The sequence below is a fragment of the Talpa europaea genome (genome assembly GCF_964194135.1).
Source record: "Talpa europaea genome assembly, chromosome: 13".
NCBI lineage: Eukaryota > Metazoa > Chordata > Mammalia > Eulipotyphla > Talpidae > Talpa > Talpa europaea.
In genome coordinates this window covers 23,395,673-23,467,761 of record NC_140080.1, presented here as the reverse complement: position 1 = coordinate 23,467,761, position 72,089 = coordinate 23,395,673, and the positions used below count along the sequence as shown (strand labels likewise).

The following is a 72,089-nucleotide window of genomic DNA, read 5'->3' as shown; positions in this document are numbered from 1 at the left end:
ATTTATCCCAAATCCTATATATAATTTAAATTGGGATCTAAATGATTAGAGTGGGAAAGTAATTTCTATCTTTCTATCTTTACATTTCTCTCTATGAAAAATCAATAAAATAAATAAATAAAATGAGCAAAGTCAACATAGATGTCCCACGCTAAATATAAAACAAGTTTTCTTGACCACAATTAGTTTAATTTGGTAGCCCAAGATATTAAAATGGTTGAGAATGACTAAATGATATATTAGCTTGTTCTCCAGATAATTCCTCCACTACCAGCCCCATCCTGCTCTGTACTCCTAAATTCATGTCTTCACCATATAGCTATGCCTTGGTAAATTAATTAAAGATTTTTTAAAAAACTTTTTTATTTTTAATAATATCATGGTGACAAAGTCACAAAATTAGTGTTGTACTATGCCTGTATAACAGCTTCCTTAAATCACTATACTGTTAAGTAATTCATATATTTTATTAAATTTTGCCAGTTTTCCCCTAATGTTCACTTTTGGGACTAGACTCCAATCCAGCTCCCCACATTATATTTTGCATCACATTAACTTTCTCCTTTGGTCTAGAAAGGTTCCTCAGAAATCTTTGTTATTTTTAACCTTGACTGTTTTGAACAGTATTGGCGGATTGTTTTGTAGAATGTCTTTCAATTTGGGTTGTCTAATGTTTTCTCATGATTAAATTCAGTTGTGCATCATGGGCAAAACTACCAAAGACATGATGCTAAAGACATGATGTCACTGTGCCTTATTTCTGGTGATGTCACTTTGATTACTTGGTCAAATGTTAGGAGATAATGGCATTTTTTCCACTATAGAGTTGTTATTTTCTCCTTTCTGATTAATCAGTATCTGGTAGTGAGATATTTCAAAATTATGCCAATATCCTGTTTCTCATCACTCTTTCCTCCACTAATTTTTAACATATTTTAATGATTTTTCCCACACTCAAATCTTATTGTGATGCTTACCAAGTGGTGAATTTTCTATTCCCATGTTTCTCTCTGTTGATTAATTTAACTCTATTGCACAGAAACACCGTCTCCTTAGTCATCACTTATTTACTGATATTTATTCTGTGAGTTATAATTCATCTCTATTATTCTTAATTTGTTGTTCAAATTCTTTCATATTTGACTAATGGAAGTGCTTTAAAGCTGACTTTTGTGTTCTTTTGACATGCCCCCTCACTTTTTTTTTTTGAGCGTTTCCTTATTTTCTTGCTTCACAAAGTTATTCCAGGTACTTCTTGTACTTTTTTTCCTCCAGCCAGTCATTTCCCCAAAGAGCCTTGGTTTCTTTTTATGGAGGATCATATTTTGAAATAATATCCAAGTACTATGTGTCCTCATTGTTACTAAAATGCCATTGCTTCTGAGCCCTCTCAGCAGATGGAACTAAGAAATGTTTGTAGGACTTAATATATTTACAAACACCTGTATGTGTGTGTGTGTGTGTGTGTGTCTAATATATACATATCTGTTTATAACTGTATGTATCACACCTATATCTTTGATTCTAACCTACTATCACAGTACTCAGTGTTCATTTTATCCTTCCTGCTTTTGTCAGTGTAACGCCTTTCTCTGTCAGTCAGAAATCTGGTTCTCATTACTCAAAACATATTTACTTATTTGTGTAAGCCTAGAATACACATAAAGTAGTCTCAGAACTGCTTGTACACATTACTTTGAAAAAACAAATTTACAAATTAGAGTATAATATTTATGCACAGTTCTTTTTGCCTTCATCCTTGTAGCATCTAGTCAATAAATAACTTCAGTGTAGTTGTGTCATTCCTTTGTTATACAATGAAATTCATTTATCACTATTTGCCTTCTATGTTGAGTCTTCTGGCTGAAACATCCTGTTTTGTTTTAATTATGCATTTATTCTGTGGGTTTATAAAACATTACCATGGTACTAAAAGTTAGAACTATATTTTTTTTAAAAAAGAAAAAGAGGTCTATTTAGGGAATCATCACTGTCTCTCATCCCTCTACCACGCTGACAGAAACCAATTTCATTAGTCTCTGGATTATTCTTCTATAATTATTTTTTATATGTGCATATATTTTCCTAGATTCTTTTCTTTCTTACACCAAGATAGTATATTACAGACTCCCTGTTATTCACTTAACAGTGTAGCCTGAAATAGTGTCCTATCAGTTCCACTTTAAACAATTTGCTCAAACTAAATGCCTTGACCAAGGGAGCATTCTAGCTGAAGGAATTACAACCCAAATTTTTAGTCTTGTGTACACCAGCTTAGAAATGTGAATTCAGATAGTTTTTCCTTTATCCAGTCATCTAAGACCAAACCTTCTGACCCAGATCTCCCGCTTCTTTTTGATTCTCTAACAAATCCATAATCTTCACATACTTATCATACTGCTATTTCTGACTCAGAATTCTTTCTATAGAGAGGTGTGAGTCGTTTCCAATGCCATTTTCCTATCTGATTCAGATAAAACATATGCCTATGTTTATTTCTTTTAGCCTACAGTTAAATTCCAAGGATGTTACTACAGAAGAAGAAATATATCATTTGCTTAGTTCTTTATCTTAATATTTCCTTTCTTTATTCTTAAGGTGACTTTGTAAGATATCAACTTGACTAGTATATACTACATTTTCCAGAATTATTACTATAATTCCCAGAGTTTTATTTCTGATTAAGATAGGCCCCAAAAGATATTCTTGGGTAAGATTTGGAAGATGAAAGTGTAGCAGCAACTATTTTGGGCACATTATTGCTGCTCTGCTGATTCAGCTCATAGGTTTGAAGCTACCCTGAGCCTGCATTATTATTTCCCAGTTGTGCCTTTAACTTTAACTACTTCTGGGCCACATGTGTATGTTTAGTAGCATGATGAAAGGTCATGGCATCTGCGTAACACTCCTACCACCATAGTGAGAGGCAGTGAGAACAAACAAGGCTTTCATTCCAGTTTGAGTTTGTTGATTTCATTTTTGTCCATTTCCCCCAATGTTATACTTGTCCTCCCTTCCTACTGCCTGACCTATGGGCATCAAACCCCAGTATCGGACATAAAAGTAACAACCTTACACAGACTAATAACCAGCTCCTTGATTGCTCAGTCAAACCATACACATAGGGCTTCCCCGGTGGCGCAGCGGTTGAGCGCTGGGTTGTGAAGCTGCCCGCGGCCTCTGCCGCGCTGGTTCGATCCCCGGCTGCTCCCCGGCCACCGGAGGAGGGTCCCACATGGCGCGCAGACCTCTCCTGCCGCCCGCTGCTCCCCTCAGCAGTGTACTTCGGTCCTTCTGCCTGCTCTGCTCCCCGCTCTGGCTCTGGTGAATTCTCTCACCCTCCCGTGCTTCTGACTGTACCCAGTGCATGTATAAACAAACAAACAAACAAATAAATAAATAAATAAAACATGCCTCTATTAAAAAAAAAAAAACCATACACATAGAAGGAGAATCATATATTCTGCCTTTCTAGTTAGATGTACTAAATTTTGATACATTGAAATAGCTACTAATGTAACAAAAACCTAAAAATGTGTGAACATTTTTGGAATAGGGTGTAGATGAAAGATAGAGGGTTTTTTGAGGATTATGTTGCAAAAAGCCTAAATTCCCTTCAGTAAACTGTTAATATAAATCTGGACCTTAAGAATGATGCTGGTAAGGAATCAAAGGAAAGTGAGTCCCATGTTAGCGAAACTGGAGTAGAGAGATCCTTGCTACACAGTGACAAAAGGCCTAACATACCTGTAGTAACTTGGAAGTCTAAACTATGCCTAATGAACAAGGTGATTTAGTTAAGGAAATTTCCATGTAAAGTGTTAAACATGCCATTGGTTTCTTCTTGCTGCTGTAGTGAAATAGAAGAAGAAAGAAATAAATAAGAAAGAGATAAGATTGAATGTTATTCAAAATTCATTCTTATGGAAAACAGGCATGTGCAAAAAATGTTCATTATCTCTTATCATCAAGGAAATGCAAATCAAACACAATGAGATACCACCTCATACCTTTGAGACTAGCCCATACCAAAATAACCTGGAACAACAAGTATTGCTTAGGATGTGGAGAAAAAAGAAATCTTGTAACTACTGCTGGGAATGTAGACTGGTCCAGCCCCTGTAGAAAAGAGTATGGAGGTTCCTCAAAGTATTAAATATATATACACACACATACACCATATGGTCGAGCAATTCTACAACTTGGCATTTATCCATAGAATGCGAAGCACTTATTCAAAGGGATATATGAACTCCTATATTCATGGAAGCATTATTTACAATGGTCAACTTGTGGGAATAACCTAAGTGGCCAGTGCCAGATGAGTGGATAAAGATGATGGGTATATGTACTCAATGGAAGACTATTCAACTGTAAAAAGAGACAAAATCTTGCCACTGTAACAACATGGATGGAACTAGAGGGAATTATGCTAAGTGAAATAAGTCAGAAAGAGAAACAAATAACTGATAGTGTCACTAATGTGGAAGACAGAGAAATTAAACAAAGGAACATACAAACCAAAACAAACGTAGAAACTGGACTGTAGACTTGAAGGGAACGGTGTGAATGGGGAACAAAGGAAAAGATGTGTTCCAATGGGGCCCAGTGGAGAACTATGGGTGCCTTGGAAGTGGGTGTGGTGTGGTAATATACATCTTACAAGATATGAACCCATACTTCTGAATCATACACAGTGTTATAAACCAACATTACCTCAAATAAAAAATAATATAATTACAAAAAAATCCCCAAAACAAAAATTTTCAGTCTCCTCTAACAGCAAACAACGCTAAGAAATGGCTTCCAAGTTAAAAATCAAATTCAGGGCACTGCCAGGAAAACATTCCCTAGAGATGAAGCTGCAAGTCGATGTGACTGCAAAATCTTTTGCGAAGACCTCAGAAAGATCAAAAGTAGGTAGGGTCAAAGAGAACTATTCATCCATACAAAAGAACCTTTGAGATTAAAGGTGTGCCTCTGCCACATGGGATTGAAAAGGACAGAGACATACAAAAGGACAAAGTGGCAATTGGATCCGCCAAAGCGTCAGAAAGCAGACTAGGAAATCTACTCATCTACAAATGTGATATAGTTCATAAAAAGAAAGATGACTCTGCAGACTAAACCAAGAGTCTGTTATGGACTGAATTATTTCCTCCAAAATTCCCATGTTGAAGCTCTAACCCCCAAAGTGACTACACTTGGGTATAAAACCTTGCAGAGGTAATTAAGGTTACATGAGCTCACAAAGGTAAAGCTCTCAGGAAATGCCATGTGAGGACACAGTGAGAAGGTAACCATCTACAAACCAGAACAGGTAGTCTTATCAGACACCACCTGCCAGCACCTTGAAACTGAACTTTTACTCTCCAGAATTATAATACAATTAATTTCTATTCTTTAAACTGCCTAACCTGTGCTATTTTGTTATGACAACCTGAATTAACTTCTGAATACAAGCCCAGAGTTTAGAGCCAAAAATCATGGAAAACGATAGTTCTAAGTCTTGAGACATAGTCAAGGAATTTCCAACATCTTCCCAGTCATACTTCAATTTCTCTGTGGTCCAAAGACTCCTTTATGACTTCTATTTCCTCCTGTATATGACCAGGAATGTTTATAATGGTTATCCTATCTCTATTCCACCACTGTATGTTGGATGTGTGTGGAGCAGACAACTTGGACCTTTGGTCTCACACATCTACATGTTGAGAGGAATAGCATACAGGAGCTAGATTTAAGGAAATACACCTGAGAAGACTAATTTATACCTGAACCTGATTTAGATGAACATATTCTGGACTTTGAATGATGCTGTAATGGAATAAGACTTTGGGGGCCTTGGAAAGAAATAAATGTGTTTACAGTGTGGGAGGAATATGAATTACTGGGGCCCAAAGTACAGCCTGTGGTAGGCAGCTTTTATTAGAGCCTCCAAAAGTCACACCTCCTGGTAGTCTCACCTTTATGTAGTCCTCTCACTGTGGGCTGGATTTATTGTCGTGCTTCTTACAAATATGCAGAAGTAATGACATATCATCTGAGATTAGGTTGCAAAAAAGATTTGCTCTCTCAATCACTTTCTAAAGGAAACCACTGCCATGTTATAGAGCTATCCTATGGAAAGAGCCATATGGACAAGGATCAGAAAGGTCTGTCAGACAACTAGGAATATCTGAGATCTGCTAAGGGCTACCTAAATGAGGTTAGAAACAGATACCTTGTCAGACCATGAAATGATTTTAGCCTCAGGCAATGTTTTGACTGCACCCTTGTGAGAGGTCCTGATTAGGAGACATCAACCCAAGCTGTGTCTAGCTTCTTGACCTACAGCACTTTATGATAATAAATATTGTTTGTTTTCAACTATTGTCTTGTTACAATTTATTATGCACTGAAAAATAAGTTTTTATTATTGCTTTTTTCCTTCTTAAAATACCTTTAGTGAACCTTTTGTCTTTCATCCAATATCTGTCCTTACCCTCAATTTTTAGTGTATTGATCTTTTACATTTGCTTATACTATATATACTTACATAGTATAATTATTAAATATAAACTGTAATTTATATTAAATTGCAGGGAAAGTTTAAATTGTTATTATAGAGCATTTTACATATATACAAAAGTTGAGTGGAAAATATAATGGGTCTTCATGTTCGTATCACCCAGCTTCAGCAATCATGCTCAATATTAACATGCTCAATAGTGACACACCAACCCTTAGTCACTATTGTTTCATCTTTAACTCTACCATCCTTCTTCCCCAGATTATTTTGAAGTAATTCCAGGGAACTTCTTTCATTTCATATATCACATTTCAGAAAACTTTTATAGCTCATGGACTTTCTGACCGCAGAAGTTTTATCAAGTTAAGACCTTCAAAGCAGAGCCTAGTGTAATCATTCCTGGTGATATTTTTCTACTGGAAGATAAAGAGGGACTATTCCAAAGAAGTAATGAATATGAGTTTGAGAGTTAAAGATAAGGAAATAGAACAGACAAGGGAAACAGTTGAAGGAAGAGAGGGAAACGCATTAGTAAGACAGTAGACTATAGCCAAAGTCAACTATACAACCATATAGAACTAGTGAAAACTACCTGTCATAGGAATAATCAAATTTAAAAACAAACTTATCTAATGTTGAAGGTTAGATTACAACAAATATGTTGCATATTTTATGTAACTCTCCTTTTGTCTCCCAAGTCCTTCAGTCGAATCTCCTACACATGTAGTCTAGACTCAGTTACTTTGGTGGCAGAGAGATTCAGAGAGGGAAAGCAGAGTAAAATAGTATGGAAAATGGACTTCGTGGATAGGAGTGAGAGACTGAGAAGAGGTTGGGAATTCAGTAGAATCAGAACTAGACGTCAGGAATCAAAAGAAAAAATATAAGTAACGTCCCCCTACCAGCCACATCAACAGAAATCAGTGTGGCTATTAGAAAATATGGTAGGATGTGGAGAAAAAGGAACTCTCCTTCACTGCTGGTGGGAGTGCAAACTGGTCCAATCACTATGGAAAGCTATGTGGAGATTCCTCAACCTACTAAAGATAGAGCTTCTATATGATCCAGCAATCCCACTCTAAGGTATTTACCCAAATGACACAGAAACATTAATTCAAAAGGGCACCTGCACCCCTATGTTTATAGCAGCATTATTTACAATAACTAAGCTTTGAAAACAACCCAAATGCCCAAAAATAGATGATTGGATCAAGAAGATGTGGCATATATACACAATGATTTGATTACTCAGCAATCAAAAAAGAACTCATTCAATTTGCAGCAACATGGATGGAGCTGGAAGGGATCATGCTCAGCGAAATAAACCAGAAAGAAAAAGAAAAATACCAGATGGTCTCACTCATAGCAGGAATCTAGAAAACCTAGATAAGGGACTAGGAAAAAGACTAACTATAATAAAGAAAAAATGAAAATCAACAAGCAACTATAAACCACGGGAGGGAGGGGTAGAGGAGGAATTGGGGTCAAAATATGGGGGGTGCAATTGTATGGGGAATACAACCAAGATGAAAATGCATACATTGTACAAAAATGAAAAATGATGTAAGAAATGTGTATATATATATATATATATATACATATATAAGAACTTGCTAGCTTCTACAATCAAAAAAAAAAAAAAGAAAGAAAGAAATTGCTAGTTTCCACAATCAAAAAAGAATATGGTAGGTTTCTCACAATGTGGGAGAAGAAGAAGCAATGAACTTTTTGGTTAAAATATTAATGAAGAAGTAACTGTAGGAACCTAGAATATGTCTGATTACTCCAAGATTCTAATGCCTTGGTTACAAACCTAGATGCATAGATTCATATATAGATATACCTGTTGATGGACTCAGAACCATGACTATTATTTTTTTTTAATTTTTTTTTATAGAGGCATGTTTTTTTATTTATTTATTTGTTTGTTTGTTTTGTTTATACATGCACTGGGTACAGTCAGAAGCGCGGGAGGGTGAGAGAATTCACCAGAGCCAGAGCGGGGAACAGAGCAGGCAGAAGGACCGAAGTACACTGCTGAGGGGAGCAGCGGGCGGCAGGAGAGGTCTGCGCGCCATGTGGGACCCTCCTCCGGTGGCCGGGGAGCAGCCGGGGATCGAACCAGTGCCGCGGAGGCCACGGGCAGCTTCGCAGCCCAGCGCTCATCCGCTGCGCCACCAGGGAGGCCCAGAACCATGACTATTATTGATGACTTTTATAGTAGCTATAAGATCATGATAGATTTTGTAAAAGAAAAGAGGACAGATTTGAGTTTGTCACCTGGTTTCATCATGTCAGTGAACTCTTAGATATGAGAATTCTAAAATAGATATAAAATACTTCCACAAAATACTGAAAGAATTATTCATCTACAAATAGCTCATGGAGAGTTATTAAAAATCCAATAATAGAACAAGGTTATCTAGTAAATTGACAAGAGAAAGAATATTTTTTAGGCCTTAGTTTGTGGATAGCAGTAGTTTTTAGTTAAATATGAAGTAATATATTTTTGTCAGTTGTAAAAATCCTGTGGCAAATCAAATCCAATTTACTATGTCTCAAAACTAAGGGGGGGGGGGTGCCAACAATAGAGCAAAACAATCATTCCTTTGTTTTAAACAATTGAAGCATCAATGAAAATATTTTATAAGTCTTTTTCCCATTCTTAGAAACCTAGCTTTATTTGGTAACAGCACCCATGATTCACCGGTATACTTCAGCCTATAAGACTGGGAATTTTCATCTCAGTCATCTAACTCTATGTACTGGAAGAATATTTTATTTTTCTTGGATTTTATTGTTCAACACAGAGGGATAAGATTACAGAGCAATTTTCTCTTTATTACCCACAGTGGTGATAAACCAAAAATGTGCACAAGTAAGAGTAAAATATGATGTCAATCAAAAAACAATCAATTTTGCCATATGAAGAGTTTATTTTTAATAAAAATATCTTTCTGGCATGCGAGTATTGACCTGTCCTTGATTTCTGAGAGGAGGATGGTTTTGCTGGGTATAGTCCAAGGATAACCAATATTTCATTTCTCTCCTTTACCCTCCATTTCATGGGCTAGCCATTGCAGATTTAAAAATGACTAATTGTCACCTCCCAGCAACCTGTCATGTTTCTGATTTTAACTAGCAATATTTTAATTCTTGTGTAAGAGGTTTTTTTTTGAAGGTAAATATGTATATCTTATATATAGGCAAAAATATGTATGTAAGTATGTGTACATGCATGTGTACATCTCTGGAAAATGGAGACGAGGAGAGACAGAGAGGATAAAGAACAGAAGCCATCATCACATGCTCATTCTCCTCTGCAAGCTTCATTCATCTTCATGTCATTCTTCTTGAGAACAAACTCCTCCTCCGGCTTCTCCCTATCAGTGAAGATCCCTTATGAGCCTTTCCCAGACTACACTGGCACTTCTCCATGCCCTTCTGAGCATCCAGTTTAATACACCACATGGCATAGCATTTAACTACACAGTTTGACTGCTCTCTGAATGTTCCATGTGTCAGTTCCATGTCTCCAACTGGATTATAAATAACTCAAGGGCAAAGACTCCATAATAGCTCTATGTATTACATCTTCTCTTGCTGTGCTGGATCATGGATGTTAAATAAATGAGCATTGATAAAACAAAATAACAAAGTTTTGAGTTATCTTGGAATAAGAAGTTGTAATAAGTTTTTACATTGGTACCTAAACTTTTTAGAATATTTCTATGCATTTTAGGCACCCATGTTCCCTATTTGAAATATAAAATAGCTTAGTGGTTAAAGCCATACTGTCTTTGAATCCCAGTTCTTCAGTTTATTAGTTGTGTGATCTTGAACTAGTTTCATAAATATCCTTTGCCTACAATTACTCTATAAAATGGTCATAATGGTAGCATCTAACTCAGGATCCAGGATTATCGAATTAATTAATACATAGTCAATAGAGTGCCTGGTACATCGAAAGCACTCTACGAATGTTCGTTATTTGTTATAGCTGAATGATAATCACAGCTTAGCTATCTAAATTGGCAGTTTACATAAAATGTTGGTTAATATTTGTTTGAAAAACACCAGTCATTTTAGATCTACTTTCTAGAAGTTTCTGTATCTATTTTTTTTTTAAAGATTGATTGATTGATTGATTGATTGATTTATACAAGCACTGGTACAGTCAGAAGCGCGGGAGGGTGAGAGGATTCACCAGAGCCAGAGCAGGGAGCAGAACAGGTAGACTGATGAAATACACTGCTGAGGGGAGCAGGGGGCGTGGCAGGAGAGGTCTGCTGTGCCATGTGGGACACTCGCTGGCTGGCTAGGAATCGAACCGGCGCTGCAGAGGCTGTGGGCAGCTTCACAGCCCAATGCTCAACCGCTGTGCCACCGGGGAAGCCCGGTTTCTGTATCTATTTAAGAAGATAGGGGGTGATGACATCTGAATTAAATAACTGAAAATTTAAGCCAAACTGAAACCAAGAATGATCAAGATTAGTTTGTACCAAAAACCTAAAATGTACTGTTTTTCCCCAATCCTGGACAATTTTTATATCCCTGGCCTAGAGTTTAGACCAAATGAGTATGCCAAAGTTGATTTCATGGGCAACCCAAATATAAGGGTTTTAGTTTTAATATGTCCAACAGTCTAAGAAAGTATATTAAGCCAACAGAAGTAGTGTTTGTTTTAGGAGGGGGATAATAGGGGTGTATGTGTATAAAATAATAAATTTATGATTCTGTTCTATATGCATTTGTCTCCCTCTTGAGAGACTTTTTAAGAAGAAAAGTTGCTAAGATGTAAATGTGTCCCTTGGCCTCAACATCATCTAATGATATCCAGTCACAGCATAGCCCTAAAATTTATTTCATAAGGTTTTTGTGGAAACTTAATAAGGTAATATTTATAAAGCTCTTAGTTTAGTATCTGGTACATAGGAAAATAAGCAATATGTGTTACCTTTTATTATTTTATTATTACAATTAGAATGTAGTTTTTCTAAAGTCAGTTAATGGCAAAATACAACTCTTACTATAACTTCCATTTTGTCTTTCTGTTTCCTTCCTGCCTTCTGTGCTTTCTGTATCATGGGTAGACTCCAACTCAATAGTCACTCACTCTGGCACTGGCACTGCCAGACTTGGCTCTCTTTCTAGGCCTCTGGATGTAATGTGTAACCTCTTCTCATTTACCATGCTTCTTCTTTCTGGTATCCTCCAGTTCTAGGGTTTCTCAAGGTTCTCTCCTTTCTCTGCACTTGGTAACCGTATTGAATACCACCATTCCAATCATCACCCCTTACAACCAGTTCCCAGGTCTGTATCTCCAGCTTGAGCTCTCTCTTCCATGCTGAATTTTAACCTTGACTTTATAGTTGCCTGCCACATATTTCCCAGAAGCTGTTTTGCTAGCTATTTTACTGATGGAATGGATGACTTGTTTATCCCCATGTCTATTCTCAACCATATGTACCTTCTAACCTTTCCAGTTTTAGTAAAAGAGCCACTCCTCTTCTTCCATTAGACTCAAACCCTCAGATTTTCTCCACTCTCTTCTTCCAGGCTCCAATCCATATCTGATTTGTTGTTATATGAGAGCCATATTGAACAGTATGGTAGCCACTAGCCACATGTAGTTATTGAGCACTTGAAATGTGGCTAGTTGAGATTGAGATGAGTTACAAGTGTTAATAGCACACCAGATTTAGAAGATTTACTATAATATGTAGAAGGTTTACTATAATATGTAGAAAAATGTAGAATATCACATTAATACATTTTTACATTGGTTGCATGTTGAAATGACAAAGTTTTGAACATGCTGGGTTAAATAAAAATATTATAAAAATGGACTCATTTTATTTTTAGCTTTGTTTTAATGTGCTCACTAGAAATTTAAAAGTGTGTATGGGTTGCATTATATTTCATTGTTAGTCTTCCCTGCCAACATTTCTTGATTCTTTCATTCCACTCTTACTATCATCTAGTTCAAGCTTCTTAGAATGCATCCGAGCAGGTTTTTCTGCCTGTACAGTCTCCTTTCTCCAGTGTCCCTCTATGCTGCATTCTGTCCCCAAATCAATCTTCCTTATGAATGGTTTAATTCAAACCATTCCACTCAAAAATAGATGACTAATTACTTCTCTCTATCCATCAAGTAAAGTGCAAACTGTTATAGTCCCCAATTCATTGTTGCTTCACATATTAGCTGTGTTGCCTTGGATAACAGGGTAAAGCAATGCAAGATGAAGTTCTGCCAGGAACAATCTTACTTTTTATTTTATTTTCTTGAGTAGAGGAGAATTCACCAAAGCTGGTCAATAACTTTGATTTAATCAAGCCTGTTTCCAAAACAAAAAAATAAATAACCTTATCAAACATTTTACAAATTGGAATAATATATTTGCTGTCATGAGTTCCCAAATCCACCAACTTTTGACAAAAACCATCAACTTGTATAGGAATAAGGTTGAAAGAGAAGTTCCTGATATTACTGGAGAGACTTGGTTCCTCCCTGTAACATAATGTCTTTTTTTTAAGATTTATTTATTTATGCATATAAGAAATGGGGTACAGGCCAGAGATGTGGGGGTTGAGAGGATTCACCAAAGACAGAGTGGGGAGCAGAACAGGCAGACTGACTGAAATACACTGCTGAGGAGAGCAGCAAGCCAGTTAAGAGAGGTCTGCTGTGCCATGTGGGTAGCTCCCTGGCCCTGGATCAAACTCGAGCTCATGCTGCAGTGGCTGTGGATGGCTTCATAGGTTGCATCTTAACCCCTTGCACCACCAGGGAGGCCCAATGTCTTAAATATCCCAAATACCCACATTTTACACATTAGTGTGACAGTTTCTTCTCTAAGAAGAGCAATAGATAACCAAACTTTTCTGAATCAATTAATGAGAGCAACTGGAAATACAAAGGAAAGAAGGAGAAACCTTATGCAACTATTGGCCACTTAAGACTATTTTATGGATGTCCAGTCATGGTTAGAGCAGACGCTTAAGATTTTGTTCTTCCAAACTGAAATGTAATACTATTTTAATATTGTATCTTGTGATTATTGTTAACTTTGTTTCAAGGATCAAAGTCTAATACTATTTCTTTTTACATAAACCCCTCCACACCAGTTTATCTGGATTACTGCTCTTTCCATGACCATTCATACTAATTTCATGCCTTTGCAAAACTATAGAATGGTAGAGTGGAAAGGACATCATTTTATAAGAGAAGTCCTTAGATCCTAGGTCATGAAGTGAATTTCTGACAGAACCCAGAACCAGGTCTGCTCCTTTTCAGTCTTGCATTTTTTCATGACATCATTCATTCTTCCTCATCTTCCTGATTTTGACCTAAGATAAATGGCATTTCCTTCATTGTAGTCAACCAGCAGAGACCCATCTTTCTTTGCCAACAGTTAGTCTGTTACCTGCTAGATGTTTGTTATCTTTAGCTCCCTTCTAGGATTTTAAATTTGTTGAAGGCGGTGACGCTATTTGCCATATTTCGTGTCCAATAAAATGTTTTCACATGGGAAATTCTCTATGTATGCCTGTCAAATAAGGGATTGAGCAAAGGAAGTGGCATAGCAATTTGTAGCCTTACTATTACATCTATAAGAAAGTGAATGTGTGAAAATGTCAGAAAGTATAAACCATTTGCAATTCTTTTGATCTCCTTGAACAAAAAAGTTCCACATATATTTCAGGGTTTGCTATCTATTTAAAAATATCATATTATTTCCCCACTTTAATCCTTCCCTTTCATTAGAACAAGCAGAGGGAATTAGAGAACTATACCAAGCACAAAACTATTAGGAATTTATTTTTTATTTATTTATTTATTTATTTATTTATTTATTTAATAAATTTTATTTTTATATTCCCCATACAATTGCAATCCCCCCATTCTGACCCCAATCCCTCCCCTCCCGCCACCCACCCCCAAAAAAGTGTCTCTGGTTCATAGTTTTTGTTGATTTTGATTTTCACTTTCTTATAGTTATTCATTTTCCTGGTCCCTTATTTAAGTATTCTAGATTCCTGCTATGAGTGAGACCATCCGGTATTTTTCTTTTTCTTTTTGGCTTATTTCACTGAGCATGATCCCTTCCAGCGCCATCCATGTTGCTGCAAATTGCATGTGTTTATCTTTTTTGAATGCTGAGTAATATTCCATGGTATATATGTACCACATCTTCTTGATCCAGTCATTTATTTTTGGGCATTTGGGTTGTTTCCAAAGCTTAGCTATTGTAAATAGTGCTGCTATAAACATAGGGGTGTAGGTGTTCTTTGGAATTGATGTTTCTGTGTTCTTTGGGTAAATACCTAGGAGTGGAATTGCTGGATCCTGTGGAAGCTCTATGTTTAGTAGGTCCAGAAATCTCCACACAGCTCTCCATAGTGGTTGGACCAGTTTGCACTCCCACCAACAGTGCAGAAGAGTTCCTTTTTCTCCACACCCTCGCCAACATTTGTTGTTGCTAGTTTTTTTAATATGTGCCATTCTCACTGGTGTAAGATGGTATCTCATGGTAGTTTTGATTTGCATTTCCCTGATTGCAAGTGATGTTGAACATTTTTTCATATGCCTGTTGGCCATTCGCATTTCCTCTTCAGAGAAGTTTCTTTTTAGCTCCTCTGTCCATTTTTTGACTGGATTATTTTCTTTGTTGTTGTTGAGTCTCATCAGCTCTTTGCAGATTTTTGTGATCAGTCCTTTATCATTAGTGTTGTGTGCAAAAATGTTCTCCCAGTTGGTGGGGTTTCTCTTTGTTTTTGTTATTGTCTCTTTTGCTGTGCAAAAGCTCTTTAATTTGATGTAGTCCCAGCTGTTTATCTTTGCCTTCACTATCGCTGCTTTGGGTGATATGTCTGTAAAGATGTCTTTGATGTGCAAATCACGTAGTGTTTCGCCTATATTTCCTTCTATGTATTTTATGGTTTCAGGTCTTATGTCTAGTTCTTTAATCCATTTTGAGTTGATTTTTGTATATGGTGTGAGGTAGTGGTCAAGCTTCATTCTTTTGCATGTAGCGACCCAGTTTTCCCAGCACCATTTATTGAACAAACTTTCTTTGCTCCAGTGCATAGTCTTTGCTCCTTTGTCAAATATTAGTTGACCATAAATCTGTGGGTTTATTTCTGGATTTTCTATTCTATTCCATTGGTCTGTATGTCTGTTCTTGTTCCAAAACCATGCAGTTTTGATGATTATGGCTTTGTAGTATAGTTTGAAGTCTGGGAGTGTGATGCCTCCATTCCCTTCTTTTTTTTTCAGGAGAGCTTTGGCTGTTCGGGGTTTTTTGTGATTCCATATGAATTTCATCAATAATTGTTCTATTTCTTTGAAGAATGACATTGAAATTTTGATTGGAATAGCATTGAATCTGTATATTGCTTTTGGTAGGATGGCCATTTTAGTAATGTTTATTCTCCCAATCCATGAGCAGGGGATGTTTTTCCATTACTTTGTGTCTTCTTCTGTTTCTTTTAACAGTGTTTTATAGTTTTCTTTGTATAGGTCCTTTACCTCTTTTGTTAGATTTATTCCCAAATATTTGATTTTTTTTTTGTTTCAATAATAAAAGGGATGGTTTTATTGATTTCTTCTTCTTCAGATTTATTGTTTGTATATAGGAAGGCTACTGACTTTTGCGTGTTGATTTTGTATCCTGCCACTTTACTGAACTGATTGATGAGTTGAATTAGTTTTTCTGTGGAGTTTTTGGGGTTCTCTATGTATATTACCATATCATCTGCAAAGAGTGATAGTTTGACTTCTTCTTTTCCTATTTGGATTCCTTGGATGTCTTTCTCTTGTCTTATTGCTCTGGCTAGGACTTCCAGTATTATATTGAAAAGCAGTGGTGAGAGTGGACATCCTTGTCTTGTTCCAGATCTTAATGGAATTGCTTTCAGCTTTTCACCATTGAGAATGATACTGGCTGTTGGCTTGTCATAGATGGCCTTTATGATGTTGAGGTATGTTCCTTGTATCCCAAGAATTTCAAGGGCTTTTATCATGAATGGGTGTTGCACTTTGTCGAAAGCTTTCTCAGCATCTATTGATATTATCATATGGTTTTTATATTTCTTTTTGTTGATGTGTTGGATAACATTGATTGATTTTCGGATGTTAAACCATCCTTGTGTCCCTGGAATGAATCCTACTTGGTCGTGGTGAATTACCTTATGGATACACTGTTGGATTCTGATAGCTAAAATTTTATTGAGGATTTTTGCATCAGTGTTCATTAGGGAGATTGGCCTATAGTTTTCTTTTTTTGTGTTGTCCTTGTTCGGTTTTGGTATTAGTGTAATGTTGGCTTCATAGAACGTGTTAGGTATTATACCTTCTTTCTCAATTTTTTGGAAGAGTTTGTGAAGGATGGGCACCAATTCCTCTCTGAATGTTTGGTAGAATTCATTTGTAAATCCATCAGGTCCTGGGCTTTTGTTTTTGGGGAGGTTTTTGATTACCATTTCAATTTCGCTAATTGTAATTGGTCTGTTTAGGTGTTCTATTTCTTCTTTATCTAGCTTTGGGTGATTGTAGAGTTGTAGGAATTTGTCCATCTCCTCTAGATTGTTGAACTTGTTTCCATATAACTGTTCATAGTAGTTATTAATTATTCTTTTGATTTCTGCTGTGTCCATTGTGATTTCTCCTCTTTCATTTATTATCCTATTTATTTGTGCTTTCTCCCTTTTTGCCCTTGTGAGCCTGGCTAGGGGTTTATCTATTTTATTTATTTTTTCGAAGAACCAGCTCTTGGTTTCATTGATCTTTTGGATTGTTTTTTTAGTTTCGATTTCATTTATTTCTGCTTTGGTTTTTATTATTTCTTTTCTTCTACTGGTTTTGGGGTTTTTTTGTTGTTCTTTTTCTAAATCTTTGAGCTTCGAGATTAGGTTGTTTCTTTGAGTTCTTTCTTGTTTCTTGATGTGAGCATCTATTGCTATATATTTTCCTCTTATTACTGTTTTTGCTGCATCCCATACATTTAGGAAATTGGTGTCCTCCTTGTCATTCAATTCAAAGAATTTTTTAATTTCTTCTTTTATCTCCTCGTTAGTCCAGTGGACTTCCAGTAGTGTGGGTTTCAATCTCCACGAGGTAGGGGAGTTCCTTGCCTTCTTTATATGGTTTATTTCTAGTTTGATGCCTTCATGGTCAGAAAAGATGGTTGGTATGATTTCAATCTTGGTGTATCTGTTGATGTTTGTCTTGTGCCCAGTATATGATCGATCCTAGAGAATGATCCGTGTGCGCTTGAGAAAAATGTATACTCAGATTTTTTTGGGTTTAGTGTTCTATATATGTCTGTTAAGCCCAAGCACTCTAGATCCTTATTTAGAACTTTAGTGTCTTTACTTATTTTTTGTCTTGTTGATCTATCCATTGTTGATAGTGGTGTGTTGAAGTCTCCCACTACGTATGTGTTTTCTCTGATGTCTGTTTTCAGAGATGCCAATAGTTGTCTGATATATTTTGGTGCTCCTTCGTTTGGTGAATATATGTTAATGAGTGTTATTTCTTCTTGAAGTATTGTCCCCTTGATCATAATGTAATGACCATTGGGGTCTCTTTTTATCTTTTTAAGTTTGAAATCTGTTTTATCTGATATGAGTATAGCTGTTCCTGCCTTGTTTTTTGGTCCATTTGCTTGTAGAATTGTTTTCCATCCTTTAACTTTGAGTCTATTTTTATCTTTTGCAGCTAAATGTGTTTCCTGGAGACAGCAAAAGGTTGGGTTTTGTTTCTTAATCCAGCCTGCAACTCTGTGTCTTTTTATTGGAGAGTTTAGTCCATTTACATTTAGAGTTAGTATTGATATGTTAGCATCTGTATTTGCCATTGTGTTTGTCTTTCCTTTGATTTTATTTATTTATTCTTTTAATAACTTTCTTTGGCCTTCTTTCATTGTTATTCGTCCCTCTGAGGTTCTGGCTTTAGGACTCCTTGTAGTATTTTTTGGAGTGGGGGTTAGTCGTAATAAAATTCCAGAGTTTCTGTTTGTCTGGGAAGGTCCTTATTCTTTCTTCAAAGAGGAAGGAGAGCTTTGCAGGATAGAGTATTCTTGGTTGGCATCTGTTTTCTTGGAGTCTGTTGACTATGTCCCTCCACTCTCTCCTTGCCCATAGTGTTTCTTCAGAGAAGTCTGATGTCAGTCTGATTGGTTTCCCTTTGAATGTTATCTATTTCTTCCCTCTTGTTAGTTTCATTATTTTTTCCTTGTCTTGGATTCTTGGGAGCTTTACTATTATGTGTCTTACTGTATTTTTCCTTTCGTCATGGAAGTTTGGTGTTCTTCTTGCTTCTTGTATATCAATTTTCAGATCCTTCTTCGCGTTTGGGAAGTTCTCTTCAATTATATCCATGAATATTTTCTCTGTTCCTACATCTCTCTCCTCTCCTTCTGGGATTCCTATAACTCTTATATTTCCTTTCCTCATGGAGTCAGATAGTTCCCGAAGTCTTTCTTCGGTCTTTTTCCTTCGTACTTCTCCTTCCTTTTCTCCCAGCTTACCTCTGTCTCCTCGGTGAGCCTTCTGCTGGGTTCACACAGTCTCCAGCAAGAAAGGTCCCTGCTGCAAAATGGTGATGCGGGAACGCGTTCCCCTGCACGCCCGGTCTGCCCCAGTGGTGGGTGCTGCTCCCCTCTGGGCTGGAACTGCAGGCTAGAAGGTGCCCGGCATGGGCAAGCCTCCCAGCTTAACCTCTGTCTCCTCGGTGAGCCTTCTGCTGGGTTCACACAGTCTCCAGCAAGAAAGGTCCCTGCTGCAAAATGCCGGTGCTGGGGACGCGCTCCCCTGCACGCCTGGTCTTCCACACAGTTTTCTATAGTCCTATTAGGAATTTAAAGATTAAGTTTGGAAACCCATGTGTCTCTTTAAAATATGAAGCATGCAGTTCAGCTGAGTGCAGAAAGGCTGCCAGCCAAAAAGATCTGGTCAACTTAAACTGAAAAAAAATAGGTGGTTAGTTTTCGCCAGTGGATGTTTAAATGTAAGATAATCTGTCATCCCAATTCTTCTGTCCTGGTATGTTTATTAAGTAAATGTTTATTATACTAAGTTCCATTTCAAACTGGCATTGGGGTGACTTTTTAAAAGCAGGAATTTCATATAAGGTGGGATGAACTTAAAGAGAGAAAAACATCTCTATATTTCTATTTTTAAATATATTGCTTACATAGAGTTCAAAGGATAGTAAGAAAGTAAAGGTTAGCCCCAAATGAAAATTAGCCCGAGGAATATCTACACACACACACACGCACACACACACACACTCCCTCATGAAGATCCTACCAATAATTTTTTTTTTTTTTAAATGGGAGTGAGTGGATAGAAAGAAAGAAAAAGGGCAGTTACAAGTCTTTCACATTTTTGTCCTTGTGTTAGGGTATGGAAGTTTACCAAAGTAGTGACCACAGAGATAAGTAGATATTTAGACACTTAATTAAATTCATTTCAATATTATATGACAAATAATTACTGGATATAATTATACCTTAGACAGTGTGCTGGCTAAGAAATGTGAGGTAAGTAAAGGTGATTATAAGTAAGTTTTGTGCTCAAACTAGTCACAGGTTTCAGTCAGAATGGATAATATTCCTAGATTGGCTGATTGGAATATCAACCCCCTTTTTAATTTACTGACTTTAACACTGGTTTTTTGAAGGAGTCTGAAATTGCCTAGACAGTTATTCCCAGGGACCACTTAACTGATTTAATTTGACTTCTAAGAACTTGTGATTTTCCATTTGAAGAATCATATCCATCTTAAAGATTTTTCCAGAAATCTAACATCTCAATACATTTACATGTTTCAATGATGTTTTCTCATATATCATATTTCATTGAATTCTAGGAATGTGGCTTTAAATTATATTCACCAAAAAATTAATGGAGAACAATTTTGTTTCTGGAAGGTAGATTGAAACACAAATCAAACTTAAGGGACATTTTGGACAAAATTTTATCAAAAAGTTTCTTCAAAAATCATTCAGTAATAAATATTCAGAAGTTGAAACTTTTTATGCTTCTCAACTAGAATGGATGCTTCTTGAGGTAGGCACCCAGTTTGTTTGTTTGTTTGTTTATTTGCTTTTTCATCTCTGTAAACCTAATGAGAGCCTTATGCATTGCCCAATACCCATTAAGTTTTTGGTAATGCATGTTGATGAATAAATTTATTAATGGAGAATACGACCTTGCAGCATTAAAAAACTTTCACCTCTTAAATTTAAGAATTGGGGGTCTCCCTGGTGGCACAAAGGGTTAAGCACCGCTCTATGAAGCAATCCCCAGCCTCTGCAGCACGAGTTCAATCCCCAGCTGGCCAGGGAACAACCCACATGGCAAAGCAGACCTCTCCTGTCTCACCCGCTGCTCCCCTCAGCAGTGTATTTCAGTCAGTCTGCCTGTTCTGCTCCCTACTCTGTCTCTGGTGAATCCTCTCACCCCCCACATCTCTGGCCTGTACCCCAGCTCTTGTATGCATAAAATAAAATAAATCTAAAAAAAAATAAATTAAAGAATTTACCCAGAAGGGCAAACAAAGGTGGAGAATGTTTCAGTAGTGCAGAACAACCCCCTAAAATAGAGGACAAAGGGGAGAAGTTATTTTGAGAAGAGTCTCTGGGGAAGGAGAGCAGCTAATCATGGGGGTCGCTCCACTCAACTTCCCGGTGACTTCCTATAGGCTGCACTAATTGTGGATCTCCCCCAGAGGTCTTTGCCCCATAAATTTCTTACTGCCACAACTACAGCCAATAACCTGATATCTTGGAAAACCGTCCAACATGCTAAGCAGAGCTATCCAATTCCAAAGAGTCAACAGGATTTTTTGCCAAGAATTCCTTTGCAAAAATTAGAAGACATATCATTCTCATATTTTGCCCTCCTTGGTGAGATAGTTAAATAAACACATAGTTTCACTCTTGGACTCACTAGCTAGGTATTCTTTGAAATTTCAGTTATAGATCACTCAAAAGAACAGTGTGACCTCCATGAAAGCTAAGGCTTGGAATTCTGTGAAGAGGGTAATCACAAGATTAATGTTTTCCCTATTTAAAACTAATTTGAGACTAAAAATAGTTGCAACAGCCTCTACTTATGGCAGAGGGGAAGGTAAGCTAGTGAGGGGTAGGTATCGTATGGCTAGAAAACATCCACCATAAATTGTCCAATCTTCCAACCTTGAATATGTTACTCAGAACTATGAAGTAGCATTTGTCACATGCAAATATATATTGTTTTATCAGTAAAATGTATGCTTAATTTATTCTTCTCAGAACACAAACAAAATTTATTATTTTAAATATTACTTTTTTTGATATTTAATGTTTTGCTAGGACTTTAAGCACTCATCATTAACTATTTGCTAAATAGTCCCATTTATTCTTTCCATGTTATTGGGAATATGGTGTTTAATTACTTTACCAAGGGAGCCAGAAAAACAAGGTAAAAAATATAGAGTGAATCTTTTCTGCTTCCAAATATTTTGAAAGTTGGCTCATGCAAAGAAAAAACTAATTAATATAAAAGAGCACTTTTGGGAATGAAAAAAGGAAGCCATATTTTTTGATGCCTAGAGGTCTGTGCTTGCTATTTCCAAAGAAAAAGTTTTTCTTTAAGCACAGAGCTCAAATTAATCTTCACTTTAACTGGGCATTTACCTCATTATGTTCTGAACTTGAAAAAAATAAATGACATAATCACAAAAGCACAATTTTATAAATTTTTTTCTAGTTAATGTGATTTTTTTAATGATAATATTCTGTACTTGAGGCATCTATTTAAATAACTTTGTTTCTCAGTGAGGTATGTATGTAAAATATCCCTCATACCTTATAATAATTATTAAGCCAATATTTGTTGAAAGCTTGTTAGTCAATCACTACTCTCATTTTTTTTTTTTTTAAGATTTGTTTATTTATTTATACAAGTACTGGGTACAGTCAGAAGCGCAGTAGGGTGAGAGAATTCACCAGAGCCAGAGCGGGAAACAGAACAGGCAGACTGACAAAATACACTGTTGAGGGGAGTAGCAGGGGCAGCAGGAGAGATCTGCGCACCTTGTGGGACCCTCGCCCGCGGCCAGGGATTGAACTGGTGCTGCAGAGGCTGCAGGCAGCTTCCAGTCCAGCGTTCAACCGCTGCGCCACCAGGGGAGACCCCACTAGTCTCATCTCATTTAGTCCTTGAATGTGGAAATGCTATTAATATCATGCCCACTTTACAGCTGAGAAAATGAGGTATATTTCCCAAGCTCAGAAAATTAGTGAAGATTTGTTGCCAAATGTAAACAGGCTGAATAGCCCATGAAAAAAATTTTCACTATATTAAATCAACCTCACAGCCCTATCAAAGGCTACTTTTTAGACCAAGAAACTTTTTTTACAGGGAATTACTTAAAAATAACCCCAAAAACTTCAGCAGAATATTAGTACTAAAGAATCAGCTTTAGTATTTCCAGAAAATTTTGTTTCTATCATTTCTAGAAATTTTGCTATTGATTTGCTTCCTAGTGCTATTTTGTGGCTAGAGGAGTATTCATGGCAATCTGAAATCCTCACTTTGCCTCACAGTGGCCATGTGACCGAGGGCATATTACCTAAGTTCTTCAAGTCTCTTTCATATTAATACTCAGTAAGTGGTTCCCAACTTTCTAACTATATATTCTTTTAAACAAAGGAGTATTTGTAAATTAACTAGTCCAGGCATCTCAATTTATAAGTGAAAAAAGTGAGGCCCAGGAGAATTAAAGTGACTTAAGAAAACTGCTCAGCTGGTTCCATGTGTAACCAGTAATGAACTCAGGCTGCGGGCGTCCCAGCTTGTACCCTTTGGCTATTCCGTGCTATCTCAAGTGAATTAATTTATAATGGATGAACTCTGCTATAAAGAGAAGTTTTCCTTGGGCAAATATTGCTTGACTGTCCTCATGTATTACCAAGGTTACACACCTGGTCAGGGAGGTGGGTATAACTAAAAGTCTTTTTACTGCTACTGAGTGTTAAGTACTAGCTTCTGTGGATAGTCCCTTATTGTCATCTTTGTCACCCCCACTTCCAGGTTTGAATCCATGACATTTCAGTTGAACTCTGAGAGTTACACAAATATCACTGTTGTGACTTCCCTGTCTCCTTAAGTTTTGTTGCATGACTTCAGTGATGCCTCCTGCTTCATAGGTTTCCCCCTGTTGAACATCTCCATGGAGAATCTCCATGGAGCTTCCCATGGGGAGCAGTTGCTGCCAACTGAGTCCTTCAATGCGTTGAAGTCCCTGTCACATGGGGTCTCTCCTTTGTGAGACATTCAAAGTTTTATTGTTAACATGGATAAAATTAGGATGGCTTGCTAAGCCAAATAATGGATAACATAAATAGGGAGATTTCAGTGAACATGAGAATAAGGGAATCAAATCATAAAAGTTGAGAATTGTGAAACAAATGAAATACAAATACAAATGAAACTTTTAAAAAAGAAATATTTACATTCCTAGTCTGGAATGCAATTTTTTAAAAAATACATACAAAAATTGGATGAGAATGTTTAGCATAGGTAAGTTTCTACCTTGGCCTAGGTAAAAATGCCCAAGTGTTTAGACTGTGACTACGATATGAATCAAGAGTAATGTGGCTGTAACAGAAATCATTTCATCTTGGTCTGCCTTACAACATTTGGTTTTCAGAACAAAATAAATGATAATTTGGTTCTGTATATTTACTCAGCCCTTCCTATGCATCAGGGACATGGGTAAAAAGAAGACCATTCAGAATGTTTGAAAATAACAAGACATGATTCAAAACATGACAACATGAAGGACTGTTAAAGGAACTGGACAATTTTATCCCGAAGGAATAATGTATCTGTCAAGAACTAGAAGGATTTGAGATTTTACCCTATTTGTAAGCTGATAAGTTAGCTGGTTAGTTTCTTGAATGCTGATAGAAGACACAAGACTCCAAGACTAAGGACACTGTATTACTCACAATGATCACAGTATCCAGAGATCCACATTTTCTGTGTCAGTTCCTTAAGCACCAGTTCTCACAGGGCAATGAAAGAAGGATCAGATAATACATACACACAGAGCAGCTTATGTCATAGGAGTTCTGAGCTAGGAAATCCCAATGTTTTATAATAGACTGCAAGCAACCTTGCCCAACTATTTTCCTAAGGGAATGGAGATACTATTTTTTAAACAAATGTGTTTGAGAAGAACAAAATCCCTTTGATGGAAAGATACGCAGAAAGAGAATAGACTCAGGGAGAACTGTCTGTCAACCCTAGCTTCATCTTGAGAGTATGCATAAAAAATCTATCACTTCAGAAGAAGAAAAATTTAAAAATTAAACCAAGGCCAATTGGTGAAAATTATGGAAGGACATATTTATAGCACATAAGTTAATAATTTACAAAAAATCATAGCAAGCTCAGAATGGAATGCACTCCTTAAGACGTTAGACATGTTCAGGCAGAGACTAGGCAGCTACTTGTTGTGACTATTGAGGAAAATATTCATTATCAAAGAAGAACAGAATTTAATGTTACATTATGCCCCTTCCAGAATACTATCAGGGAATGGAGAGAAAGAAAGAAGTGAAGTAACTAGGAAAAAATGCATGACAGAAAAGGGTTCTTTCAAACTTCAAATATTTACTGTATATATTCTGAAGCTTTTTTTGTTTGTTTAAGATTTATTTATTTATACAAGCACTGAGGTACAAGTCAGAGGTGCGGGAGGGTGAGAGAATTCACTAGAGACAGAGCAGGGGAAAGAACAGGCAAAAGGACTGAAATACACTGCTGAGAGGAGCAGCAGGCGAGACAGGAGTGGTCTGCTGCGCCATGTGGGAATCTCCCTGGCCGACTGGGAATCGAACCCATGCTGCAGAGGCTGCGGACAGATTCACAGCGCTGCACTCAACCCACTGCACCACCAAGGAGGAAGCTTTATTTATGCCCCAAGAGGATCCAGGCAACTCTTTGATAAAGCAGAGATAGGATACCCACAGCCCTTGTGAACTTTATGTTATAATCTCCCTTGTTGTATATCTGCTGTTAGAAAAACAGTTCAGAGGTCTCTTTGGAAATAAAGAAACTGAAGCCTTATCCTAGATTGATTATCCTGTGTTTTGAGAAACATAATCTTTGCTGAAGAATCTTTTATAATCTACCTGGAAATACTTCTGGTTATTCAGCTACTTAACTGAAGCTTGGAAATATTTCAAAAGAAAATACATTGGGGCCTCCCCGGTGGCACAGCGGTTGAGCACTGGTTTGCGAGGCTGCCCGCATCCTCTGCAGCGCCGGTTCAATCCCCAGCACCGGGGGAGGGTCCCACATGGCGCGCAGACCTCTCCTGCCGCCCGCTGCTCCACTCAGCAGTGTGCTTCGGTCCTTCTGCCTGCTCTGCTCCCCGCTCTGGCTCTGGTGAATTCTCTCACCCTCCCGCGCTTCTGACTGTACCCAGTGCTTGTATAAATAAATAAAAAATAAATCTTAAAAAAAAAAAAAAAAAAAGAAAATACATTGTCCATAGGTTTGGTTTTTTCCAAGAAACACAACATGATTGTTACCCGTTCCACCCAAAAAAGACTACTGAAAAATAACTGTCATGTCAATTTACAAATGAATATTTTTTTATGGATTTATTAACTGCTTGTCCTGTTTGAATTCATCTACAGCTGCAACCAATGGGTGAAGAAGTGACTGCAGGCATGTCATTTCACCTCTTTGCTTCTCTATTCCTTTGTAAATAAAGGGAAGGGGTTGAAGTAGAAGACAGCAGTGTTCTTTTCCAGCTTTTGAACACCAAAAAATACAGGAAACTGGCATAAATTTAGAGCAATAGGATGGTTATAGGGCTCAGGAGAGAATATAGGTGGAAATCCCTTTTGAAAGGTGATTTAAATTGAATCCCTCTTACTCTGAAGTACAAAAACATCAATCAGGATATTGGGGAAAGCTGTGGGTTAGAGGGATATAAGGGTAGCTTTTGGTGCTTTTTGGCAAGACATGTTTATAGTTTATAGCAGAAAATTGCAAACAAAATATCCACTCTATACTAAATTCAGTGGAGAACCCTGTTCTGAAAAATGATCATGGAAAAGACCCCAGATTGACTCAAGTGTTGGGTCCCAGCTCATCAGGCCTAAGCAAGCTGTAGGATGAGACACTGTAGCATACTTCTGAGTAAGTTGTCATCTATCTTGAAATTATTCATTTATTTATTTAACAAACAGGAGGAACAAAATTTTGCATCTCAAAATATAAATACAGTAACTTCACTATCAATAGGTTCTTGACACGGCAAGTTTAGGCAAAACAACATGTAATGAAACTAGGCCCTTGAATAACATTATTTAGTTCACTTCAGTCAGGATTTCTTTTTCCTCATCAATGTTATAACAAAATGACATTTATCAAAACAATATTATTCAGGGCCTCCCTGGTGGCGCAGCGGTTGAGCACTGGGTTGAGAAGCTGCCTGCAGCCTCTGCAGCGCCAGTTCAATCCCTGGCTACTCCCCGGCCACTGGAGGAGGGTCCCACATGGAGCGCAGACCTCTCCTGCCACCTGCTGCTCCCCTCAGCAGTGTACTTTGGTCCTTCTGCCTGCTCTGTTCCCCGCTCTGGCTCTGGTGAATTCTCTCACCCTCCCATGCTTCTGACTGTACCCAGTGCTTGTATAAATAAATAAATAAATCTTTTAAAAAATAATAAAAATAAACAATATTATTCAATGACCTGTTGGCATCTCTGTTGGTATTGATCAGTTTAATCCCAGATTGCATGTGCACATATTGATATCCCCTGCAATCTTTTTTCTTTTACCATAAAAGGCAGAAAGCAAATAGCATCCAGCATTTGTTGATTGTTTTAAGTCAGCCAATTGTAAAGAGACAGAACTCGTGGCAGCGAGAGTGACCACACCAGGCTCATTCCTAGGAAGCACACTCAGCATCTTGGCATCAAGCCACCATAGCTTCGAACTATGTATCTGTGTCATCTGAATTTAGTTTGTGCATCTGTTAGCAAAATATGTCCTGAACTATCAGAAAAGCCTGAGAGAATAAGGGGGTTGTGATTAGAATAAAACTGGACGTAAGTAAACATTTTGATGGTGGTGAAATGAGCATCATCCCAACCTCCATTGACTTCTCTTAACCACCATCATCACCACCTCAGCCTTCCAGTGTGCTTGCTGTCTTCCCGATTCTGGTAATCGAAACTATGGTCTTATACAGGCTGCTGTTGTTTTTAGAGTCTGTGGGTTTGGCGTGCAGGGTCCTTGGGTTCACTCTGGGAAAGGTTTCACCAGCGCACGCTGTGAGTTGCTCCACGAGACGGAGACGGTATTTATATTTAAAGAGCAGGTTTATTAGAAAAGGGATAGGGCAGTAAAGGACACTTACATAGACACAAGCGGGCAGGAGGAGCTGCCCGAAAGGGACAGATTTGCTGAGAGGCCTACATGGTTGCAGGCAGGCGGCCTTGAGGAGAGCAGCCCGAGGGAGATCAGTGAAGAGAAGACCCGGCATGGTACAGGTCTTCATGGTACAGGCAGGCAGGAAGCTGCTGCCCTGCAGGACAGAGTTGGTGAAAAGAAGCATCTGCATAGTCACAGGTGGGCAGTAGGAGTCCTGCCCCCGAGCCTGTGCAGAGACTGAACTGACATAGTCTTCTTTTGTTTGGGAGGGGCTCACTCCTTGTGAGCCTCAGTAGGTTGCTAATTTTGTACAACTGTGCGGAATCTGAAAGAGACTAGAAATTCCACAATGGGCTCAATCTCCATATCTTTACCTTTGGGGTCTATTGGGCTCAATCTTCACGTCTTTACCCTTGGGTCTGTGCTCTAGACAGCAGTCTGATACCTGCTTGGATTTTATGCTTTGTAATCTAGGTGTCCATGCCTAATGATCATAGTCTGCGCCTAAGGATACTAGTTTCCACAACTGTGTCCTCTGCCTAAGGATCTTGGTTTCCATAGCTATGTCAATGGCAGTGCTAATCTCTTCTACCCCCACCTCCTTGTGTGAGCCAGGTTCTGGTCTTGTGGCATACCTCCTTTTCAATTTTTTTTCTATTCTTGTCCTTCATCACAGGCTATGTATTTATCTTATTTTTTCTGCTTTTACCATATATTAGTGTTATTTTAAGTTTTATGTGTTATTTGGTATGATTTGGTAGGTTAATTTTTGAGTCTGGAAACACTCAAAATTTTTCCCATATAAATTAATGGTAATTGGTTCTTTATGCTATTTGGGTCTTACAAATGGTATTATAGGAATACTACTTTCAGATACTGGGAAAGTGTGTAATGGTTTGGACACTTTTTATGGAGATCATCACCCTACTGTACAACTTTGAGATTGATCATTAAGACAGCTTGCATAATTTTTCCTTTTTTAATATTTTATTTTATGTATTTTTTACATCATTTTTCATTTTTGCACAATGTATGCTTTTTCATCTTGGTTATATTCCCCCACACAATTCCCTCACCCCCTATTTTTGACTCTAATCCCTCCTCCTTTCCCCCACCCCATAGTGTGTCTCTGGTTTATAGTTGCTTGTTTTGATTTTTACTTTATTATAATTAGTCTTTTTCCTGGTCCTTTATTTAAGTTTTCTAAATTCCTGCTATGAGTGAGACCATCCGGTATTTTTCTTTTCCTTTATGGCTTATTTTGCTTAGTATGATCCCTACTACATCCAAAAGATTCCTACTACCTCACACCATGCACAAAAAAACAACTCAAAATGGATTAAAGAACTAGACATAAGACCTGAAACCATAAAATATATAGAAGGAGATAGAGGCGAAACACGACATGTCATACACCTCTTTTATTTTTTAAGATTTATTTATTTATGCACGAACTGGGGTATAGGCCAGAGGCACGGGAGGGTGAGAGAATTCACCAGAGACAGAGGAGGAAGCAGAACAGGCATATGAACTGAAAACACTGCTGAGGGGAGCAGTGGGCAAGACAGGAGAGGTCTGCTGTGCCATGTGGGTATCTCCGTGACCAGCGGGGATCGAACTCGCGCTGCAGAGACTGCAGACAGCTTCACAGTGTTGCGCTCAACCTCCTGCGCCACCAGGGAGGCCCTCCCTCTTTTTAAATCTGAGGTGATATGTTCAATCATAAATTCTACAGTAATGTTGGTCCTAAATGGCGAGGTGAAATGTGGGAGTCATTGTAGATTCATGAGAAAGAAAATGATATGAAGAGTGGCTGTCAATTCCAGTTTCCATACCCTTCCTCCCTGCAATGCAAGGATCTCTTTCTCTAACGGGAATAGACTGAAATAGCTGCCTGTGTCTATGAGGCCTCCTGGGCACAGATTGCAAGTAAGTGCCACAGGGCTTCCCAGAGCTTGCTCTTCTTTCTTTCCTCCCTGTATTCCTCACTCTATTTTTGTTTTTTCTTATCAGATTACTGCTCCTTGTTCAACCTCCCCTCACTGGGACTCCCCACTCTCCACCCCTCCCTTTTCAAGAGCAAGAATACAACAAGTGATAAAGAGCTTGGGGCTATTAAGAGTAAACTGATCCCTCCTGTGAGCAAGGCTACCTCTGTCTCTGCTTTAATTACTCCAGGCTCCTTGGGGTGAGCAGCACATTCTTGAAAGGTCACATCATCCCACTTCCCTAGCTTTCTGCCTTCAGAGTAACAGTGCAGCATTTTGCCTACCTTACAAGATATTCATAAGGAGTGCAGCGGCTCTTTATCATGAATAGCTGCATCCCAGGATGAAAAAAAAAATTACTTTCCCAAGGTCACTATAGCATTGAGCTTATTTTTCACTGAGAAAAACGTGGCAAATTCATTCTCCGTTTTGAACCACAACCAAAACACCCCAAGTTCTAGATCAACATTGTTCTCTCCACAAGACATTTTTTAAAACATCTTAAACACTGAATAAAGTAAATTTAACATGAAGTGTAAGGAGATTAACTCAACTCCTGCTGTTCAACTAATGAACATTCCAAGCCAGATCAATCTTTTACCATTTTTAAGGGTTAAAGCTGAAATTAAATAAGCAACATTTTGGGAGGCAGAAGTTAGAGCAAATACTTATGCATGTAAAAAAAAGTATTAGTTTCCTTTTTAAAACTGGATTAATTGCACAATGTCTTACTTAAACACTCAAGCTTTTATACTGTAAATATATTGATAAATTTGGTGTGATGTGAAACTTTATTTTTTTTTGCCCACCATAAATAATTTTTTAAAACCTTGTAATATCAAAAAATGTCAACTTTCAGAGTTGAAATGCAGCACATATTTCAACAATTATTTTAATAAAGTATTTTAAATTCCAAAGCATTGACTAAAATCTGAGATGTGACTTGTGAGATGTATGTCTCAGAAAAATTATGCCAGAAGAGACCTCCCTGGTGGCGCCAGGGGTTAAGACGCAACCTTTAAAGCTATCCGCAGCCACTGCAGCACAAGTTCGATCCCTGGCCAGAGAGCTACCCACAGACCTCTCTTGACTTGCCCGCTACTCCTCAGCAGTGTATTTCAGTCGGTCTGCCTGTTCTGTTCCCTACTCTGTCTCTGGTGAATCCTCTCACCCTCCTGCACCTCTGGCCTGTACTCCAGCTCTTGTTTGCATAAATAAATTTTTAAAAAAATTTAGGGGCCTCCCCTGGTGGCGCAGCGGGTTGAGCACAGCGCTGTGAGGCTGTCCACAGCCTCTACAGCGTAGGTTCGATTCCCAGGCAGCCAGGGAGATACCCACATGGCGTGGCGACCTCTCCTGTCTTGCCCACTTCTCCCTTCAGCAGTGTTTTCGGTCCGTATGCCTGTTCTGCTCCCCACTCTGTCTCTGGTGAATCCTCTCACCCTCCCGCACATCTGGCCTGTACCCCAGTTCTTGTATAAATAAATAAATCTTTAAAAAAATAAAAATAGGGAGAGGAAAACAAAGGTTTTTATATAAGTTAATTAATGCCTTCAAAATCCTTAGATATAGAACTTGTAACAGGGTGGTCCCGAGGAAAGGGGGAGGTTCCCTGCCCCACCCAAGGGAGGTTCCCTGCCCCACCCAAGGGAGGGTGGAGCTGAGCAGGAAGAGGAGAAGCTGCAGAAGAGACTGAGGAAGGAAGGAGCAGGACGGAGCCAGGAGACCTGGAGGAGGCGCATGGAGCCTAGAGACACGTGAAGAAACAGCTTGTCTTTTTGGTCGTGGACTGGGTGACACAGATGTGGGTGAGACCCGTGGGGAGGTGACAATGGCAGCTTTTATCTTGATTTTGATTTTGCTCTTTTTCTTCCTGGCTTGTCTGGTTGTTTCTGACCCTTTTCTGTGGGTCCCCACTGGAAGATGCTTTAGACTTGTGGCAGGCTTTGGGGCCTTGTTCTGGGCCGATCCCATTTGGATGGAGTTTTACCCACGAGGGGATGGGTAACTTTGGGTGCTTGATTTAGAAACTAGATTCTTTGCCTTTCCTGTATTGTTTCCAAATTGTATTAAAGTTCCTTCCCATTAAAGTCTCCTATGTTTTGTGTTGATGCGGCGGATGGCAGAACCCATTTAGAACAGGCAGGTTTGCGGGGTTTGGGCTACCCCTCTCCCTGCCCTATAACAAACTGACCTATGATCTGACCTATGATCAGATATAGAACCTATATATGATCAGATAAATCTGACTTATCCTTAGATACAGAACTGACCTATGACCTATACTGACCTATGATCCATTAAGTCACCTAAGTATATTTTTTTCTATCTTACTAATACATGTTTCCTCAGCCCACTAATTTTAAGTTTTGTTTTTTCTTCAAATGCTCCATGTCATGTGTATCCTTATTATTTTATCTCATTTTATTGGGTGTGTATTCAAACCCACTCTAATATTTATTGAGTACCTACTCTAAACTTGGGATTTCTGGCACTGGAGAGAGAGGAAAACAACAGGGCTAGTTCTTGTTCTTGAATACCTTTCTACCATGTTGGAGAACTGAAAAATATTGGAAGGCATGTGTCTGAATCATTGTTCAAATGACTGACAGGGACCTTTCGTGGGGCAGCAGGAATCCCAAAGAATGTTTCTGTTGTTGTTGTTTTTCTGTTTTTTTTTTTTTTTTTTAGTAAAAGGAGACTACAAAGTGATTTTTCTAAGGGATGTCTTCTTAGAACATAGTTGGCTTTTTTAAATAAAATGAATGCTAGCTAGCTGAGGAGAAAATCAGATATAGACTATAAGTGGAACCTAAGTTGTTTAGTTTAGATACCAAGTTTTTCTCCCAATAGAACCTAAATTAACAGGTTTTCACATTTTTTTAGTGGACTTAAATCGTGCTTAAAATAGGTTTTATGTGTTGAAGACAGTTTATGTTAGCTCTTGCTGAAATGGGAGAGAGATGAATTCCGTGACCTTTCATGGTCTGCTCATATTCATATTTTCTCTCTGTCTCTCTCTCTGTTTCTCTATCTCCCGCTCTCTCTCTCTCTCTCTTTTTCTTCCCTCCACTCCTCCCTCCTTCCTTCTATTCCTCCCTTCCTCCCTCAATCCCTCCCATCCCCCCAATTGTTATACCTTTTGGGGTGTAACACTAGGCTTCCAGGGCATTCCTTTCAGTGAAATAAGAAAGGAGACACTTCTGTGTCTTGAAATTTTTTTATTTGTTTCTATATTCAGCCATAAACACACATTCCTCCTAAGACTATAAAAGTCTTCTCCTCTAAACAATTAACTTTTTGTTTTTTAAAAAAATAATAACAGCAACTTGAAACTTCACTTGCAACCTATCATTTCAACCATTTGTGTAAAGAAAATAAGTTCAGGTTATGCGTAGCTACCTCTGCATTTGTTACTGATATGAGTACATAGACTGTACTTGGCCTGGTAAACAGTTCTAAAAGCTCTCTAAGCCTTTAAATTCAGTTTCACTTCAAAAATAAAATGTCATTATCACTCATATTTTCCAGGGCTGGAACCATTTCTTTTAATCCTCTTACTGCTTCCCCATTCTCCTTATTTTAGGACATAGTACACAGTAAGGACCTGCTGTGGGTCCATTCTGCACAATCTTCCTCATTCTCTGTCCAGGACCCAGGTGATCATGAAAATAAAACAAACTGAGACACAATTAGCACAAGGAAGCCTCTTCTTAGCCCTGCTACCAGTTTCAGATCACATCCTTTCTTGTCTTTTATTCTCAAGCCAGTCATATAGTTGTTCTTATTATGGCAAGGTCTATGTCAGTGCTGATGCATACATTCAATAGTATTCCTTCATTCAGTAAGCACAAAAATTTAAACCTCCCTATTTTGGGTTAGTGATATAAACCTCCATTTCCAATATTCTCAAATGTCTTTAACCCAACTACATCTTTCCTGAATAATGGGTGTAGTCCTAGGGCCAGATATTAAAACTTGATTTGTTGAGATCATTGACTAAAAGGAATTCTAGTCCAAGACAAAAATCACTTGCACTTCTCAGGAGGGGATCCTGTTCCTTCCTTGCTAAGCAAGGGCATGGTCAAACTGCCCTTTCTCCAGACCTTCAAGTCCATCAGCCCAGGTCGAGGTCGGCATGCTCCTATATGGGTCTAGAAGAATCCGGAAGCACCTGACAATGAGGATGCCCAAGAAAATAAACAACAAAATCACAAAAACAAATGTGGTTTTCTGCTCCAGGGACATGCTAGAGTCTGTTGATGTATTCCCAAAGGGTGCTAGAGATGAAGGGGCAGGTTGTCCTCCATCCATCGTCCAGTGAAGCCAGAACACAGGATCTCCCAATTTTCTTTTCTTCCATCATCAGCCTGCTGAAGTCATGATGGCTGCACCTTGGAGAGGATGAATGATCTGCTGGAGAAAGAAGGGGAAGGAAAGGGAATAACCATCAAATAACAGCCTTATTTTCTGGGCTAACAGTCATGTCTTTCAGAGAGAAGAGGATCTCTAAACTTTTCATCACAGATGCTTAATTCTGTTTAATTACAGGAAAGAGTCTTTTACTCTTGCATGAAATGACCAGATTGTCCTCAGAGCAACAACCTGGGGCCAGGAAGGCGGGGTAGAGAATGCTACCAGAGTACAGATGAAAAGCATGAAGGTAACATTGACCTCAGGGTGTGTAGCCAACTTGACATCCAAATATAGTCTCTTCCTGCCAAGTCTCTTCTAGCTTTCCTCCAACAATATTACTCGCACATCATTCTTATAATGATGCTATTGAATGAACACCAGCTATGTGCCAGAACTGTGACTAAAGATACTCCAACAGTCACTCTATTACAAGCTCCATGCAAGCAAGGACCTCTGCAACCCCAGCACAAGGAAACTAAGGGTAAAAAAAGTATTTGATATGGAAACTTTCTTGGGGAGCATTGAGCTCTAGACTCTAGACTATGGCCTCCACTTTACCGCTAAATAAGTATGGGTCTTTGGAGACATGACTAAACTATGAATGAAAATAGTAATGTCTACATGTCTCAAGGTGCTCTAATGAATAGGAATGTCTGTGAGAGCCTTTGAAAGGTATACAAAGAAGAATGATAAAGTATTGCTTTACTCAAGACATGACTAAGGAAATGCTTCTCCTTTGCTTTCTCTTTCCTGGGCTAAGGGAGAAGGCGGGTGGCTCACTGCGAACCATCAAGCTACTGCTGCTGCTTCTTTTTTCTTCAGAAAACAATGACAGGATTCAATATTTGACCCTGGGAAGCATCTAGAGGATGGAGCTAGGGAAAAGGAAATGATTGACTTCATTTTTATTTAATTTTTGACTGCATTTTTCAAAAAGCCTTTTCGAAAGGCTTTCTGCTATGTAAGACCATTTGGTAAAGAGGAAAAGAAGGAAAAAGCTGCATAATCACCATTTCCATTTTACTGGTAGAAAAACTGAGGTGTATAAATATTGTTTACCTTTTAAGGTATAAAAGTATACACCAAGCCTATTAAAAGCTTCAGATATTGAACTAAATCTATTTAAACCAGATTTTGTAAAGAAAAGTTTCTGTATTAGACATATATATAAACATCATGACATTTTTATGAATTTGCAAGAAAAATTATAGAGCATTCAGCTATAGAAATTAACAAGGATTGAAAAGAAATTGTGTTCAATGAAAAAAGCAGCCAAACAAAAATAGAGATTATGATCTGAAGCATTAACATACTGTTTCTTTAGTTGACTTCTAATTATTGCCTTGAAGTGCAGCACTAGTAATCATGAAAAGTTTGCATGTATGTTGATACTTCGAAGTTTATAAAATCACAGTTTAAAAAAAACAGCTTCTAGGGCCTCTCTAGTGGCGCAGGCAGTTGAGCGCGGCACCTTGAAGCTGTCCGCAGCCTCTGCAGCGCAGGTTCAATCCCGGCCGGCCAGCGAGAATCCCACATGGCGAAGAAGACCTCTCCTGTCTGTCCCGCTGCTCCCCTTAGCAGTGTATTTCATCAGTCTGCCTGTTCTGTTCCCCTCTCTGTCTCTGGTGAATCCTCTCACCCTCCCATCCCTCTTGCCTATACGCTGGTTCTTGCACAAAAATAAATAAATCTTTAAAAAAAAAAACCAGCTTCTAAAGAGTATTGCAACCAGTATCTGGGAGGGAGGAGTCACCAATTTGGGGAGAATGGATCCCTTGAATACTTCATGACTCTTTAATTTTTTTTAAAAAAGCTGAAATAATGCAACAGATTCATTTATAATTCATTTTTATTTTGAAGTAAGATTGGGATAAAGTTTGTATTTTTAAAAACTAAGGTTAGGAATATACAAGACATTAGTGAAGTGGGTTTAGTTTTGTCTTGCTTGTGTTTCAGTAGCCTCTGAGCTTAGGGTGTTGATGCTCCATAGTGGGTAACTGGGACTGAGGAGCAGAAAGAGGGGAAGGAAAGAGTGACCAGAACTTTTAACAGCACTCCTTACCTCTAGGGCCTTCCAACTGGGTCCATCTGTACCCACCCAGAATACCCAAACTGGATTTAATGATAGAAACTTCTCCAAGAGCTGGGTCTAATGAAAGCCATGTTGTGATTGAGGAACACATACCTAAGTCATTCTGCCACGTTCCTGCTTGTATGTCCATGTCCTAATAAGGATCCCCACTCGGCCCCTGTCATTATAGCTGGTTTAATTGGAATCCCCATTCTTTATCCATTTTGTCTCCAGCCAGAAAGATGTCAGAGTTCTTTGTCTATTTTCACACAACTGAGACAAATATGTATTTTCAGAAACTTTTTAATGAAAATATTACATAATCCATGAAGACAAGGAAATATAAGAAAAGATAACATCACTACCTGTGTAAATATACAACATAAAGATTTCTAGTCTAGTTTAGTTTAATAAGAAAAATTAAGAACTAGACATAGAATCATTTATGCCTGTGAGAATATCCCTCCAGCCATAAGCTGACTGACTTGTTCTGTCCCTTCCTTACCACTTCTGGTCTCTACTTGATGGGAATCATCTTGATACCCAGGGAGCAGTCTTTTCCCACCTTTCCCTTCATACAAGGCAGAATGCCATGTTCTCTTCTCATATTTCCTACGTTTTTCCTATGACTCAGGTGTTAGAGCAGATACACCATTCATTTGGGGGTTGCAGTGATGGGCACCCATTCCAGAGAGTCCCGGAAAATAACCTTGTTATTCTGATTCAGATGATCAGCCTCATCTTCCCATTCAGTTTCCCTATAAGTGACTTTGGGATCTGGCTTCTCCACACAGAAGTCAGGTATTGCATTGATTTAAAAATCAGTTTTAGTTTGCAGTTTTAGCCCCCCTAAGCTGATTAAAAGGCAAGATGTAGGGATATGGTTAACCCTCTTTGCAGCCTGATTACATGTTTTGAAGAACTTTCTAAAATGTAAATATGTATTCTCTAACCTTCATCGCCAACTCCTTCCAGATACCAAACTGATGAAAAAATAGAAATCAAAGCTTTTTTGAAAACTCTGTAGCTCTTTGTAAATTGTAAGCCTGCTCCCTTTGTGCATACCAGACTGCCTAACTTCCTATTAAAATAACTTCTTTTTTTGTCAAATCATCAAAGGCTCCTATTAAATTACAATATTTTACATAGTAAAGTGACACATGAATACATTTGTAAGGATTTGTCTCTGAAAACTGTTCCCACTTTGAAGAAGGGAGAGAAAGGACTGGAGGATGATCTTGCTGGAGGTGAGGGGCTGTTAGGACTTTGGGGATTGGAGACAAGGGGTATCATTAGCAGATGGTCCAGCAGGAGAGTCCTGGGGAGGGATGGAGGATGGTGAGAGAGATAAGAAGGTCAGGAGGTGATCCAGAAACAAATGCCAAGTATTTCACAGTTTTGCCTAGGATTGATTGAAATCCCTGGAAGAGCCTGCTTGATTTTAAACCTCACAATCAGCTAATCAATAATTTACAAATTTGGAAAGCTCAACATCATGCTTAAATTAAAGGAAGCATCAGATATAAATAAGGTGCAGGAAAAAAGAAATACTTTTAATCACTTGACCACCACAATACAAAAATATTCAAAGGCTTCTAAAATTTAAAAATATCTGTTAAAGCAAAATGTCCCTTTTTGCTAAAAAAAAAAAAAAAAGATACTTAGAAATATTCATCATTGCTTTTATATGAACAATGAAATCTTTTTTTTCAGATAAGTACTGAAATCTGGACAAGAAAATTACTTCAAAAGATTTTGACATAACCATCCTCATCCTAATTGTTAATGGTAATAAAACGTAGTTGGTTTAAGTATGAAGGTGAACCGTAGCTACTCACAGCAATATTGTAATCCTGACCAGCTTCCCCCATAGCAGCACATCCATGTCTTCCCTTTGCCAGATCTATTTGTATGTTCTCAGGAAATAAAATCTAATGTGAATATTGGATTAAGGAAATCTTAATAAAAAGATGAAATGACATTTTCTAAAAATCATATAGTACATTCCTTTTTTTCAGGTCAGTCTCTCCAGACTCTGTGATGATCACAAAGTATCAAACCCTCTGTCATGGAAAGCCCATATGAGCATTTTTAGCCATAGTCCTTCTCACTATTAACCACCGATTCAGTAATGGTAATTTGCCAGAGGCCCTCTCTTCCTCTCCCTATACTTCTGACATACTGCATTTTAATTCATCTTTCTAAGCTCAGATCTCACAGAAAACCTTCGTACTCAGGTGTCCAAGACCTTCTCCCATCTATTAACCTCCATAGGGACCTTATATCCTTATATCTGGACCATAAATCAGGGCATATGCTAATAATGGAATTTTTCTAATATATTAACTTATTTTCATAAGTTTAAAAAGGAAAAAAGCATCAAATCTCACTTCATTTCAAGCAAAATGGTCAACATATTAATAAGAAAAATGTACATGTAACTGAGTCTGAGACCCCTGAGGAGAATGCCCTCCCTTTGCTGTCCAACTCCACCTAATACCTGCTGTTCTTGGAACTCCTCCAGGGACAACTTCCCACCATCATGCACTTTCATTCATGGTGCTCTCTGTCTAGGCCTCCTCCTGGCCCTGTTTCCACTTGTGAATTTTGCTGTCTCCCCCAGGGGCTCCACCAAATACCAGCTCCTTGGTGGGGCCTCTAGCTTTCTCTTCACTAAAGGAATGGGGTGCTTCCTATTCCCTGTGTTCTGGCAGCACCTATTACAGATCTCCAAGGATTGGTCTCATTTCTCTTATTCAATAACAAACTCCTTGAGGAACTGCTTCTGCTCTGCTTCTTCAAAAAGAGGTTGAATCAAGTCTTTGGCCCCTCACAGTCCCAGGGAACTAAACTCAAACTTCAAGGTGCCAGCTGATACAGAGAGGATGAAAAAATAAAGCACGTGTCATCCAGTTGACTGGGTTGTCAGACCATTGTGTTTGAAATAGATTTTGCTTCAAAGCCTCCCAGATAGCCCAAGTCACAGTGACACTTGAATAGTCACTGATGTCGTGATTTGAAAAGCTGTTGTTTAAATCTTTAAGCGTTTCTTGGTTTCATTGCTAAGACTGGGGTCCGAAATATGAAAATCCACTAGATGTAAGCAGTTGTCTTCTGTCTAAGAGGACAACCCTTTTTTACCTAATCCTACTTTCTTTCAGAGGGGAAGGGCAGCCATTTAAATTATCTTGAATCCAAATGCCTTCCATGGAAACTATAAATGTCAACATGCACCCTTCTCCAGCTTGGATCCTTTGGACATTTCATTTTATTAGCATCTTATTATACAACTTCACAGTAAGGAAAACTGTTTTTTTTTTTTTTCCTGAAGAAAAGATATCAAAAAGCAATGACATGTTTCTTTTCTTATTTTTAAAGTGACAGTGACAGAATTAGGTAAGTGCATTGGGCACCTTGTTTTGTGGGTCCATGCAGGCATTTGATTCCACCACCTCAATTTTCTGGTTAACTGCCCTGTGCCTGCTCCTGTCATGGGTTGCAACAACATTATCAATAGTTGCAGTGGTCAGAGTACATGTGTAGTTCTGCCTGGCGTATAGTGGGTGTGCAATAAATAGGTAATGATAAATGAGTGTTTCTTTCTTTGTGCCAGTTTTGTGCAAAATTAGGTTTATTTCTGATTTATCTTATCCAAACAAGAACATGAAGGAATGGCGAGTATAAGTAAGCTGCCCCACACCATAAAATCAGTTTCTAAAAGAGTAGCATTCCCCACAAGGATTCAGGATTACAAGTTTCTCCCTGGCATGTTAGTGAGTAGTAAGGTGTCATCCTTTGGCATTCAGGGTGCAATTTAAACAATGCTGTCTGAATTTGAGGTGCTCTTAAGTCACAACATTGTCATCCCTAATTTTTAAAACTTCCAGGTCACAAACCTAGTTGTGTAGCTTGACATGTTCTCAAAAGTACATGTGAAAACAATTTGTCCACTAAGCAAGAACACACATGGGCTTATTCAGACACATTTACATGTGATGGTCACGATGCATGCCCTACAGAGACATCCTGTTACCTTATATATATTTATCTGAAGACTAGTAAGGCCAATCTGTACATTGGGTACTGGCTAGCCAGGCAGCTCTGAATTTGCAGCGACTGGTAGAGGCAAACTTAAGAGTACTGCATTGTTCTGTATCAGTTCTGTAGTTGGTTGTGGAAGTGTTGACATGACTTTCAATGATTAAGTTATACATGTCTTAAGACTTAGGCTAAATAGAATTACTCTCTATTTTTTAAGCTGAAGGAAGCCTCTGCTGCCTTGCTGCTTGTATAACCAGAGTTTCTCCAGGTCCACCCCACTCTCCATACTACCCACCATCCCACCTAGATATGTAAATATGCCAAACTATCCTATTATACAACTCTCTCCACAACTGTGAGCCCTCAACATACACCTCCTCATCAACTAAGAAATCAAATCACCACATTAGCAAAACTTATTCACCTATGAATCTTGTGGATAAGTAAAACTTATTCACCTATGAATTCATGATCCCCTTGGTCACCAGCCAAGAATTTAGGTCAAGATTTCCAGGCTCTTTCTTGGTACTTCATGCATTTTAACCCCTCTTCCCCCCATTTTTGGACTCACATAAATACATGCCTTCCACATCTTTTTTTGCATCTTTTTTCCCTCGAATACAACCCTCTTGTTCTCATACAATAGCCCTGATGATTCAAAATTCACCAGACAGCTTAGGGTAAATATTCTATACACTGAAAAAATAGACCCAAGGCTACTAAATAGTCCACAAACAATGATTTTAAAGATGTGTAAATATAAAAATCAACTACAAATGTCAACAGGCAGTTGAGAACTGTTGCCAGACCCTGCTGTTATACTCAGAAGTCTGTCTCCTCTGCCCATCCCTGCAAAGGCAGCCTGCAGACAAGTCTGCTTGTGTTTGGGAGTGGACCCTGTCATTCTGGCTGACCCCTGCTTGTCAGTTCTGGTCAGCAGGAGTCCCTTCTCTTGAGCCAGAGCCCTAACCTCAGCTCTACTTCTTCCTTGTCTTCACCTTCCTCCTAACATCTGTTTGAAGACTTTTAAAGGGACTGCAGGGCAAGACTGCAGCCCTAGCTGAGAACATCAGAAAAATAGCAAGCACATGCCCTGTTAGTAACTGGGGGTATCAAAAGGCACTACCAGCAAACTGGAACTTTTAACTTCATACAAAAAAGCTTGCTGTTCTACCCAGTTTTCTTTCTCTTTCCCAGTCTGATTCCATGTGGGGAAAAAAAATCCACTAGCTAACACCTCAAAAGGCTAGGATTGCACATTGATTATCACCTATGGACAGTAAGGACAGCCAGAACTATCATTATGAGTTGTTGAGTTTTGATTCTTTATAAACAAATTAAAACATCCCTGTTACATTTTGAAAGGCTGGATATTTTAGGTGAGCAGGAAAAAATATTGTACCGGGCACACAGCTTTCAGGAATAATTTACTGCAGCCTAGCAAAGAAAAAAGCCATTTTATCCAGTATCAGTAGCATTATAAACTTAAGCATGCTTTTAAAATAAAGGCACCATTACATTTGACTCCCTGGTGTTAACTTCACCTAGCAACTGTTTAATTAGACTTTATCTGACAGCTAGATCTAAATTCAGAACTTGGATCCAAAAAGCATCGATGCAATTATTGTTCATGCATAAACTGTAAAGTTAAAGAAAAATATTTAATTAGCCCATCAAAGACATCATTTTGGTCAAGTACCTGGATCTGGCTGAACAAACACTTGATCCATTTCCTGGTGGAACAGTTACAGGTAGTTATAAGCCTCTTTAGTTTCCATTCTTCCCGACCAAGCTGTGTTACAGCAGTAGACAGTGGTAGCTGCAAGCAGCTGATGGCACACCCCAGATCTAAAGCTGTTGTTTCAAGCTTAGAAACTTCCCAAGAAAACCCCCGAGTTAAAGGAGCATCGTCTTTCTGTGTGAGGCATCGTTAGCAGCCAATACGGCTGCTTCTCTGAGGCAAGCCATGATTTCAGTTCTGCCTCAGCAACTCTTCTGAGGATTCTGCTTCAGTGAGTAGAGGCAGTATCCTAGCAGTGAGTCTGAAATCATCTTCAAGAAAGCATTAACATTCAAAAGGAGTACGGGGGAAAACATCACAGGGCATTCCCGTGCCTTTTCAAAATCAAAGCCATAAATCTACCAGGGCTCTGCTCTTCTCCATTGATTGTTGACACTGTTCCTCTTTGGGGATGTCAATTAGCACCTTGCAGCAACCATCCTCCATATTGATTATGGTTTCTGACCTTCAGACCAACTTAATTAAAGGGAATACTTCTAGGGCAGGACATCAACTTAGCATTGGGAGATGAAGAAAAGACTCCTTTTCCTAAAGAAAATGAAATTGACCTTTCCAAAAATCCATGATTATGGGAGGGGAAGTAGAGAAAACAATTAAAAAAGAACAAAATTGTATTTTACCACCTGTTTGGTCATTCAGTCGACTGTAGGTCCAGGGTCTCCTTTGGCCAGTCTGTATAATTGTGGCATCGGCAGGCATGACACAACACTTAAATTATTTTCCTTGGATAGAGTGCCTAAATACATTCGGAAAAAAATATTTTAGGATAAAATTCATCTTAAAAAAAAAATGTTCCCCTGGAACGAATTCAGCATAATCCTTAAGATGGAACATCCTTGTTTTTTGGCAACTCACTACTTTCTTTGTTGAAAAGGAAGCACAGTTAGCGACAACACCCACCCACCAAATGATGGGGTGCATGATATTTAAAGCTAACTCTGACTATGCCTGTCAGCTATGCTATCTCTTCAGCTCTGGTGAGAAAACGACCATTATGCAGTAGTTTTAGGCGACTGGAACAGAGCTCATTTTCTAAGAGGAAAACCTTCATCTGCTAGCAACAGATAACTCTAGCTAGACCTCAGACCAAAGAAAATTCAAATGCAAAATGTTAGGGTCTAATGTCAGAATCAAAAGCTTGACCTTAGAACTCAACCACAAAAGAACATGAATGCCCTTTCCCCATTAGTTACTTAATTCTCTACCCCCATTGCCTCTATCTTTCACACACACAGAAAGAGAGCAATGAATACATGAAATCCAGCAGAATACTGTCACTCAGTAGTCACTGGTATCCCAAGTTCTTTTGTGCTGATGGTGTTGGTAAATGCAGCACCCTGTCTTGGTAATGCCGAGAGTGAGGTTCAGTACATTCAGACCCCACCCTCACTTATATTCTTATCATTCCATGTGGTCAGAAATGAACCTGGGTTACCCCCAGTTCACCCTGTAACAGGGCCTCTGTGGATATCCTCTTAGCCTGTAGAGATGGAAGGGAACTTGAGAGGGACGTGGCTTTTCTCTAGCTACTCTGCAGGCTGAAACCATCCCAGATTGATGAGCTCCTGGCCTATTTTTAAAACTCTGCAGAGAAGTAGATTCCATAACCCCTTTTGACAACCTCTATTTAAACTGACTTCGCTGCTTATTTGGCCTAAGTGGCTTGGTTTTATTTCTTTTCATTCTGTTCACTGTAAAAAATCAGTCATTAGCCACTGCAAAATTTTCTTGGAACGCTTTTCCTCCAAGGAAGCTGAACTAGGCTAACCAAGGAACATTTGATAAAGCCAAGTTTGGATATTTCTTTTATAAGATAATTATAAGTGAAATTATTGGAATCAGCCCTCCCCCCAGGAAGTTACAATATTTAATCATTATGAATTCTGAAACTATGAATAAGGACTTACCAAAAGTTCAGTTTTTTGAACATTTCATAGTAAGGCTTACTTCTTTTGTTTTTAATAATCTTTATAGCTCCTCTCTGAAGTTTTCCCCATATTCTTCCTCTCTAGTCCATATTTCAGTAAGGAGATTAGAATGCTACATAGAGCTGTATAAAGCTAAGACTAACTTGTAATTGTGATAAAATAGGTTACATATGGTGTACTTTTCCTTCTTTAATTAGATCCCAGGGTTTTTCTTGGGTCTTAATTCACTCTTTCTGTTTTGACCTCTCAACATCAAGAAATCTATTTTATTAGAAATCTATGTGACTTAACAACTTTTCCTACATTTTATTGTAATTTTAAGGCACCCCTGTAGTGTTCTCCAGGTTACAATTCTTCCCTAAATGTCCTGTGCGTCACTTTCATAAAGAAATAGTGAAGGTGAAAAAAAGTCTTAAAAGCCATCAAGATTTTTGCCAGCACAAGACTTTGTTGTTGTCTCTGTTGTTACTTATTATTGTCATCATCATCATCATCATTTTGTTTCTTTCTCACTCAGCCTAATTCTCAAAATAGAATTGAATAGTTTAATCTTTAAAATATTAACATGGTTTTCTTTTTATTTTTATCACTAGATTCTGTAAAAATCTTTCCTTCCTTCTTTTGTATATTTTTTTTCTTCTTTCATGTATTCAAGGAACATTTTTAAAGCTTATCAAAGAATAAAAAGGTGTGGGTACTAGATTTCTACTCGTTTGTTCACTACACTACAAAACTACGAAACTAGGTTCCTTCCTGGTAAGAGCCCTGAGGAACTCGGTTTCTTGCTGTGGCTGCTAAGCTTCTTGATGGATCAGCCCACCTTGACTATTTTCTTCCTCCATCATTTTCCACTATGTCTCCTTTGCTGCTTACACAGCAAACATCTGAATTATGTCCTTACCTCTCTATAGGACCTGCTTTCACAAGGTCATTTGTGGCTTCTAATTGCCTCAAGCAAAAAAAATACCTTCACCATTTATCTTCCTTGCTCTTTGTGGCAACATGGGACATGGCTGACCACTCTCTTCAAGGAAGTTCCAGAGAAAAGAATACACAGAATGAACTGGCATGGCAGGAAGTGATAAATGCCTCTCAGGGCCCCTCCCCCTGGTGTCAGGGTGGTACTTTCTTCATTCATAACCACTGTTTTGCCTTCCAAGGCTAAAGTTTAGTATAACTCATGCAACTACCAGCAAATGTGAAAATGAGGGTGGAAAAGTAAGCAGGCTAAGATATACATTGAAACTACATCGTGTTTCATTCATAACAAATAAGTGGAATGCACTTTGTCTGTCTTCTTTAGCTTAAAAAAATAGAACAATACAAAATGTAATATAAAGGTTTTTCTAATCAAGATTATCTCTTTCTAATATTCCTCTGATATGCTAGGTCTAAGTTTATTTATCCACTCAGTTATTTTCACAGGTCAGTGAGCATTCAAAGCACAAGGGAGAAACAAGGAAGATTTAATAATATTCACTCCAAGCCTATAAATTAGAATCTATATTCAAGCATTATTAAAAGCAGGCAGGTTAAAGTCCAACTGGAAATTGGCAGACTCCTGGTTTGATCCTTTCTTGAATGCATTCTGGTACACATCACATCTGTGCTATGTTGAATACTCAATTAGTAGCTGATGAATCTGGAACAGAGGAAATATTTGAAATGAAAATGAGGAACCTACAATGCTGTAGCTCGGTGGGAATATATTTCAAGGAAAGGAAATATTGATAGGATTTAACACTTAAGAGGTTTACAGATTGCCCTACAAAATTAACAAGTGTTCAATGCATCTTTTATCAGGCAAAATAATAATGCATATAAGAAGGAAATGCACCATTATCGTGAAATAGCTGATATATAATCCTAAGGAGGAGTAATTTCACAAAATACCCCACAATTTTTCTATTTAGAAGCAATATTTGCACAATTTTACTCATTCTAATTGCAGTAGAGAAAGTATAGGAACATCAATGTGGATTACATGTTCAAAGGAAATTCAAACTGAGGAATTAATAGCCCGATGGGTAAACTTATTTTTTTTAAATCACTTGTACAATAATAACATTTTTCTTAATAATTTTTAAATACTTAATGTCTTTAAAGTGTCATGTGAAGTGCCATTTAGAGTTTTATTCAAACCATCTAAACCTTTATGCTGTCATCTTAGTACTGTTTGTTCCTCCTGGTCCACAGCTGCAATGAGAATGGAAAGAAACTGTACTGAGAGGACAGTTAGAGAACTGAGCAGCTTAGAACAATATGATGATTTAGAAAGTGAGATAGAAATTATCTAAGAATTACTGACCATTTATTCTAACTTTTATACCTGACAAAACTGGAGATAAAAGTCTTGCTAGTGAGAAATCAGTTTAAAAACATCCTGAGGAGGAAAAAAAAATCACACGAGTTTTAAAAAATTCTTGTTAAAAAAATTATGAAAAAGCAATCTCAGTTTCTGATAATGAAATTATCAAAGTGGTGGGAAAGAGGCCAAGGAAGTGGGAATAAATAAAAGTCCTAATATATTGTCATTTGAGGCAAACTTTATAGGTGATGTAATCGTTTATTTAACTTACATATATTTAAATGTGTCAGTGGGATCAAAAAAGTTTCAGTCATATAGATCATTATTTTAAAAGGCAAATGTTAATAGTACATTTTTCTCTTCCAATTCTGTTCCAAACTTTGCTAGGCAGTCTACCATCTATAATTTTGCATATAAATAATATATATGTTTATCATATGTAGTGTGTAAATATTGTGAATCATCTGTACTTTCATTATATATGATATTAAATTACTTTAAGAGCTTGTTATTAAGTATGAAGATCTGAGGGAATCTGTCCCCTAACTATTTATCCAGTATGACCAAGAATCTATATTTTAATTAAAAAGGCTACATGATTAATGAGGTATAGGGGTTATGGAACTCTACATTTTGAAAATGATGTAGTCAGATATTTCCATTTGCTTGGACATGTTAATTTAGCTCTTTGAGGAAAAAAGCCTAAGCTTATTTTTGACAGATGTCTTTGAAAAACGTTGAATCCACAAACCAGTCATTAGACAATACTGTGCGCGAAGACTAGAGTCAGGAATGACAAGTTGGGACCAAATCAGGAAGAAGTGGAAGGCCTCAGGGACAAGTGAGTGACCCTCATGCCTTGTGAGGTTGTAGAGATAACTAGTGGACCAAGAACTCTGTGTAACTGTTGGGAAGAGTGATGGGAAAGACTGCGTTAAATTATCATTTATGATAACAGGTATACAAGAGAGAATGTGTGCACTGATAAAATAGGCAAGACTGATATCAGTCTATTAATAAAAAAAAACAACAAGGAAGAGCAACGATTAAAATTTCATTCTGCCTGGGTTAGATCTGAGAGATGAAGACAGTGCACGAGGCTCCTTTTCATTGTGTAATTTGATCACAATTTGATTATTTTAGAAGGTTCCCATTGTTTATGTGCAATTTCATTTTGCAAGCATTGTCAGTTTAGTATAGATAAGCCATTGGAAAAATAAGTAAAAACCTTGCCTGCAACGTAGGCACTGAATCTCTTACAATGGCATCTAGGTTCCTGCAGCAAAATAGTGGATAATTCTTTGAGGATGGGTTTTCTGGAATATCCAGACTCTTGCAGTAGGGTTGTCCTCTATTCTGCATGTAAATGAAGTTAATCCTTCTTGGTTCTCTTCAAACATCTTGTGTGCACTTACAATGTGATTTATTGTAATCACATACAGTGCAATAAAATATAAATGATTGCCTTGCTTTTCCCATACCATGTAGATATCATTTGTTTATAGATGTGTTAACTATTTATTCATTTATATAGCTAACTTCTATTTAATTATTTATTCATTCATTTATTTGTGTGTATATATTTATACCCCATTAAATTTCAGAGATATTTGAAGAAAACTCTGAAGTAAATTATTTGTCATTAGTGGTAGCAGAATAGCACATTTATTATGTATTCAATGCATTTTCCTGTTGTTGAACTAAAAAAAAACTGAACTTGTTTACAAATTTTGAAAAATAAAATCTTTTTAAGCAGTTGTTTGGCTGAGGTACTAGATAAAACATAGAATTTAAAAATCTTTTTCTTTTATAAACTTTATTTTGCAGTGGTCATACATAAGTAAACAGCCTATACTTTAATATTGCTCAGTGTATATTACTGCTAACACAAAGATGAAAATGCTGCATGATAAATTAAGAAGGACGAGGAAAATTCAGGAGAATTTTTGAAAAGACTTGTGAAAAAGGCCACTCCTCATTTCAAATATTCAAGACCAGCACCTTCCAAATAAACTGAGACAGAGCAGCTATTAGCCAAGTCTCACTTCCATTTGCTTTCATCCTCATGAGAGTGCCCTTCAGCTTTACTTGCAGGAAGGGTCCTTGCTTTTGCTCTCCACATTTTTCTTAATTCTAAAGGGGATGTTAGGTCAATTGAGAAAAATGAACATTAGTGTTGCCAATAGCCCTGCTATTGGTGTCGCATATCATGAATATGGTTAGGGGCTTGGGTCCAATGCCAATCCAGTATTCAGTGAACTATGGATTACTTATGTATAAGCCAAGAAAAGCTGTGTTTGCTAATAGGAAAGGGATGAAGAAAAATCTCTGCACATGCTTATGCCCCAGGTCAAGTCAGGATGGCAGAAGGGCCATTCATCATGAAGCTGTCCCCTCTACCCTATTCCGCCCCCATACCTAGTCTCGCCTTTGAGAATTAGCTTCTATGATGTGAGATGAGCTCGAGCAGGCTCCTGGGGCTCTGTCTTGATTTTCCTTTAAAGTTGGAATGCATGCCTTTTCTGTCTGCCTGATTGCAGTTCCTTACATTTTTTTTTCCAAACCTTTCTTTTTCTGTAATCCCATCACTCCAAAGCCACAACTTTCCCCACACCATCTATTCATCTAAAATAATGAATTATCCTTTTCCTTCAAATATTGTCCATTTAAAGTCTACCTGGTTTGGGGGGCAGGGAAAGGAGGACTTGGGGTCAAAATAAGGGGGTGGTAATTGTATAGAGAATATAAAAAATAAAATTAAAAAAAAAGAACTACTGTAAGCCCCCCCCCCCAAAAAAAAAATAAATAAAATCTACCTGGTTCAGGAAACTAAATATGACAAAGAAGAATAATGACACATAGTTTTGTAACTCCAACTTATACTCTTTCTATATCTTTTTAATATTTAACACAACAAAAACAATAAGAATAATGATGATGATGATGAAATTAGAATAACAACACAGTAGCAAAACTCAGCAAACTTGTACCTTTGGTCTTCATAGGCTTTGATCTCTTAAAATGGCAAAGGTGAATTCTTTTACATGCTTTTAATCCAGTAAAAGTGTGTGTGTGTGTATTTGAGACAGAGAAAGAGACAGAGAGAATTCTGACTTACTGATTAGGTTGTAAGTATTGGGAATAAAGGAGGTGGGTATCCTTTTAATTTATTTTTCACTTATCTGGCTATGATATTAGCAGAGGTAACAAATTTACCCACAGACTTCACTCTATCCAAATCATCCTGGATGAACACTGTAGTTGTAGTTTTTCCCCAATTGTTATCTCTTGCAACATCACCGTTGCACTTTGCCTATCCTATTAAAATAAGTCTAACCAGGCATGGCCATTAATTACTAGTTCCCAACCAGTAATCTTCCTTTGTATCAGTTAAGATGAGCTAAATAATGCTATAATCAAAAAAAGAAAGAAATTTCAGTGGGAGAAAATAAAAAAATTGTATTTCTTAATATATGCTCATTACTAGTCATTTGGGGACTCTGCTCCAAGGTCACTATCAACTTCAGTTCAAGACTCAGACAGAGGGGTCAGACTCTTCCGACTAGGGAGGTAGAGGGAAAAGAAAAACTGGCAAAGCATGTGCTGATTCTTAAGGTCTGCCAGTTGGCTTAAATTGTGTTAGATGAAGCAAATTTGATGGCAACATTTGAATTTGATAGGCTAAGAAAGCTAATCCTTCCCTATGGGGGAACATGGAACACCAGTGACTCAGTTTATCACAGAATTTATCTCAAGTGTCACCCTTAGCAGTGGCTCCCCATAATTATGCCCCCATGAGAACTGTTCCTTGGCATTCACTCACCCCTGTCTCTGTACCCTTAACTTTAATCTTGGACCAACATTCTATCCCATCCAGGCCTTGATCCATTTCCTCCTGATCTGGAGTAGATCTCTCCCTTAAATCTCCTTGCCTTCCCTTTACTTTTCCAGTCTCAGCTTGGGATAACTTGGTTTTTTTGGCCTCTGATCTCTTGGGTCCTCTTCTGGATTATGTCTTATCCCCTTTCTAGATCAACACAATAAGACTGCGTGTTGCCCTGTCAGTGCAGCCCCACACTCTTTGGATCTTTCACAATGGGCAAGGTGACAGTCTGACATTTCCAGGTCCACTCCCACACCCCGACTTCAGTACAAACCAGTAAGGTTTCACACCACTACCTCCTAGGGACCATATCATCCCAGGATACATATTATCATTCTGATTTTATAGCTGCAAAGACAAGGTTTGGGAAGGTAAAGTGATTTGCTCAGGAATACAAAGACCACATTTGGATATTTTTGCCCATCTCTTGCTTTTCTTCAAGGCCTAAGTCATGCCAGTGTTTGAAAAAAAAATCTCAAAGTTGTGTTGTCAAGGTGGGAACTATGCATCAGTGATAGTCGGGGTAAATGGGAAATCTCTGGACCTTCCTTTGAATTTTGCTATGAATTTAAGATTGCCTACAGAAAATAAAATAAAAATAAAAGTCTTTAAAAAGGGGGGGAAATAAAACCTAAAGCGTGATAGAGGCCTCTGGAAAAATATTGACTGCCATTTCTTAGTGGGCAGGGAAGGTGGATGCAGGAAACTGCATCAAATCTGTATTGAGTATGGTCCCTCTGGTCTGCAGAGATAACTTGTTCTAGCCGATGGAGAGAAAAATGAAGTGTTTATCTTCCTTGTTCTGTGCTTTTGTGGTTTCAGGATTTTGTCTTGTTTTCTAATTGGACAAAACTCTGAAATCCTTTTTGTAACTAACCTTCACCAACCCCTCTTTTAGCTACATGTGGAATCAGAATATTTCTAATAAGGTACATGTACTCATTTAGGGTAAGCCAGAGAGGTGGGCAGATGGTGTGAGTTGACTCTCCACAATAAGGTACCCAACCATTTCCTGGGTCTGAGATTTTTAGAGAAAGGATTTATTTCATAAATCTGACCTACTTACAAAATTTCAAGAATAACCCTTGTTAATCAGATGATTTTTATTTGTCTTCCTTGTGTTTATGTGCTCTTTATTGTTTGGGTTTTTTTTTTTCCTAACTGGAGAGAGCCTCTTAAATCCTTTTTGTAACTGTTCTAACCTTCACCAACCTCTCTCCTAGCTGCATGTGGAATAAGAATATTTCTAATAAGGTACATGTACTCATATAGACCACTGGAGACTTCACAAGACACAAACATTGTTTCATGTTTTTGCTTTTTTGCTGTCCTCAGAGGAGAACAAAATTCTCATGCCCTTCTGAGTGCACAGGTGAATAGCTCTTGACAGTAAGTAAAATAAGGAAAAACAAAACTAAAATAGCCTTATATCTAAAGACAGTGTTCATGATAGGGACTAGCCCATTCACTTTCCTGCATGGATTTAGGAGTTTTGAAGTTACTATGGGTCTTGAAGTGGTCACTGTGTGGCAAGACTACTAACCCAACTAGTGGGCAACTAAGTTTTCTTGGTCCTTTGCTATTAGCCCTCACGTCTTTGCTCTTTAGATAGAATATTGCATTACAGGTGATTCCAAACTGACCGTAGTGTTGGGTCAGGAGTTGATTGGAAGAATATTTGGTCTAACTTTTAGTCCACAAAAGTTTCATAACTTGATTTAAAGAAGAAATATTCATGCATATTTTTTCATGTTCCTTTTTTATATTATAAAATCATTTCTCAAAACTCTACTCTAATTAGCTCAGAACCAAAAGAGAGCTTCATGCTTCTTCTCAGTGATATTTTACTGTAGACATTGTCAATAAATGAGACAATCAATGTCTTGCTACTTAAGAAAATTGAATTCTTTACTTCAGGGAGAATATTTTTTAATCTCAGGCTATATTGTAACCAGAATGCAAACAAGCTGCAGTTTGGAAGGGACTGTACACAATTTTGAACATGATAACTCATTCAGAGCAATGCAATCTACTACTGAGAAAAAGGATTAAATGTTCCCTGAACCTTCCTGACCTGTTGGGTCTTGACCTGGAGGAGCAAAGTAGTGCAGGTTCCCTAGGGATCTTCATTCTTATAGAGGCTGTGGAACAAAGTTATCTTAAGCTAATTCTAGCTCTTGGATTCCACTTTCCCCAGCTGTTAAATTAAGAAGGCCAAAAGTAGACCTGAAAGTCTACAACTCTACGTCTATCATATGGCCACAAGAAAAAGTCACCATTTTCATCCTATGTGTAGGTGAATTTACAAGAACACTGTCTCCATCAAAATTGGAGGGTGTGCAAACAAAAAGGGTAAAATAGTTCCATCACCACCTCAGGGGGGAAATAAGAAGGAAATTTTCATCAGGATTATGATAGTTTTCAAGAATGTTTTTCAGAAATTTTTTTTTTGTCAAAATTGCCTTATAGACTACTTCTCTCAAAGATAGGACAAAAAGGAGTGACTCTACATTACTATTTGCTTTCATTCTTCACTTGTAGAGTCAGAATTCCAGGAGGAGCTAAAGCTCTGAAACATAGGGAAATCTGGGGAAAGTTTTCCTCTTGGAGGAACTTCTTCCCAGTTCTAACATATACACTGGGTAATCTCTGGGGGCAGAAGAGAGAATCTGGTTTGTTGTGGATGAAGCAAAAGAACAATTTTCATACATAATCTTCCCTTTTTAATTGAAAATATCAAAAACCCAAAGTATTTTCCGCTGCTCATATGAGTATCAAAAAGTTCAATATTGTCTGTAGACCAATCATAGGGAATATTACTGTTATTCTAGAATACTTAAGCTTTCTTCTTACTGATAAATAATGGGAAAGAAAAATTCAGTTCTGCAAATATGTTTCATAATCACAAAGGAAACTAACTCAAATCAATCATGATTTGAGTAATTGGTTCAATTCTAATTTAGTGACTGGTAATAGCATTGGCTATGTTCCTTTCAAAGGTTACTATTTACAAAATGAAAACAAATTCAATGAAATTCAAGCAGAAGCATATGCTGTGGAAATCGCAATGAAGAGTCATTTCAGAAAACAATTAGAAATCATGGACACTGTCATCAGTATTTCCAATGGAGAAGGAGTTTGTGATGTTTTGCTAGATGAGTTTATGCCATTAGAATTTCACCATAAAACAATTGACTTAATATCTATATTCAGGTATCTTTATCATTTTGGAATCTGGTCATATTCAACCACAATGCAATTTCAAAATAATTTCTACTGTTAACAGTTCTCATTTGTGTTGGTTTCTCTAGTTCATTGTCACATCTCTTGACCTCCAGAATCTACTCATCCACTGTCTTCCATTCCTCAATCAGCTTGGCCTTATCCACAGTGACCCTCAATGGGATACACAACCAGAAAAATCTTAATATAAATAATTTCCTGGTTAAACTTCACTTAAAAGTAAATTAATAGATTATAGACGCTTGAAAGAATGAGATTTAATAGAAGGTTGGGAGTTCATAATTATCATCCATCGTATAAGGTATAAAGCAAGTTAGTATTAAACTTTTTCCATCTTTAACTCAGTAGAATAATCTAAGCTTAGATTCTTTTAATGGGGCACCATTTTTTGTGGTTTAAAAAAATATAAATGTTTTATTTTTTTATTTTTTAGTGTCCTATTTAAGTTGAGGTAACATTGGCTTACAATATTGTATATTATTTAGTTGAATAGATATTAAGTTATATATGTTCTATCTCCCTAATTATATTTTAATCTCCACAGGAAGCCTTCTGTCTATAATAATCTCCAAGATACATTAGGGCAGGTAGAAGGTCCTACATAAATATCTGGATTTATGTGATACCTTCCTGTCTAATTATAAGCATTATAGAATTTGGTTTTGAATGAGGTGATTTTTCCACTTCTTATTTCAGATTATTTCCCCTGCCAGTACTTCTCCCTGTGCAATATATTTGATCAAGTCTGCACTGAATAAGCTGGAAGGCCCTCACCTGGAAAGACTGTCTTTACCCTTCTGAGAGTCGTCTGTCTCTCTTACTAGGGAAAAATAGTTATCACTCAGTCCTTGATGTAAATAGGACGTTTTCTGAACAATATTGGGCAAAAGCTGAAGTTGTCAGATACAGGGTTCAACACCTTCCAGGGATCCCTGGGTTGGATTGCACGGGTCATACCGTGGCTCTCAGGGCTATTTCCTTCTAGGGATACAATGCTGCTAAGTGAATGTATTTAAACAATGTCCAACAGAAATAGCAACATCTAAATATGTAGCTCTCATTATATTCTACAATAGGAAGGTAGCTGTGAAACAATGGAAAGGGCCTAAAGTTTCCATCCAAGGCTACAAATCCCAATTCTGTGACTTCCCAGATTCTATAAATTTGGGTAATTCACTCACCTTTCTGAGTCTTATTTTTCTTAGATGTGCCCTGAAGTTAGGTGTGCTAACCCTCCCTATATGCTATATATGAATATGTTCTTGCTTTTTATGTGCTTCCAGGAAACACTTTAATAGCCCATTATGTCTTTTAAAAGGTATATTGTTTAAGGAGATAATAAAGAATCAGGATCATCATTTTTGAAAGCTAGTTCTTCCATCTCTCTCACCCCACCCCTTTTTTCCTTTGGGATATTAGCCAGTAGACAGGGCACTCAGAAACTTTACAGAGGAATATAGCACTGAAAATGCCTGTCAAAAAATATGTATCTGGCTAAATGATGATTAGGACCTATCAAGTGAAAACAACATGACATGGAATGAAGCATTTTACTTTTCCTCAAACTCAAAGATAAGGAAGGGTTTGGACCCAAATGGCTAATAAGGCAGAGAGGAAGAGATTGAATTTAAAAGACTACTACATGGAGGAATCTTGGGAAAGAATTTCTTTTCTATCCATCCTTCTTTCATAAGCAAAACCCTAGGCCTGTACTCTTCTTTGACCACAAAACCACAAAGGGACAGTGGAAAATTCTTTTCTAATGCTGTTATTAATGCACATTTACTCATTATAATTTAAGTGTTTTTAGATATGTATCTGAAAGCAACTTTTTCCAGCTCTTACGGATAGTTTTCTTCCCTGTCCCCCCTGCCAGTACCCCCACTATGGGAAGTTTTTTTAATGGCCTGCCACAGAGTGAGCACTATATGAGTTAATTATTATCATGGCATTATTGTAAGCACAGTTTCACATATTAAATCAAAATAATAGTGATGATGATAAAATGAGCTCAGGCATATAAAATAGCACACAAGTGCTTGAACATGGAGGTCCTCAAGAAATTTTTACTTATTTAGTAATGTATCACTCTCATCTATTGCGCATTTGCAAGATTCTAGTCCCCATTCCAGGAGATGTATACTTTTGTTAGTATGTGAAATGTGTGATCTATTTTTCTGAGAAATTTAGCTGTACATATGAATGTTACTGGGTTTGCTTCTCCTTGAGCCACTTTTTTTGTTAATTTTTATTTTTGAATAATTTTAGATTTACAGAAAAGTTACAAAGATAGTACAAAGAGTTCCCATAGTGATGAAAATGTCTGAAACTAGATAGAGGCAATGGTTGCATCAGTTTTCTTATTAAGCCTTATTTACTGTGGGAAGAAATATTTCCTCTGACTCCCTGTAATTGTAGAGTCACCTGAGCTTGCTTTAGGTGTGATGGTTAAATACCACTAAGAGGGAAAAAAACCTGCATGAATATGCGATGTCTTCAAAATAATAAGCACTAATAATTAATTGTGAAAGTGTAACTGTCTCAGGTAGCTACTGATTTCTCCCTCGGGGCAGCACTTTTTAATATCTGCATTTTAGAACTTGTTATTTAAAATTCTAATCAGGGTTCAGTAAACTTCCTGTAAAGGACCAGATAGAAAATATTTTCAGTTTTTCAGGCCAGGTGGTTTTGAGATTTACATCAACTCTGTTGTGGCAGGAAAGCAGCCATATATGATGCATATACAAATGGGCATGTCTGTATTCCAGTAAAACTTTATTTGTGGATATGGAAATTTCAATTTCATGTAATTTTTCATGTGTCGTGGAATACCCTTTGTTCTTTTGATTTTTTCCCCCAAACCGTTTTAAGTAGGTTAAACCATGCATAGCTCATAGGCTCTATAAAAACAGGTGGTGGACCAAATAAGACCATAGGCTGTTGGTCCCCTCCCTCTTTTAATTCATCTGTCAACTCATTTGAGGGCAACAGCTTCATTCCTCATCTAAATAAATGATAATCAGATACTTTTAATATCAGCAATAAATATAAGTACTAAGGAGCACAGGAATTCTCAATCCAGTAGAAGGAAGAAAAAGGAAGACTAGGAAAATAAATAACTGAAATGTCACATCCTGAAGAGTTTCTGAAATTAGGCTGTACTATCTGTAAAAACATTTCTCAATAAGCTATTTGGAAACACTGCCTTTATTTTTCACTCTTAGAATTCAGGTCACAGTTGAACATGGATTGCTCAGCACTGCAGAGGGCTTTGTTATGATTAGCATCAGAACTGGAAAGATGGGCTATGAGCCATGATTGTTAATGGAAGCAACGAGTTCGTCCTGCTATTGTGCTGCATGGCAGATAGAGAAAACTAGTCCAAATGGAAAGAAAGAGATCTCAGACTTACTTAATGCATTTTGATGCCAGCCTTGGTGTAGAAGAGCATTTCCACATTAATTCAAATAAAGCTGTATCTTTTGAATGCAAGGAAAACACTTGAGATGAAGAGATTTTTTTTTTTTTCGGAGATGCATGCTACTTCCAGATATCAGTTGGGCATTTTTAACCTCAGTGAACTCTGCTGATAGTGTTGTATTGTGAGGTCATTTGGTGCCCAAGGGAGAAGTGGGCGCAGGGCCGACTGAAAATTTTCTACTTGTTAGTTAGTGTCCTGATCACCATGGGTACATATTTTCCAAATGAATAGCAATGTCTCTAGGAGAGCTAAGGCAAGGCAGAACAGCAAATCATTGTACTTTCAGATATACATACTTACAAGAAAACACTATGGCAATAAGAAATCATTAATTTCCACATGACTGAGACTACAAGTCTCAGGGTCTCTAGAACTTGACCAACTTCCAAGTGACAGAAACTCTAGATAGCTTTCATTCCAGTAGTTTAAAAAAATATCTTAGAATTACCAGGTTGGCATAAAGTCTGGATCTTATGCAGCACTCCTCCACATTTTTCCAGAATAATGCTTAGGTAATTTCAAAAGGAGGAAAATCTCAAATACCTTCCACATGCACCAAATCTCCTGTCTCAATTTTTATGGTCTTCCCACACTAGATATTATCCTTGGACTAAATACATCCTGCAAGGTAGTTCATGTGATAGACCTGCTTTTCTCAAAACTTACTGATTATTATGAGAGTCTACAATCCCACAACCAAAGAAAGAACTTTGAAAATTTTGGTGTGTTTGTAAAAATTGTATAATTTTATACATTATACAATATAAATTATATTTATAAATTTTATAAATTTTAATTTATAAATTAAAAATTGTATAAGTTCCCTTAGCTTGGGTGATTAACAAAAGCTTGGGGAAGTGTGCTAAAAGAGAGGCAAGATATGAAGATGACTCATAGGCAACCAACAGAGAAAACTTGATGCTGGATCACTTCTCTAGAAATGGAAGTAAAGTGAAAAATAAATCTGGTATTTTAATTGTCATTCAGGAGCAGTCAGTTTTCTACCTGGAGCTTCAAGCTCTTCCTTTCCCTTCTCTAAACCAAGCACTTCTGTCTCCTCTCTTCAAATAAACAACTCCTCCAACAGCACACATACCTTAAAGCCTTGCCTATTACCTCTGAAAAATGGTAGAGGGGGAGGCGCTGTTTCCCCATCTACCTGCTCTAGGTATATATTCCCATGATGATTAGTTTACATATTAGAATAGATTATATTACCCTTTTAATAATAAAGTGTGGATTCTGTTGATTCCCTGGAAATGTTGAGTGCTTAATTTGTCTAGCTTAATTTGTATACAAGTTTTACATCTTAGATTGAATTTTAGAGTAGTACAAGAACTGTGTTTAACTTATTTCATGTTCCAGAGTTGACCCTAGACATTGTGTTTTGGGCTAACCTTTTATACTCTCTGTTCATGAGCTACCTTCTAGAAGAGTTTTCTGTATTTCCCAGCATCAGAACCCACCAACTTATAACCTCCTCATCAGGACTGCACTCCCAATTAGCTGCACTCCCAATTAGGAAGGAGTTCTGATAAGTGCAATGATATTAATGGGTATTAGTGATTTAACATATTGCTTTTTCTGGAATACTCTGATCAGCATTACATTGAAGAAAATCAATATGTTAAGAATCAATCCTTAACAGAGCTAGACCTATAGCTAAACACAAAGATGTTTTTCAGCCTGAGAGCTTCCTCAAGGCTCTCATATGTAAGGGGAGAGGCATCTCATCTATCCATCACTAAAATTGGCCAAATTGCCCAGCCCAGATAAGTACTGCAAATACACAGTCTTGATAATAGTAATGATATACAGATGATAAGTGAAGAATATTCATGGCAAATAGCATGCATGGCAAAAATTTTAAGGTTACAATTGTAAAGGACCACTTAATTTATTAATAATAAATAATGAAAAGCATCTAATTCTAATGGAAATTGTTGAAATAATATCTCAAGTTCATCATATTGGCCATATGTTTGTGCTATAAATGGATTTATGAGCATAATTAGTCAATGTATAGATATCAACCCACTTATACATTTAATATCAAAACTTGATTTAAAAATTTTCTTGGGGCCTCCCCCAGTGGTGCAGGTGGTTGAGCACAGCACTGTGAAGCTGTCTGCAGCCTCTGTAGTGTGAGTTTGATCCCCGCCGGCCGCGGAGATACCCACATGGCGTGGCAGACCTCTCCTGTGTTGCCCGCTGCTCCCCTCAGCAGTGTATTTCAGTCAGTCTGCCTATTCTGTTCCCCACTCTGTCTCTGATGAATCCTCTCACCCCCCGCATCTCTGGCATGTACCCCAGCTCTTGTATGCATAAATAAATAAATCTTTAAAAAAAAAAGAATAGGCATTCAAATGAATTCTAAGTCATACATTGTTAGTTTTTCCCTAAATGCAAGCAGTAACAAACATTCCTCTCCTTTCTCCCTTCCTCCCTTCCTTCCTTTTGTCACAGCATAAACATATATTCATGTAGATAGATCTAAGCTTTCAGGAAAATATAAATGTGTCTTTAGAAAGAGTGATATCATAAGTATATGTCCAATATATGTAAAGGGAATGGTTCCTCACATTTCTAATTATAGTTTCTGACTTTTATGATTAGAGAAACCATTTCTGCAGGAATGCAATATTTATTACTTATAATGTCTCATTTATTTTCATGAACTCATTTAGAAGGCAATTATTTTAGTAATCTCTTTATAGCTGGAAGTATTAACACTGGAAGGAAATATAAGTCTGTCTCTTCAGGTAAGGCAAAAAAAAAAAATGGTTTGCAGCACAACTAAAATTTGAGTTTCTGCTTCCATTCCAGCATTGAACTCTGCTCGGAGGCACTGGCTTTGTGCCTGATTCTTAAGATACTGTATCCATTCAGGCTTTTTGAGTGTTGGTGGATGCATATGAGTATCAACAAATGGGCTTGTGGATATCCAAAGGGAAAAAGAGCACAAGTTTTATCATAGCCACCATTATATCTGAATCGATTCTTCTGCAGACCATGAGGAACAGTGGGCTTGTTGGGACCAGAGATGAGAATTGACAGTTGGTTATAGCTCCTGGACCCCTTCATGGTCCCTGGAACATGGATAGGGGCATTGTTTATCCAGGTTTAGCTCATGTTTTCCTGGGGTAAAGGGACCCAGACTCTTTTACAGATAATATATCAAGTAAGTTTTACAGAAGTCCTGACAGTTTATGCTATCACTCTGAATGTACTAATTAGGTTGGAGAGATTATATATACAATTGAACTCCCAATCCACACTCTCAGAAATATTAATAAAACCTTTGGACTTTTGATGGAGGGGAATGAAAAACATCCTTTTTCGTACAGCACTTATGATACATATTTTCTCACCAAGAAGGAAAAATTAACATTTTTAAAAGACTGTTGTTTCTGAAGGACTTAGTTTCAAACAAGAGAACATGGAGAAATTCTCTGTCACCTCAAGGCATTCATGCAGGCTTAACTCGCCCTGTTATTTTTGATCTTTAAAAGGTTGGGTAGTGTAGATTAGATAATATTCTCTTTCTCCTCCTTTGTGTGATATTTGGCAAGGAAACCTCAAAGCCTGAGGTGTTGGGTGTGAGACAGAATGTGTCACCTCTTGATGCTGGGCATGCTGGGCATAGTTTAAAAGATCAGGCTATACCTCATCAGGGAATTTTCCACTGCAGCCGGCTAGCTGCACGCTTGCAATGTGGTGGTGTTATTCAGGGTCTTATTGCTCTTTTATCTCTTTGTCGCCATTGCTTTCTTATCTGTTTTGTGTCCATTGACATGCACACACATTTGCGCATACAAACACACACAAACACACACACTCTACAGAAAATCACAAGGTACACTCATGTTTGAGCCAAGTCACAGATCCTCAGAGGTCACTGAAGTTTCAAGGAGAGGGAGGACCTGTGAGTTAATGTCACATTCATCACTGTTTCCATCAGAAACATTTCTGAGGTGAACAGGTGAATGATCCAAGTGTGAATGAGAAGTGGGAATACTGTAACACTTCATTTATGGATTTCACAGATTTGTGATAGAAGGTGAAAAGATTATTCATAGGCATCTCAGAAAAGTTTTCTTCTAGACTAATTGTATTATTACCAGAACCTATTTCACCTATGTATCTTGAATAATGCTAAAAATGTTAGGAAAACATGAATTGCATATGTATGTATACATAGTACACACACATGTACATGTATGCACAGAGATATGTCTATATAATGTGTTATGTATGTGTAGCTATGTACTAATTTATTACTCAGATCATCTTATCAGATTGATAGGGGTTATTCAGCTTACCTCAGTGGTGCCTTTCTCTCTATGACAAACCTAGAATTTCCTAACTAAAGGGCAACCAAAAACTCGAAATCTCCTCAAGTACTTTATATAACCTGTAATTTTTAATTTAGATTTACAGTTTGTTTTCAAAAATATAACATTTCATGAAGACATTCTTTATAATCCACTCTAAAGTGAACTGCTAACAACAGAGTTACATGTTAAGCAGGCATACTTTGCTCCCTAAAGACACACACATAGACACACATTCAACTTAGTGAGATGCTCAAGTACTTTGGGAGTGAAAACCACCGCAGGTTCCAACACTAAACATTGCCCAGCCCTGGGGGAAAAGGGAGAAGAAAGAGTAGATGGAAATCTTACTGTTACTTAATATTGAGAACAAATCTTCAAGTACACAGATTACATAGAAGTAACAAAATGAAAATTTTCTATTAAGCAGAATGATAAACAGAGGCCATTTTGTTCTGAGTTCAGAACTAAACAATAGAGCTGCACTTATCTTGCATATCTCAGGTTTATGACTACAAGTTACATCATCCAGTGTGTGATTTTCCATTTCATCCACAATATAAGATTCAACTCTAATATTCAAAAACCCTGGCCATACCAAATGATACTCAGAATACTGAGTTGTTCATAAAGCAGTTTCACTGAGTGAGTACCAAGCAGACTACATTAAATACTCTTATGCCTTTCAAAACAAAGTTCAATAATATTTTAACTCATATACTTGTAAAAGTTACTGCCTTATAATATCATAATGGTTCTTGTCCTCATTATTTATTTTCAAGTAAACAAGATGATGAGAGAATATTTTCTAAACAAATCAAAGAGACCATGCAGTATCACCCATGACAAATAACATTTTCTTGAATATAAACCACAAGAGATATCAGCTAAGAGCTGCATCTTTTAAGTCTAATAGGATTTGGGATATAAAATGTAAATGCAGGAATTATTTTGTCATGGGAAAAAATGCAAGTTCTCTACATAACAATTCAGGTAAAATGCTACCGAAATAATTCTCATCTCTACAGTTGTGTGAAAAATAAAATGATTTTTCCTTTAAGAAACAAAAATTGATTTTCAACTTCATTGGTAACTTTAATAAAAAAAGTAAAGAAAATAATTTTCATTTCAATAATTCCCATTAGTTATCATTATTTTATCTGTCAAATTCTAATATAGGGAGTAAGGAAGGAAAACTTTAATAAATTGAGTAGATTAATTTTGACAGAAAAGTTGAAATTGTTTGATGGACCATAGCTCAAAATTTTATGAGAAGAGAATATACGCACAGGAATAAGTACAAAGGCATATTCCACTTAATGAGAGTCTTTGTTACTGAGGGGGCCTTGGCATGTCCTCTTAATGTCCTCAGACAGAAAGAATTAAAAACAGTATCTCAACTATAAGCTTTATGCACAATGGCCAAATCATGTAACCAAACTAAATGTCCATTGACAGACAAATGGCTAAAGAAATGGTGGAATATATACTCAATGAAATACTACTCAGCCGTTAAAAAAAAAGATGAAATAGTATCATTGGGAACAACAATGGATGCGTCTTGAGGTGATCATACTAAGTGAAATAAGCCAGAATGTGAAAGACCAGTTAGTAATGGCTTAACTGATTTGCAGAATATAAATAATCCAAGAAAACAAACTGGCAAAACACAGCAAAATAATTTTTAGATTCTGTGAAAACTATACTGATTACCATAGGGGACAGAGGGGGAGAGAAGGGGCTAAGACATTGGCACTGAAGTTTTGGTGGAGGGTGAGTGAAGCATGTGTACATAACGGAGGTGTGAAGTTGTACTCCTAAATTATATAGTGATGAAATGATTGACAAGCTATAAAAGTTGAGAGAAAGAATTTCAGCTATCAAATTCTCAAAGATATTCCATGATACTAGTATCATTCTAGATACTTACATAATCCCAACACCTCACTGTAGTTAAACTGAGTAACGTTAATTTATAGAAAACAAAATACACCTAAATAATCTAGTAACATTATCCTTTTTACAAAATCACTAAAATCTTAGAGCTTACAATTTATAAATGTAGAGGCATGTTTTTGGAGTAACCCATGTGAGAAATGAGTCAGTCACACAATCTTCAAGAACTGCATTGAGAATCACAGATTCCTATAGAAAGCCTTGGCTGCTACAATGTAAAAGGCAAGGGTTCTATGTTCTTCAAAACAGTCCTCCATAAAGAAGAGTAGGGGGCTTCTAAAAGAAAAACTGAGCTACAGACCTGTACTATATTATAAGGACCTTGTTCTCATCCACTATCCGATTGGGAGAAGGGTTCACAGCCTTCCAAATTTACTGCTGAAAGTGCCTCTGATACGTATAGCCCTAGCTTCCAAGATGTATAATTACTATGATGTGACTTAATGAAAGTGGAACCAACACATTTCTAGAAATATATCCAACCCTCAGTGATAGCAAATAGAACAGTCTGAATGATTGGATATAAAGGAAATTTATTCTTATTTAGCAAAATTATGCTTTCTTTGTACTTGTCTATGGGAACCACAGGCTCTGACCAAGATTCCAATTAACAAAAAGATGTTAGTCTTCATTGTAACAATACTTTTTAATTATCTCATTCTTTGGCTTAGTCATATACCATCATGAATCTTGGTAATTTTACCGACTTTCACTATACCTATTTCTTTCCTCTAGGAAGGAAAGCTAGCAACCTTCAAAAGACCCCTGCACTGTCCTTAGTTATAATTTTTTTATTTAAATATTTTATTTTATATAATTCTTACATCTTTTTTCATCTTTGCACAATGTATGCATTTTCATTTTGGTTATATTCCCCATACAATTGCATATCCCCCCCCCTTATTTTGACTCTAGTCCTTCCTTTCCCCACCCCTCCCTTTCCCCGAGCCCCCCCCCCCAGTGTGTCTCTGGTTTATAGTTGCTTGTTGATTTTTATTTTTACCTTGCATTGATTAGTCTTTTTCCTGGTCTCTTATTTAGGTTTTCTAAATTCCTGCTATGAGTGAGACCATCCGGTATTTTTCTTTTTCTTTTTCACTTTTTTCGCTGAGCATGATCCCTTCTAGCTCCATCCATGTTGCTGCAAACTGCATGTGTTTATCTTTTTTGATTGCTGAGTAAACTTAGTTATAAATTTTAAACTCAAACGGTAGACCTTTGCCTTCTGTGATGGGTAGAGAGCAGTCTTCTTGAAACCCCTCCTCATTTTGTTGAGTTTCCTGTTTCTGTATTTTTCCCCTTCATTTGTACCCTCAGTGTGGCACATCACATCTTCCAGAAATTTTCTGGAAAGAATATTTCATGTTTGATAATGTCTGTATTTTTCTCTCTCGTTTGATTGGTATTTTGACTTTTAAATTCTGTAGAGGAGAGAATAGCCTTTCTGAATTTTAAAGAAATTATTCATCTTTCTAGCTTACAGAATTCATGTGATTTTTAACACTTTGTATAGAACTTTTCTTTCCAATGTGGAAGCTCAGAGACTCCTCCCTGTATCCAATTCCAAAATTTCATACTAATGTGCCTTAGGAAGACTTGCTTTCATTCGTTGTTGAGGCTGCCTCTGAGCCTTTTTAATCTGGAAATTCATGACCTTCAGTACTGAGGAAATGTCTTCAATTATTTTTCTTGATCATTTTTCTATCTTCAATTTTCTCTGGTCTTATTCTTTTTGAGCTTTTGTTCTTGTATATCAGGTTTTCTAAGTTGTTTTCTAAATTTCTTATTTCCACTCAGCTATTTTCTATCTTTTTGCTCTGCTGTCTGAGTTATTTTTCCAACTTTACTTTCAACCCTTCCTTTGGATTTTTTTTGCCATAATCTTTTTTTTAAATCTCCGAAAAATCTTTTGTTTTCTGAGTATCTTTTCTTAGATCCTTGTTCTCAGGTCATGGATATGGTATCTTCTCTTAGTTCTCTGGAATATTCATAATGGGCTTTGAAGATTTTTTTTCTTCTTTGGTTTCTTTTTCTGCCAGGTTGCTTCTTCCCTGTCCTGGTTTTTATCTTCCATCTTGGAGGTCTTCTGTAGTTGGAAGCTCTGGACACATATAATAAGGCTTGTTGACTTTGAACTTTATTGTCATGTGAGCTTATCAGAAAACAATGATGTCAGTGTCAATAGGACTTTTCTCATAGCTACTCAGATCTCCAAAGGACAACTTCCTTGTGTCCCAACTGAGCGATGGCTACCAAGGGTGGGGGAGGGGTGCATCTAAGCACTCAGCATTCAAAGCCTGTTGTTTCCAAGATGGCTGGCATATCCTTCATCTGGGGATGGGTGGTCTAAACTCATCACCACCCTCTCCCCAGTCTCCTTTTATTGTGGAATCCATTTGAAATTTGCTGTTTGGGCCTCCCCTGGTGGCGCAGGCAGTTGAGTGCCGTGCTGTGAAGCTGTCTGCAGCCTCTGCAGCGCAGGTTCGATTATTCCCAGGCAGCCAGGGAGATACCCACATGGCACAACAGACCTCTCCTGTCTCGCCCACAGCTCCCCTTAGCAGTGTATTTCGTCAGTCTGCCTGTTCTGTTCCCCTCTCTGTCTCTGGTGAATCCTCTCACCCTCTTGTGCATCTGGCATGTACCCCAGATCTTGTGTAAATAAATAAATAAATCTTAAAAAAAATGAAATTTGCTGCCTTAAAGTATTAAATATGAGGAGGACATTTCCATCTCATTGGCCAGATCAAGTCATTAACTCATTTATTGTTCAAATAGGAGAGGAGAATGTGTAATATGATTCCCACATATGAATGGGAAAACTGAGTCTCAGTAACAAGACCCCCTATTTACTTGGGATCTCTGGCAATCTACTTATTTTTCAATATATAATCATTTTTCAAATTTCACCACCAAAAGATGTAGAGCCAGCAAACTTAAATTAAGTCCATGTTTGTGAATAGTGAATACATAAGACTAATGGTAATTATTTAAGGAAACTACAAGCTAAATTTCCACCCCTTTTGTTATTAATTAACAATAACCTTTTTTTTCTTTAAAGAAATTAGAACAGGAAATAAGGTGAATATAAGTGCTTGTAACAGTTGTAAGAAATTCTTATGTAGTACTCTTCCTTAAATCATTTATGCATGAATTTGTCCACACCAAACAAATACTCATTTGTCATATAGTTTTCCCTGATCTACATTTTAAACTTTACAATATTTTTTCCTTCTATTCGGCAAGCTCTATTAATATTTTTTTATTTTCTTTTTTTCTGCTATGTCTCCAACTCCTGTTCTGCAACTTTTCTCCCTTTTTGTAAAATGCACACATGTTCAGTGACGCCTTCTCATCAATTTCCAATAAATAACCCATTAAATGATATTCTGATTAGATTGTGTGTGCATGTGTATATGTATATGTGTCTGAGAGAGAGAGAGAGAGAAATAAGAAAATGAGCAAACTTAGGAAATAAAGCATGAGCAATATAAGAAATTTCACCTTCATGAATATTATATGGTTGCAGTTAGTTATGTTAAATGTACATAAAATGTAACATAAACCATGGATATTGTATCCCTGATTAAACTTCCTCCAGATGGTGTTTTGCCCTGACATTGACATGGTTAAGGCTGATTAGCATTCCATAACACCCAAGTTAATGTATCAGTGGGTTGTCTGTGAGCTTGTCTAAATGAATAGAAAGCAATTCTGATTCTATTAATATCATTAACACAAAATAACACGTTGGCAAGATTTGGGTTTGAGCTCCTGTCCTTTATCTACTAAATTTCCATTTTAAATGTAATCAGAACAGACATACCTTTAGTACCGAAAACAGCTTGGTAATAGCTGTCATTTATTGAGCATTCACTATAAGTCACCCAGTGTACCAAGAACATGCATTGTCATATTTCATCCCTTCAAGTCTCTGTGAGGTACTTCTGATTACTTTGCATATATTACAATTGGGGGAAAAGGGTCTTAGATTAATAATATGCCCAAGATCCCATAGACAGGAAATTGTAGTATGTAGTTTTCATGGCACCAGTGTCCATGCTGTTAACTATGATACATTATTGTCTCTGGTATTGGGTAGACTATACTTTAAACAATTAATCCATTAAAAGCTCAGAGTGCTAGTTTGTTGGGTTTCTCCGTGCTATTTTATTAAGAATAGATATAGAAGATAACACATAAAGGAATTATACAATATTATGAAACCTGAATCATACCACAAAACTGAGGAATCACTGTCTCAATTAAAAATGTGCTTATTCTACTATAACATTTCTGATACCAGATGTGTGGATTATGTATTCCAAGCAATTCTGACACTGTTTAGAATAGTCCCCATAGCTTAAAACCTGAGTCTCACAAGACTTCCCCCCCACTTCAGATACCAAGCACAAGCAGTGGGTCTGCCAGTTACCTACAATTTCTGTCGGCTACACAACAAAGGTTTGTAGCATGACCCCTTCCTCTGGTGCCATAATTTACTAGAGCAGTTCACAGAATCCAGGAGAACAGTTTACCTACCATTGCCAATTTATTACAAAGACAGCTTAAAGAATGAAAATAAATAACCAGATGAAGAGATATATAGGATAAGGTCTGGAAAGTCCTGGTGCACAGGAGCTTCAGTCCCATAGATTTTAGGCACATCATCCTCCCAGTATGTGGAAGTGTTCACCAGTCCAGGAGCTCTCTAAATCCTGTACTTTAGAATTTTATGGAGGCTTCATCACATAGGCACAATGAATATTAACTGAATTTCCAGCTGTTCTGTCCTCTCTGGAGAAGAGTAGGGTGGGGCTGTACTTCCAAGCTTCAAATCACACTTTGGCCTTTCTGTTGACCAGTCCCATCTATGGAGCCCACCCATTGTCGTCTCATTCAAAAATGTTCCTGCCACTCAGGAAAGTATAAGCATTTTAGGAACTCTGTGTCAGAAACTAGGGTCTAAGAATAAACATTAGTAGAATTGCAGCAGAGATCAAAATATGTGTCTCTTATTACTTCAAAAATACATAGCAAATTACCCTGAAAGTTAGTGGCTTAAAGCAATAATAATCAATTTTCTCTCTCACAGTTCTCATGAATCAGAAATTCAGTAGTAGTTTCACTGGGAGGTTCTGAATCTTGGGTCCCTAAGTTAGAGTTAAATGTCAGTAAAGACTCCAGTTATTTGAAGCTTGTCTGGGACCAGATGAGCTGTATAAAGACAGCTCACTCATCTGGTTGTTAATGCAGGTGCTGCTATTGGCAGGAGACCTCAGTTCCTTTCTACACAGGTCCTCCACAGAGCTGCTAGAGTGTCCTCAAGGCATGGCTTCTCCCAAATCAAGAGACCAAATTGGAAGCTGCAATAACTTTCAAGACCTATCAGGTGTCACACATTGTCACTTCTGCCATGTTCTCTTGGTCATACAGGTTAGCCATGAGCTATTGGTGTAGAGTACACAAGAATGGAATACCAGGAAGCAAGAATCATTTTGGGTTATCGTGAAGCTAGTTGCTGCAAAGGAAATACTCTTTTTATTTGATAAATACTTGGAAAGTTCCCTGTGTATTGGAGGTGACACCCCAAAGGCTTGGAGGGTAATAACAGTCAGTGGTAGGACATCTTTCCAAGGGAAATGGAGCTCACTATCGATGGGCCTGTTGTTTTACAGAATGGGATATGACAGTAGAGAGTGAGAGCATAATACTGCTGCAAATGTGGGAGAAATGAAGAGTAGAGTGAAGATGAGGCAGCCAGGGAGAAACTATGGCAATGTTCTGAAATACTTAATGGGCAGTTGTATTTTATTGTTTATTTTTGATGGGCAATATCAATTTATTTTCCTAGCTCCCTACTAAATTTTATCACCTATGATAATGATAATATACTGTGGAATTTGAGTTGTTCTTTGGGATATATTAAAAAAAAAAGCTGAATTATGTTTCAAAGTCAGCACAGACTAAAAGGAGTCCACACACCAGGATCCCTTCCCATCTAGAGGACACAGTGCTATTATCTACCCTCTAAAACTGGAGAGAAGTGCTGTTCTCTGGAGAAAAGATCTTACTATTTATTTTAAAAGGATTATATAATCATTGTTTTCATATGTAATCAAAGAGATTTTAATGAAACATTAAGAAAAAAGTATCAGGTCAATGGAATACTCAAATGGCTGATTTTGAAGGTCACATAAATTCTCTCATTGGAACTTTTTAGCAATTAGTTTCAAAAATCTTATAAATAGGTGTTCTTTCCTCCACCACCCACTTCCATTTTCACTTCTTCCATTAAATAATAATTTGAATTGCCATTATTCTGTACTCTGAGAGGAGCCGGATCGGGTCACCTTGTGGTCTATCAACTTTACATTACCTACACTTTTGTAGGGAATAACTAATAGAGAAATATCTGGAACAGTGTGCAGCAGCATGTCCTAAGTATAATAAAAATTTCTCTTCCAAGGATGACATATGCATAAAATGATCCCAATATGTAGACGTTGACCAGAGGAGGAATTTTTATTTAAGTTACTGTCGTGTTTTACGTTCTCTGTGATCTGTTTTCTATCATATCGGAAACTATTTTCAAGTTTTTATGAAGTTTTTATCCTTTAAAAAAGAAAGAAGGTTATCTTTCTGTGGATGTACATCAATCCACGCTCATTTATTTTTCTGAGTGTTTGAAAACCACCAGTGAATTCTGATACCTCATATTACAGCTGTCTTGATAATAAATATGTCTAAAATTCCCAGGTGTATTTATTTCCAATTGACCATAGATTCCTGGCAAGTTTTTGAGATTAATTTTGCATCACTTAATTAACCATCCATCCACTACACATTGTGATCAGCAACATGATTATGCCCCATGTTAGTGTGGAAATTAGGAAAATTATTGTCACCTGAAGTGAATTGAGGAAAAAAAGCTTTGACTTTAATACATGTATGTCTTCAAATTTAATACATAATAGAAGTGCTCCTCCCATTGCTTTGTATTCTTATCTCAGACATTTTACCTAGGAAATAGTGCAATTTTTTAAAAAGATTTATTTATTTATTTATACATGCACTGGGTACAGTGAGAGGCGCGGGAAGATGAGAGAATTCACCAGAACCAGAGTGGGGGCAGAACAGGCAGAGTGATGAAGTACACTGCTGAGGGGAGCAGCGGGCGGCAGGAGAGGTCTGCGCGCCATATGGGACCTTCGCCCAGCGGCCGGGGATTGAACTGGTGCTACAGAGGCTGCAGGCAGCTTCACAGCCCAGGGCTCAACTGCTGCGCCACCAGGGGAGGCCCAATAGTGCAATTTTTGTTGTATAAATTTATTTAAAAGGTTTTGTGACAAGTCAGAGGATTAAATAATCAGGGATGAAATTTGGATGCACAAAGAGCAAGTTGATTACTCAATTATCCAAACACAATTCTTTCTTTTGATAAGCACCTGTTGGTCAATTCCCTCATCCATTTTTTTCTTACATGGGACTTACAGGAAAGAAAATGAAACTATGTATCTAATAAAGAAATTCTATTATTTTTGGAAAGAATAATGAAATTATGTATTTGCAAGTTTTGGACTAAGGGCTCAGGTTTCCAGATATAAAACAAGATAATCAGTTAAATTTTAGATAAATAATGAGTAGTATTTGGGCACAGATATGTACCTAGTATTTGACCAAAGGCCTTGTATTTTTATTTGCTGAATCTGGCAACCTTGCTGGGGATATTGAAGATCCTTTCTTTATTGTACTGCCCCATTTCTGATGATGATGAAATGATCTAAAGAAGAGTTATAAGAATTTATTGCTCTGGGGGATGACATAAAGTTTGCAGAAAAAATAAAATGCCTTTTAAATGGGAAAATTGACTAAATGAATAAATAGTTCCTGGAATGTACATCAGTGCCTTTAGCATATGTGCAGCCTCACACAAAGATATGGTAATGACTTGAAAGACCAGCTCTCTTGTCCAAAACCCTGGCCCTGCTACTTCCTACCTCTGTATCTCAGGCATGAAATTTAATCTGAGTTGCAGTTGTTATCTGTGAAATGCAGATCCTCATACTTCCAATGCACATTGTAATGAAGAAAAGTCTGATATATAAAAGCACTTGGCAAATGTTTGGCACCTGGTTAAGTGTTGGCTTGCCTTTTTCTCCTATGTAGAGAAGTTGAGACTCTATTGTGGAGAAAAGTGGTTGCTGTTTCTAAGCTCCTTAAATTACCTGCTCTAAATTATAGGGATAGGAAGAGATGTCATATCTGAAAAAACTATGTCTGAGGTAATTAAGGTGTGTCTGAACTTCCAGAAAGTTTACAGACAATGTCATTTATATTAGTGCTTTATTCTATATTGTATTCAACTCTTTTTCTAACAGTAGAGACACCCTGTGGGAGAATATTTTCTCCAAGAGATCTATTAATTCTTTGAAGGAATATTTCTCAGTTTCTTTTGTGTCCTTGTCTTTAATACCTTATGGCTTTTGAATAAAAAACTGGGACACATACCCTCACAAGCAAATGGGTTGTAGGACTTGTTAACTTGCATCGGAGGCCTAATAACACTATATGAATTTAAGTTTATTAGCTATATCTTTAATTACCTCTTGAAAAGAAAAAAAAGTCCATGAAATTCCATGATAAGTAGACTATCCCATGCAATCTGTGGTGCTCACAGG

General features: G+C 37.4%; 1 protein-coding gene across 1 annotated transcript; it reads right to left on the bottom strand.

Moving 5' to 3' along the window:
* Nucleotides 1-34,014: 34,014 nt before the first annotated feature.
* CTXN3 (cortexin 3) lies at nt 34,015-34,260 on the bottom strand (the record flags this gene model as incomplete). Its single annotated transcript, XM_084252356.1, has 1 exon — nt 34,015-34,260. One exon carries the CDS (start codon nt 34,258-34,260, stop codon nt 34,015-34,017), a length of 246 nt encoding a protein of 81 aa, XP_084108482.1.
* Between the last annotated feature and the right edge of the window lie 37,829 nt (nt 34,261-72,089).